Genomic DNA, 71,574 nt, shown 5'->3' on the forward strand with positions numbered 1-71,574 from the left:
ACGAGAGAGGAGACAAGAACAAAAACTTTTGGAAGCCAGAGAGGAAATGAAAATTCACAGCCATGAAAATCCTGTCTTACTTTGTAGAACCCTCCCCAAACTCAGAAGCTGGTAACACCAGATACTTCTGAAAGTAGAGGTGAAGACAGAGCTAAAGCAGAAAATCAGTTGTTAGTTTGGCTCCCAGGTGGCCTCCCCAGATCCAAGCAGCAGGCAAAATCTCTTAGCATCACCAGGAGAACAGTCAAGATGTGTTCTCCAAACAAGGACAAACAGAAAAACAGTCTTGGATGGGAGATGAGTGTGGGAGGCATGCTGAAATGGGGTCACATACCAATGACGAAGTGGTAGGTTCTAGGAACCCAGGCCAGCATGAAGTCCTGAGCCTTAGAAGGCTGAGCCTGGGGACCAGAGAGTCATAAACTCTCAGGAAAAGCGAGTGCCTTCAAGACCCTGTCAGTTACAGCTCTCATTTTACCAAGGAGAATAAGTTACACTTCAGAATCTTGCCTAAAGCTAGTTCTAAATCCACTGAACATATCTGCATTTTATAGGTGTCCAAATAAGCGTATGAAAAATAAATATAAAGAGATCTCATGTATGTTTAATTTTCTGCTCTAATTGTCTTCCACCAGCTACCTGTGCCACCAACTGTCCAGGATATAAGATTTCTCTCTCTCAAGGCCTCCACAGTTCCTTTACTGCTCTGAGCTGGAGTTGGGCATGTTTCTTCAGAAAACATTCTTTGAAATATTTTTGAAGAGCTTCACAGAGTCCTTGTTATCTAATAGATAGGCCAAAAATCTGACTCCAGGCATGTTTTCCTTTTCTGTTCTATCAAAGGAAAATAAAGATGAAAAGCCTTTTTGTATCTTATTAGGATATTTTTAAAGTAAATAGTCTTAGTCAAAAATGTTAGAGGCAGTTTCCTAAAACAGAGGCGTATTTAATGGCTAGATTTAATAAATTCCAGCTCACAAACTGAGCTCATTGACCATAACTGCTTGCAACAGTAGGAACTAGACACAGAGATTAGCATAATTATGATTTGACTCCTATTAGCATTTATAAATATAATGAGAACCAAGTATTGGGCTATATTAGAAAGACTTCACTAAAATTTCTCTTGTGAGAATAGGAGGTGGCATCGTGATTAGGGCATGGACTGGCTCTGTGACCTTTAACCTTGACGTGTCTCACTTTCCTCATCAGTAAAACATTGTGTGATAACTCAGTGAAAGTGAAAGTCGCTCAGTCGTGCTTGACTCTTTGCGACCACATGGACTATACAGTCCATGGAATTCTCCAGGCCAGAATACTGGAGTGGGTAGCCTTTCCTTTCTCCAGGGGATCTTCTCAACCCAGGGATTGAACCCAGGTCTTATTCTTGTTGAAGAGGCACTGGTTGAGGGATTTTGCTTCTGCTTAAAGTGGAGAAATGACGTCAGATTTGTCTACTGCCTGAAACAAACACACACACAAACAAAATCAGCAAAATGTATGACACAACAGTTTTTGAGACACTGGTCATCAGACAGTGGAAGACAGTGATCTCTGAAGAATAAGGAAAAATTAGGTGAGCCATACTCTTGCTCCAGCTTGCTGCCTTGAGAGAGTTTCTGCTCTGTTGTATAGGCAGGGAGAGACCCGGGCAGAGCCTGGTAGACTCTCCAGCGTAGGGAGATGGGGATGAGAGTCATAAATTATCACTAACCGGAAGACGATGACAAGTTAGAGCTATATACTATGTGCTGCACACAGTATGCTACGTTTTAGTCACCTCTGTGTTTGGGATAATTTGTTACATTGCAAAAAATCTAATGTTAATCCTTCCTGGAGCAGTGTTGAAAGCGAAGTCTATGTCTGAGCAAATGTGATCTTCAAAGTGTTGATTTTTTTTCTCAGCATGTTTTCTAACAAAGCTTTGTTGGTTTTTTTCTTCTTTCGCCATCCCCAATACAGCATTAGCGAAATATCTCAAAGTTACCAATCTGCTCAACATCAACACTCCAGCAGTGCTAAATGCATCTACAGAACTCTGTACAATTATAAGCTGCTTCGTTACTTTTATTGCCCTTGCCCTCTTGGTCAATCAAACTTACTGAGTTTTAGGGAAGAAAGTTAATCGTATTGTATTACTGCTTTAATTATTGCTACATGAATCATTCAAGAGGGGGAAAAAAGCAAGCCTGGTATAATAAGAAACTATAAGAAGTGACCATGTATATAGCCTTCCATCTGATAGCCAAGCTAAAGTCACCATGACTTGACAGGTTGTTTTCCCCAAAATGTTACAGTTGTCTTAAAAGCGTGATTTCAAGGTAAGCTATGTGTGGTGTCTTATCCATCTAATGCACAGGGGGGACTGTAAGGAACATGGAAACAGGCAGCACATCTCTTGGGATATTCCTTGAGGAAAAAAAAAAATCATAATCAAATTGTTTGCAAAACACTAAGTACAAATGGCGGAGAAGGCAATGGCACCCCACTCCAGTACTCTTGCCTGGAAAATCCCATGGATGGAGGGGCCTGATAGGCTGCAGTCCATGGGGTCGCTAGAGTCAGACACGACTGAGCGACTTCACTTTCACTTCTCACTTTCATGCACTGGAGAAGGAAATGGCAACCCACTCCAGTGTTCTTGCCTGGAGAATCCCAGGGACGGGGGAGCCTGGTGGGCTGCCGTCTATGGGGTCACACAGTCAGACACGACTGAAGCGACTTAGCAGCAGCAGCAGCAGCAAGTACAAATGGGCCCCTTTTAGAGTTTTACCACCTTTAATAAAGATGACCCAGGTTTCAAAATATATAGAAATCATGACTGTTATCCTGACCTAGTGCATCATTTGTCAGTACGAAGTCATCCTCTTTTTCCCTCAAATACCTATTTGATTCTAGTTTGCCAAATATTAAGGTAAAAAAAAGATGATCCAGGTTTGTGCGGTAAAGAAACCTGTTTAATTAACTCAGTTTATCCCCGAATTTCCCAAATGTATTTGATTTGTACTTTGTCCAAGTTTTATAGTTGAGGTCAGTAGGAGGTAAGTGGAGGTGTGTGTTTATTTCACATGGTTGGGGAAGTCATTTTTTGGCACACCTATTCATCCCTGGAAACGCAAATGTTTTTGCACGGAAAATATTTGAGGGAAATGTGGATCTAGAGATTAAATTCATCACATGTTTACTTACCCTGTCCCTTCTTTCTGATGCTATTCCATTCTAGGTCAGGGGTGGATAACATGTGAATTTGTGAGAAAAATTCCTAGCATAACTGCTCACAAATGGAAATCACCACCCCCACCTCACCTCAAACTGACTAACACAGTCCATAATCTCCTGTGATAAAATGAATCCTCCGTAACTCAAGAAGTTCAGGCATCACAGATCAGGCAGGGCTTATCACTCTAAAGCGTTCCACAGACATTTTCCAAGCATCTATCTTGGGTGAAGCTCAGTGCATTACTAGCCTGTCAGCAGCACACTGGTCTCTGAAGCTCAGAGAAGGTCGGGCCATGCCAAGAAGGTGTCCAGGAGGGATGAAGACTCATGGACCCCCAGAGGCTTCCGAGGAAGAGAATGAGTGGCCAGGCTGGAAGGTGACAGAGACCCTCAAACAAGGTCACGGGGTGGCACTGCCCTGACCACTTGTGTAGAACTTTAGATGGGTCTGGATAGGGTAGCGAACTCACCCCCTGAAAGCAAAATCAATTGACCGCAGAGATTCTGTGAAATCAATCACTGATGGAAATGTCAAGCTAAGAACAAAGAAGGAGTAGAAAAGAAAGAAACAAAAAGAATAGTTTCCATTTGGCATTGATTCTAAGATGCACATTTTTTCACATTTTGACATCTCTGAACTCTCTGAAATTGGCATATATCCTATACAATCTTACAATCGCTGGCCTGCAGGCATCCACGTGACCTAGTTGTCACTGCCTGCATGTGCAAACTTGTTCACAGACATTGCAGTTGTCATCACTTCAGCGGGATTATGTGCGTTGTTGGTACTACATGTGCCAGGTTTAATTGCCGTGTAAAATGTCTTCAGAAAGATTATACCATGATTCAGTATTGAAAAGAAAACTTACAGTGTCTTCAGAAAGGCAGGCAGACAAAGCAGCAAGGCATAAATTTGATATTTGTGAACTGAATATTCATTAGAAGAGAAATGATTGTAATCCATTCTCTCTTGTGAAAAAAACAAAAGCCCAAGTGCTGAAAACCTGCTGCTCACAGTGTGGTCCACGGACCAAGAACATCACCTGGGAGGTTGTTAGAAATGCATAATTTCTCAGGCTCTACCACAAACCCCCACATCAGGAAGAAGCAAGGAATGAATTCTCCCTGAATTTCCAAATGGAAACTATTTCAGACCTCCAGTTTCCAAACTGTGTAAGTAAATTTACTTGCTCATTTGTTACGGCAGCTACAAGAAACGATTACACCAGACTCCAATAGAACTGGTTACCATCACAAGAACTCAGTGGCCCCAGGCAGGATGCAAGTTTCTCACCAAAAAATGTTTTACTAATGCCCTACTTCTAGAGAGTGCCACGTGTGTGCAGGTGTGTGTTAAGTAGCTTCAGTCGTGTCCGATGCTTTACGACCCCATGGACTGTAGCCCACCAGGCTCTTCTGTCCATGGGACTTTCTAGACAAGAATACTGGAGTGGGTAGCCATTCCTTCCTCCAGAGGATCTTCCTGACCAAGGGATAGAACCTGCATCTCTTATGCCTCCTGCATTGGCAGGCAGGTTCTTTACCACTAGTGCCACCTGGGAAGCCAAGAGGGCACCATAGTTAACTTTATTTGTGTGTTTGTTTTGGCTGCTCTGTGAGGCTTGTGGAATCTTAGTTTCCCCACCTGGGATTGAACCCGGCCCCTGCAGTGGAAGCTCAGAGTCCTAACCCCTGGACAGCCAGAGAATTCCCTACAGTTGACTTTAAAAAGAGGCTCACACAGCCTGTGGTACTTCATCCTGAAAGGCAGGTTAAGGTTTTGTTCTCATTTTCACAGCTGAGTAAGCCATGGCCTGGAAAGTGTACGCAATTTAAGAATCAAAAGTGACAGAACCCCAGATGTATTTTGAACCCAAAGGGATTTCTGAAGAATGACACTCCGCCTGTTTCAAGGAAGCCTTAGCAAACTCTGATATAGGCACACTGATTTATAGTTTATAAACCACTATCTGTTGTCTTTATCCCTCTCCCCCATCCCCAGTTTAGTGACAAAAGGCCACGTCTGACAGTGCATTTTACTCCCTGAGGTTTGCTGACACCTGCTGACAAGTGGGAGGATAACAGCGAATAAAGAAGTTTCGTAAAGAGGCTGTCGTGCTGCTGTGCAAAGAGAAGCCAAGGTAAGCTTCACACAGGAGAAGACGATCATGGGTGTAAGAGATGCAACAGCCTCCAGGTCTCTGACCAGGTGGGTGGAGCCAGAGAACCCCCCAGTCATGCCATATAAACACCCTAATGCCCCGTCAGGTGGTCTGACAGGAGCCATTGCAAGTCCTGTGTTCTGGATGATGTGTAATAGGAATTAATTTCTAACAATGCAAGTAGTAAAACTCACTCGTGTAACCTGAGATTATTGCAAGTCAATTCCTCACTTTCCTATAGCACTCAGGTGGGACACGTTCTAGAGTTAACCTAACTAAACTCTTATTAATACAAGGTGTGTTTATATTTTATATTTTTATAAACACACACTAAAACGCCACCCCTTTTACCAATAACAGTTGGATCTAAAGACAGCAGTGATAGCTGAACTTTTAAGAGAGAGAAGTACCACTTTATTCCAGTAGGTGGAACCAGAGATCAGCTGATATATATTGCAGGTCTGTCATCCTGGGCCTTGACAGGTGTTTTCCAGGTTTTTTCCCAGCTCTTGCCAAGCTTTACACTTACTGGGAACAGTGAACAAGGCAGTTGGGAGCTCATATCTCTGCCTGAGAAGACCACCTGGGATGAAGCGGGCAGATGGCAGCGGTCCTGACCTGCAGGGACTCAGAGGGGCTAAGCATGGAATGAGAGTTGGCTGTGCCCAGTGGGGTTTTCAAGATCCCCACAAAAAGGCTCCTGGGGATAAGCAGCCAGGGTTTGGCCATCTGCCACACTTAAGGGGGCAGATTATAACTATCTGAGTCAGATCCAACACGTATGGCCCCTCAACTCTTCTCGTTCTTCCCTTGAATCCCGAATGGGCACGGTGAGTAGGGGGCAGAAAGCAGAGGGGACAGACCTGGGGAGGGGAAATGCTGTAAGTGTGTGGCTATCATTTTGCTATCAGTCTGTGTAATATCCAAAAGGGACGAAGAATGCTGTGACTCAGAAATCCCTCCAGCGGCAGGAAGAACAACGCTAAAGAAAAGTGTCACAACCCAGTGTTGAGAAAGAATGGAGCTGGCCTCTGCTCTTTCCGTGTAGAATCCAGCTTGGATGTGGGGCTTTGGGAGGTGGGCACGGTGCTATCTCTAAAGGAATACTCTCTCCTAGAAAGTCTTAGTGGATTTTTTCCCTTGTGTAGGTTGGAGGTGGTTGATGCGTTATGGTGGCAGAACTTGTTCTGCAGAGATAGTCTGGCTTTTATTGTCCTCTAGCTTGCAATGGCACCCCACTCCAGTACTCTTGCCTGGAAAATCCCATGGACGGAGGAGCCTGGTAGGCTCCAGTCCATGGGGTCGCTGAGGGTCGGACACGACTGAGCAACTTCACTTTCACTTTTCACTTTCATGTATTGGAGAAGGCAATGGCAACCCACTCCAGTGTTCTTGCCTGGAGAATCCCAGGGACGGGGGAGCCTGGTGGGCTGCTGTCTATGGGGTCGCACGGAGTCGGACACGACTGAAGTGACTTAGCAGCAGCAGCAGTTTTGAAGCATCTGCCAAGCACGTGGAGAACACAGGAAAAGTCATGTTTCACATCCTGTCACAAAAGGATAAAATGAGTTGATGTGAGCTAAGTATTTTGCACCTTGCCTGGTACACTGTAGGCGCCCAAGAAACGGAAGCCGCCGTTGTCTCTTTATTGTTTGGTGGTGGTGTTCTGTCGCTAAGTCCTGTCTGACTCTTTGTGACCCCATGGACTGCAGCACGCCAAGCTCTTCTGTCCTCCACTATCTCCCAGAGTTGGGTCAAATTCATGTCCATTGTCGGTGATGCTTTCTAATCATCTCATCCTCTGCCGCCCTCTTCTCCTTTTGCCTTCAATCTTTCCCATCATCAGGACCTTTCCCAGTGATCTGGCTCTTTGAATTAGGTGGCCAAAGTATTTGAGCTTCAGCATCAGTCCTTCAAATGAAATTCAGGGTTGATTTCCTTTAGAATTGACTGATTTGATCTCTTTGCAGTCCAAGGGACTTTCAAGAGGCTTCTCCAGTACCACAATTCCTTATGGAAGATACCATAAAGATACATAATCTCAATTTTATAGTAGGCAGAATAGTTCCTAAAATTCACTAACATCTTTAACTTTACCTATAATTTCAAATTCCTCTCTCTGAATGACAACACTTTTTAGAAAGTGGTTTTTCACTATGGGGATAAAAGTGCCAAATAATTGCCTCTAAATCTAAAATGTTTCACCTGAAGCATTACAGTAAATAGCCTCTTATCTCACCCCACTTCTTCCGGTTCTCTATTCTACTCCAGAGTGATGGCTCAAAAACAGACCAGAACATGACATTGCCTTGCTTTAAAAACTGCTGATACCTCTGTTTCCTGAAGAATGAAGACCGCACACCTCAGCAGGCATGCCATCTCCCATTCAGAACTGCCTTAACAGTGTCGTAGTGCTGGTGATGATGTGATCACAAACACACACACTTACACATAGAAAGAATTAACTCCTCTGTGCTTTTCCTCCTGCGGCTTCCCTAGCCTGCATGCTTTATCTGCCTGGGAAGGTCTCATCTTTCGAGCACCAGCTCATCTGTATCCCTTCACCTGCTCTCTGCAAGTCGTCCCCTGCTCCCTGTGTTCCAGGAAGAGGGTTCGTCACACCCTGTGATAGTTGCATTTTCTTCTTCCTAAGAACCCAGCACAGTACTGACGGACTGTGTGTGTCTAGAATGCCGGGCGCTGAGAATGGATTGCGCTACTCAAGAACGTTTACAAAAAAATAAACAAGAGGACATATTGTTTTTAATGAAAAACATGAAAGCAAACTAAATGAATTTTAAAAGTCATTGAAATGAGAAGAATGAAGCATGTTTGACAGTGTGTACATATTTTAAACTCACAAAATAAGGAGACAAGATGATATGTCTTTCTTTATTGACAAGTAGTTTGATGTGATATTCTATCCAATTTTACTTTAAGCACTGGAATAGTATAATCCAGCCTTAAAATAAGAGCTATTTATTTCCATATTCACCAGGAACAAGTAATTTGTCAAGTGTTTGGGAAAGAATCTGATTTCCTTATTATTGTCAACAGCACAACCGTCTGAATGAGGATGTGGGCTAGTACAAATAAAAACAATGTTTGATACATTTTTTTCTATTTATCTACAGGGATAAAAAGATTAACTAGACTATAGACTGGAATTTTAAAGCCCCCAGAAAACACATTTCCCTAGTTACAAAGAGGACAATGTAGACAGTGAGGAACACTGGGTCAAATTCCTGTAAATGGTACTCAGATTCACAGCATGGAAGTTAAAGGTCATGTTTTGATGACAAAAATGGGACATGGTGAAGCAGAGTAGTTGTGAATTAGTGGGGTTCTCCTCTTCCATCTTCTGCCCAGGAGGAAATAAATCAGTTCATTTTACAAGTGCAGATTATCCTCAAAACTCACACTGGGAATTATGTTCACCTATCTATTAGGATAGAATTAATCAGCAGTGAAACGTATGTCACATTAAAAGCAGAATAGCAGAGAGGAGGCAAAGTATAAATCCTGAACCCTCTAGCAAAATATTGCAAGACGTGACCTTTTAAATTTACAGATGCTTTTTAAAATTTTACAGGAACTTTTTGCAAAAAGGTTGGTGAAGAGTTAGCTGCAATTAGGATTCTTTGCTGCTGCTAAGTCGCTTCAGTCGTGTCCAACTCTGTGCAACGCCACAGACGGCAGCCCAACATGCTCCTCTGTCCCTGGGGGAAGGCAATCACAGATGGATTGGAAGAACTAGGTCCGCAATGGGCAAAGGGCAAACTAAATCAAGTCCTCCTGTAACTAGGCTGCAGAGTGCTCACGATTTCCCAGACCAGGCTTCACTTAGACGTTTCTTGGCTCTTAGTCCCTCTGTCTCTGCCTGGACTGTCCTTTCCCAACCTTCTCTGACTCACAACATCTTACTAATCCTTTATGGCCCAGTGCAAATGACACTTCTGTGACCCTCCCACCCTGACCCTGGGTTCCCCAGAAATAGCACTTCACACATTCCTTTCTTTCAGTATCTATCTCTGAATCATGACTCTTCATTTTAATTCTATCGTGCCCTCTAAACATATCTGGTTTGATCTTTCTGTTGCTAGCACCAGGCTCAGTATGAGCACTCAATGAATGCCTGGTGAAAAAATGGAAAAATTAATAAATGGATGGAAACTAGATTTCTGGACCAAGCCTGCCAGTGTCATTCCTCGTTGAAACTCTCTAATCCTAGTTTCCAGTATCCTTTTGTTATAAGGAAATGCAATTCAATGGTTTCTAAAATAATTACAACTGTAGGATACAAAGGCAGTGTTCTTTATCTGTTAAATATTCTGCCTAACAAACTACCCTAAGACTCAATGGTTCATTATTATTTCTCTAGAGTTTGGTGAGTGTCTTTTCCTGTGGTCTTATCTGGGCTCACTCCTCCAACTACATCCAGCTGGCTGAGAAGGAAGGTTCGAGATGAACTCACTTGTCAGGGGGACTCGATGCTAGCTGTGCACTGGATGCCTTGGTTCGCCTACAGGCTTCCTCCATCCTCTATCCACCCGCCCGACTAGCTTACTTACTTGGACAACTTCCATTACATAAGCCTCTGTTTAGTTATGCATGGTGGTCTCATTGGCCATGGCAAGCCCAGCCAATGTGGGAAGGAAATTACTTAGACTTTACCTATTCATGGACAAAGTGGCAAAGAATTTGCAGTCATTTTTAATCCTCTACATCATAGAAATCTTACTAAATGTGTTGTTGCTGTTATGAATGAATCTTTTATTCCCCCCATCTTGTTTCTTCCTTCCAATATTTCTACTCTTCAACTTAGGTTCTTATCCAGTTTCATTGGTTAGCCTTCCAGGTCATTGTTGTAAACTAGTCCTGAACTTACCAGGAACGTGCCTGCTATTTCACCGCTTACAATGCTGGACACTGATGTAGACATTCTTTACCACTGAGAGAATTCTCTCTCTCTCTTATTTCACTAGGGTTCTTGTTGTTGTTGTTGATTTAATCAGTAATTCATATTGAGTTTTATCAAAAAGAATCTTTGAGTGTGGTTATTTGTTTTCTTCTAAGTTATTGATATGATGGATTATATTGTGGGCTTTCATTCTTATACAGAGACTTGCTCCCCCACCTCCCACCCTTCACTGCCAGGTTGTGTGAATGGCTGGGAGGGAGACGATTGCCCTGCATACAGACTGTCCATCAGTCTCAGTCTTACAATCCCCCCCCTTCTCCCGCTTGCCCCATCTGTCAACATCTCAATCTGTGCTCAGCAATGCAACAGTAACCAGCCACAGGAAGCCATGAAGCACTTGGTATGGATATATTTATATGTATGTGCTTAGTCGCTCAGTCATGTCTCTCTGCAACCCCAGCGACTGTTGCCCGCCAGGCTCCTCTGTCCATGGGGTGTCTTCAAGTAAAGAATACTGAAGTGGGTTGTCATACTCTCCTCCAGGGGATCTTCCCAACCCAGGGATCAAACCCAGGTCTCCCTCATTGCAGATGGATTCTTTACTGTCTGAGCCACCAGGGAAGCCTAAGAATACTGGAATGGGTAGCTTATCCCTTCCCCAGCAGATCTTCCAGACCCAGGAATTGAACTCGGGGTCTCCTGCGTTGCAGGCAGATTCTTTACCAGCTGAGCTACCAGGGAAGCCCCATTTACATATATACCTAATGACATGTATCTGTATCAGACAGCACTGATCTAGCTCAATTCTACTTTCTGGTTGTCAACATTTCCTATTCAGAGACGGTTGAACATATCTGTGATAGATGGTGGCATTAATGGCCTGGATTTGCTCTCATCACCCTTTATGCAGACCCCGGAAGACCCCTTCCCCGCTTACTCTGAGCTTGTTCATGTGACTTAGCAAATGTGAGCAGAGGTGTGCCGAGGGCCTGTGAGTTAGGTTTGCCCTCTGTTGCTGTTAGAACCCTGAAGTCACATGTGAAACAGCCCCAGGCAGTCTCCTGGAGGATGACTCTGAGGAGAGAGAATGCGCTATGCAAGGGGACCTAGCTGTCCTAGCAGAGCCCAGCCCCCAGCCACGTGACTAAGCCCAGACCAGACCTACAGAAGCATCTCCCAGCCAAGCCATAGAATCAAAAGAAATAATGAAAAAGCATTGTTTCAAGCCATGAAATTTTGATACCATTTTTAATGCAGTAAAGGCCAACTGATTCAGTACTCTCAGTCTTTGAGAGATCACACTGTGTAGTGAGGATTGGTCATAATTCACTTTAATCAAAATAATCTCATCTCTTGCAAATAGATTTTAAACTAGCTAAACCTGTCACCAGTATGTCATTTCTTACCAATGCCCTCTGTCTTCATTTGCCTCATCATGCAAAATAGTTCAAAATAGTATCTACCTTATAGGTTTCTCTCAAGAAACTTCCTCCTTGCCCAGGCTTTTATGGACAAGCACTCTCGCCTCTATGAGGTAGGTTTTATTGCCCCTACAATAAGTAACTTTTCACAAGTGATGTGACTAAAAATTCAGCGCTTCTGAATTAGGTCATTACTTCTCCAGGGAGTCTTCCAGCTGACTAATCCTCCAAAGCCAGCCTCCTCCCCACGGGACCAGCAGATGTCCCCAAGGCAAAAGATAGAAGCGTGCATCTTTCAATTAACTGAATCTGTTATTTAGAGCTGAGCGACCAAATAACTTGGCTAGCAGCCCAGTAACATCATGACCAGAACTGTTCATGAATTGTACTCTAATGAAATCAATTGTCCACGAAATTTAAAACATATTCGAAGCAAAACCACATGTACCATGTGGCTGGGATCTGATAATAGAAGAGGGTGTCTATTGACTGACCATCCTTCTACATTTCTTAGAGATTCCAACTCCAGTGTGTTCACTTTCTTTCAATTCTGTCATCTTCATTATACTGGTTGTATTTTGCATCCCCTTAACAAAGTACTATTCCAATTTGGAATTTATATTTGAATTGTGTTGTTCCAATTTGTAATTTTGCATTCACATTGTCCGATTATATTTGAACATTCTACTTTCAGAAATGCCCCATTACATTTTCAATGACTGTGAAAAAATAGTTTCAATTAGCTTTAGACTATTCTGTATTGGCCAATTCTGTATTGGCCAGAATTGGAAATTTCTTGGCCATCCAGCAGCTAGGACTTGGTCCTTTTGCTGTGGTGTCCCAGGGTTCAATCCCTGGTTGGGAAACTAAGATCCCACAAGCCACATGGCAGAGCCAAAAAGAAATTGGTCGGAATCAACTTCAAAGATTTTTGTAAAACTCCTTTGGAAGACAAACTCAATTTTAAAAGTGTGTAGGTTTTCAGCACTTGAATTTGACTTACAGAATGAATTGTTGTTGTTTAGTCGCTAAATAGTGTTCAACTTTTTTTGACTCCATGGACTGTAGCCCACCAGGCTCCTCTGTCTATGGGATTCTCCAGGCAAGAATACTGGAGTGTGTTGCCCTTTCCTTCTCCAGGGAATCTTCCCTACCCAGGGATTGAGCCCGAGTCTCCTGCATTGCCAGGCAGCTTGTTTACTGCTGAGCCACCAGGGAAGACTTACAGAATGAATACCTTGGTCTAAAGGCAAAAGGAATACTAGCCTAGGGCTCAGTTCAGTTCAGTTCAGTCGCTCAGTCGTGTCCGACTCTTTGCGACCCCATGAATCGCAGCATGCCAGGTTTCCCTGTCCATCACCAACTCCCGGAGTTCACTCAAACTCACGTCCATTGAGTCGGTGATGCCATCCAGCCATCTCATCCTCTGTCATCCCCTTCTCCTCCTGCCCCCATTCCCTCCCAGCATCAGGGTCTTTTCCAGTAAGTCAACTCTTCGCATGAGGAGGCCAAAGTACTGGAGTTTCAGCTTTAGCATCATTCCTTCCAAAGAACACCCAGGACTGATCTCCTTTAGGATGGACTGGTTGGATCTCCTTGCAGTCCTAGGGACTCTCAAGAGTCTTCTCCAACACCACAGTTCAAAAGCATCAATTCTTCGACTCTCAGCTTTCTACACAGTCCAACTCTCGCATCCATACATGACCACTGGAAAAACCATAGCCTTAACTAGCCTCGGGTTCAGGTTACTGTAAATGGTACACACACTAACTGGTTTGCAGACTGGGCACACTTGTTCTAATACCATCACCTCATAGGTTGCCTCATAGGTCATTTGCCTCTTTCTTATATCCTGTAGCCACAGAAAACTAGACGGACCAAAATATTGCCTTTTATTTCAAGTCACTACCACATCGTCCATATGAACACACTCCTCTCCACTATGCTCTTGAGACTTCTAGATTCCCATTTTTATTATAAATTTTAGAAATACTAGGTAAAGAGTATAATGAGGTTTAAGCTGATATCATTCAAATACATACTAATTGTGTTGTCACTGTTAATAAAATGCCATTTTAAGTGCCTATTTTATAAAGATTATTTCACTCATCCTTATACCAATCCTGTTGAGTAGAAACTAACTGCTCCATTTTGACTTGAAGAGAAAAGGTCAGCTTCTGAGAGCTCAACTTGGCCCAACAATAAGCAATGCATGGCAGAACCAGTTGACACAGAAAGTCTGCTTTATGTCAAAGCTGGTGCCAGTGGCCTTCACTCCACCATTCTGAAGTCACCTCTCCTCTCTGCACCTCTGAATGTACATTAGGGGAATAAGAGTCTATGCTCTCTCCTTCCAGCCCCAAGGGTAGCTGATCTGCACATACCATGATGGGTTTGCCCATTTCTCCATTGCTAGGCTTTTTCCAGGTCTTTCTTACCCGTCACTGGGTCGGGAAACGAAGTATGCCTGTCTGGTTGTAAACATTATGGTTATTGATTCAGGTGAAGTGAAAGACTGATAAAATGCCTGACTGATGGCATCAAGCTTCACACTGACAAGTTTTGCAAGTTTAACAGGTTCTGTTCTGAAGTGCTTCTACAAGATTGAGGTGGAAAGGAATGCTGAACTGAGGAGAAAGTGATCATTCTCAAAAGCTTATGCTTAGAAAGGTCTCTATTTTTTAAACATTTGCTTTCTAGCTACTTTTAACAAATCTCACGCCAACCATAAAGTGAGTAAAATACACTTCTGCATGTTTTGATGGTCTTCTAGATGTTAGTGATGTATGTAACTCCTTTGTCTCTCATATTTTAGTTATTTCAGTAAAATTCACCCCATTTCTGTCTGCTGATGTGAAACATAGCTGTGCACAGGAATGAAACAGGACAAAGAATTCTCCAGAGCAATTCTACAGTTTTCTACCTGTCAGAGAACAAACATGTTCTGCAAATGTCCAGGCAAAGGGGTTATTTTGTCCTCCAATCAGGAGGGAGACACCTTTTATGCCCCTTTTTTCATTCCCAAGTCTGGAAGATCTTTCAGTCAAAACAAGTGCTTGTTAAATTTACTCACTTTTACTTCATCCAAATATAATTAAATCTTATGGGATGTATGTTCCCCATACAGCCACTATAATTCTATCCGGTATCTTTGAGCTAAAATTTCCCCTTTAAACTTTCTAACTTAAGTTTATGGGCTAGCAGTATATGGTCTTCACCTGTGCTATTAGATTCAGTGCATTCCTCACATGTGTTTAGAATTCACATAGCATGACATTATAAACATAACATTGGGTAATTCACAGGGTTGTTGTATCTGCTTAGCAACCACAGGAAAGTCTATTCAGGGTTTCAGGAAGAAAAGGGGAAAATATATTTCTTATTCTTTTAAATATACTGTACTCACCATTATTATGAACAACATTAATAAAAATGACCTTCCAAAAAAAGAAATAATGAAAAAATGAGAAAATTGGATGTATGGCTTCTCTGCTTACCAGTCCACAACATATTTCCCAAATATTAATGTAATCTTGAAGTTCAAAGTCAATGCCAAATGTGAATTTTGAAGCTCATGACTGATTTATATACTGAATCTTGCCCTTGCTGTTTGTTGCTGAGTAAAGAATATCTCTGGACTTCCCTGGTGGCTCAGACAGTAAAGAATCTGTCCGCAACGCGGGAGACCTGGTTTCGATCCCTGGGATGGGAAGATCTTCTGGAGGAGGAAACGGCTACCCACTCCGGTATTTTTGCCTGGAGAATTCCATGGACAGAGGAGCCTGGGAAGGCTACAGTCTGTGGGGCCACAAAGAGTCAGACACAACTGAGCGACTTTCATTTCACTTCAAAGAGGGTTTCTATATCATGTGTAAACATGAAAAATACTTGGGAAAACACCACCCAATTTTCTTTCTGGTGTTTGTTCATATTGTTAATTGTGTGTACATTTCTGTGGATGACAATGTGACAGAACTCCGCTCTCTCCCACTTTTCACATATGGCCTAATTATAGCCATAAAAGACTGTGCACTCACAATTATGGAAGAAAAATTTGTGTCATAAGAATGTGGGACTGGACTTCAAAGTTAGAGAAATTGTGAAACATAGTTGGCCATGAATTTTTAAAAGTCATCTTTTTCCAATTTAAAAAAGCCTAGTGGTAGGAGGGTTCACGATGGAGGGAAAACATGTATACCCATGGCTGATTGATACAGATGTATCACAAAAACCATCACAATATTATAAAGTAATTCTCTTCAAATTAAAATAAATAAATGCTTTTAAAAACCTAGAATAAGGAAATTTTGAAAATGTATAAAAGTTCAAAGAAAATAAAGATTGGTTCTGAAATCTATCACTCCAAATACAGCTAACATTTTGGTATATCTTCTTCTAGTATTTTCCTATGCATAAACTTTCTTTTTAACCTAATTGGTTTCATGCTACAGTACTATTTTGTAATCTGCTTATTATAAGGGGCACTACAGTGAATATCCTTATTGCTAAACAGTTCTACATGCTGTTTATTTCCTTGGAGAAAAATACCTGAAAGGCTAATTGAAAAATCAAAGAGAAGGCACATAATTAAGGCTTTCAAAACAAACTGCAGTGTTATTTGTGAAATATAATACTCTATTTCCTCTAGTGACTTTTCCAAATCTAGCCTAAAGTATAGCATTTTTTCCCCTTAACTTGTCAATTTTGTTTATTTATTTAATGTTTTTATTTGGCTGCTTGGGGTTTTAGTTGCGGTTCTTTTTTTTTTTTTTTTTAAGTTTCAGTATGTGGGATCTTTCTACCTGTGGCATGTGGGAACGTGTCCAATTTAAAAGGAGAAAAAATGGTTCATGCACATTTTATTTTGCATTTATGTGAATAAAAGGGTCATTTAGTTGATCACTCTGAATGTGTTTATTAGATATTTATTCTCTTCTGTGATTGTGCATTTTCTTTGCCCATTTTTCATTGCAATATTGTGTTTTTATTGATTCGCCAGAGAGATATGAAATATTAACCTCTTTTCTGCCACAAAAACAGAAAGAATTGTCCTAATGAAACAGAGAAGGACCCTATGATCCCTCGCCTCATGTCTTCAACCTGCCTTTTGCCTGTAGAAACCTTTAGCCAAATAATACATTTAATCGGAGAAATGAGAAAATGCAGAAATAGAGGAAAACAGTCAAATGAGACCAAATAATAATAGTTTAGTTATTAAGTAAATGCAAGAACGTTTAGTTTCTTTTCAGGGGCTATAGATCATATCCTAAGCCATGTCTTTTGTGCTGTTTTGTAGATATTGAAACCCCTACCAGGCTGAAGAAGTTAATCTCATAACCAGACTGCAGCCATGTCATAAGCTGCTGTAATTCAGAGAAATGGGAATGGCCTCAGAGAAATGGGAATAAACCGACCCTGAAACTAAAGATTAACTGTACTTAAAACAATCAAAATGAAACTGCTCAGATGACCACGTGGCCAATTTCAAGATGTCTCTGCTGTTTCTGCATGTAGCCTCTCTTCTCTGTCTATAAAATCTCTTTTCGACTGACTGTGGGTGGCAGGGTGTGGTAAGGGAAGTCTGCCTTCGGACAGGAGTTTGCCCTTCCAACCAGGTTGCTGGCCTGAAAAAGAAAGCAAACCTTCCTTTCCATCAATCTTGGCTCTATTGGCTTTTAAGTGGAGAGCAGCAGGACCCACTTTAGCTAATAGACTTTGGCGCCCAACGTGAGGCTGTGCTCTCGCGATATTGGGCTCCCAGCATTTTCCCCTATCAGAACACGGTCATGATGGCCAGGATGGCTGCAAGGAACTCACTGCTCAAGGCCCACTGGCCCCAAGAAAGGACTTTGGGGGATACCATTTGTTTCAAGGATCCAGAGCAGTCTCCTCTGCTCGGCACCGGCTGCAAACATACACATTTCCTTGGTGGAATGGAAACATGCGCCTGGACAAGCTGACAAGCTCCACACCCAAGTAAGTCCATCTGTGTGCACTTCGGCAAACTTCTCTTTTGAGCATAAGGTGCTTTTTGAGCGTTTTACAATTGGTTCTGATGAGTGTCTACCATTGAGAACTGTTTGTGAGCACTGAATGTCATTTGAGCATTTTGCCAATTGGTTCTGATGGGTGTCTATTGTTGATGATTGTTTGTGAGCACAAAGTGTTATTATTGGTCATTTTGGCCAGTTGGTTCTGATATATGTCTGATGTGGAGGGCCATTTTTGTGGAGGAGGTGTCTGTTTGGGACTCAGTATTGGTTATTCTCTTGGCACATTTGTGATGGTTCTATCTACTGGTGTGTATACATGTATTCCATTTGTGTAATCAGTATCTTTGTTGTCTTTTGTAAAATGGGAAGTTCAGGTTCAATTTATTAGAAAGCTTTAGCTATGAAATCACAATTAAAGACAAAAAAATTAAAGAAATAGAAAGATTTTGTAAACATTACAAAATTACAATTAAAAATTACAATTAAAGACAAAAAAAATAAAGAAATAGAAAGATTTTGTAAACAATGTACGGCAACAGTATTCTTGAAACTCCAGAGAAGATTGTTTAAGATGAAACTCTTGAAATTCCAACACTGGTTCTTTTTGTATATGCAGTTAGAGAAAGCTAGCTTGATAAAATACTGTTTTCAGGATTCTGACCGTAAGAGCAAAAATAAGCCTAGGAGAAAGCTTGACGTTAACTCTTATCATGTCCTTGAAATACAGACAATCCCACTTTGCCTGGGACTTTAGGTTTGAGTTAAATAGTAGAATTTCAAAAGATGTTTGGGATTCTTAAACACACATCTTGTTTCACATTAAAGAGAAATTATGCTATGAGAAAAAAATTCAAGTTTTTAGAGGTTATGGGATATGTTCTAAGTTTGCCAATCAGTAAATGCTGGTAAAACAGTTTAATTACTTGTTTCTTGGTTTTGTTAAGGCTTTTAAATGTTAAAAATTGTCATATGTAATTAAAGCTACTAAAAATGATAAGGAAAGCATTTCAGTGTGTAAAGCAAGTAGGATATGTGTTGTTGGTGAGAGAAGATACAAAGAATGGAGATATTTTTGTGAGGAAAAATGATGATAATTTTGTCCTAGAGCTGCTTGTTTCTGGATGGGGAATACTTAGCTGATCTTGTAAGATTGTAAGTTTCTTTCTCTAACTTTGAGTATTCCAAAGGGCCCCTAGGCATCTCAAAAGAATCATTAAGGTAACTAGGATTATTTGATATGATAAATTATATGGAAAGCATAAAAGAATTCTAATGGTTAAGAAATTTAAAGAATTCTAGTGGAAAGTGATTCTTTTGCTTCAAACCATATTTTTGACCCCAATGTTTAGGATGAAAAAAATTGTCTAGGGAAGTTGTCACAGGGTATAACTACTCATTATGTATATTACTGCTGGCTTATAAGTTTACTGCTAAAAGCACATGTACCATTCTTGTGTGACAATTGGGTATAAGTGATCAAAAGTATAAGCTATAAAATTTCTCCATCAGAATACCTCTATACTTGTTTGTCATGTCTGATTAGTTTTCCCCCAGTGTGGATAACTAGGCCAGGGTATAAACGAAAGATACGCCTAGCACCAAGGGACCTGAATGGACCCCGAGCAGGCAACTGAGCCACTCTGGCAATGCTAAAAAAAGGTACTGATTACCAATGCTTTCTATGGAGAGATTTGCAGTTTAGAGGGGAAAGTGGTGGAAGAAATTTTCACATGTTGAGGTATGGGGAAGTCATTCTGGTTTATACATGACTTAATTTGAACTTCAGCATAACCAAAACAGCCTGTTTATGGTCTGTTAAACATACATTGTACATCTGCTTTAACCATTAAGGGGAAAAAACATTCTGAGAATAATGTAAAGCTGAATTTTGATTATCATCTTCATTGTAATATGTCTAAAATTTTCAGATGTTTGTCTATGTACCATGATAAAGTAATCAAGTTTTCATAATATGAAATATTGATTTAAGTGAACCTAGTCCATGGTGTGGTAAATCTTTTTGCCCTACAGTAGATAGAAATGGACAGAGTTGAAGGGAAGCAGGCTACGTAAGCACAGCTGCTGATTCCTGGGACCAGCCCTACCCCCACCACACATCCACAACTTTGTAAAGGAGGCAACCTTCATGCTAGACCAAGAAGAATTAGAAGCCTCTAGAAGATAAAACTTAAGCAGATTTTTTTTTCCTTTATAAGTGTCATAATATCCTGTGATACCTTCTTATATGTAAAAGAGGAATGGCAAGTAGATGCTTGCTTTAGATGAATAACCACACAGAAATGATATAGAATAAATTTAAATTTATTTACTAGGGATTTCCCTGGAGTTCAGTGGTTCTGAATCACTTTGCTGCACACCTGAAACCAACACAGCATTGTAAATCAACTATACTTCAGTCTTAAAAAAAAGGTTAACCATCAATTATACTTCATGTCATTGGTGGAAATTTTGCAACAATTTGTTGGTTTAGTTGATGTAATGAAAACATTTTAGGGACTTCCCTGGTGCTGCAGTGGTTAAGACTCCATTCTTCCACTGCAAGAAGATGATACCACATGCTGAATAAAATAAATAATAAATACATTGATTTACTATCAGCATCATTATTCACAATAGACAAAAGGTGAAAACAACCCATGTCCATTGATTAATAAGTGAATAAGCAAAATTTGGTCTATACATACAGTAAATATTACTAAACCTTAAAAAGGAAGAAAATTCTGATACATGCTACAACGTGGATGAAACTTAAGGACATTGAGCTAAAAGAAATGTCAGTTACTAAAGGATAAATATTGTGTAATTCCACTTTTATAACTTGGATACATTAGTCAAAGTCAGAGACACAAAGTAGAATGATGGTTATCAGGGGCTGGGAGGACAGGAGAGTTGTTTGATAGGTAGAGAATTTCGTCGCCACGCAGGGAGCTCGACACCGTCTCCTGGCGAGAGGACAGGAGCTGCAAATCCTTGGGACACACAGGGACAAGGAGGTATTTCTCTCAAATATAGGGAATATACTTTTCATTTGCTGGACTTTTTCCGTTGTCTTATTATTCACGTTCTTGTGCACTATAAATTAGACTCCTATGCACTATGAACCGGAGAAGGCAATGGCGACCCACTCCAGTACTCTTGCCTGGAAAATTCCATGGATGGAGGAGCCCGGTAGGCTGCAGTCCATGGGGTCGCTAAGAGTCGGACACGACTGAGCGACTTCACTTTCACTCTTCACTTTCATGCATTGGAGAAGGACATGGCAACCCACTCCAGTGTTCTTGCCTGGAGAATCCCATGGACGGCGGAGCCTGGTGGGCTGCCGTCTATGGGGTCACACAGAGTCGGACACGACTGAAGCAACTTAGCAGCAGCAGCAGCAGAGAATTTCAGTCTTGCAAGATGAAAAGTTTTCTGGAGATTCAGTGATGGGAATGCCCTTAACATTACTGAACTGTACACTTAAATAAGTAAGAAGATACATTTCATGTTCTGTGTATTTTACTATGATTGTTTAAATGATGTGTGTTGTATCTTCCTTTTTCTGGGTAGGATTTTACAAAATTTATTTCACTATTTAACTAAAAATATTTATTGAGTATCTCCTATGAGCTAGGTACCATTCCAGCTGCTGAGATATAGCCAGCAGGGTACCAAGCACTTATTTGTAACTTAACAATGCAATGGTATAAAAAGAATATAAATAGGTCAATATGCAATTAATAAGAAAATATTTGGTAGTGGTAAGTTCTATATGGAAAATAAACTAGGGTGATATGATACTGGGCTAGCTGGGGGGCTACTTTAAATTGGATGTCCAAGGTTATCTATTGTCTACAATATTTTGCACACAAAGCTTGAAACCAGTTGTCAGGCTAGAGGTCATCAAGGAAAACTAATGCCACATGAGTGGTCTTCATTCACTTCAGGCACTATTTAAAACTAGAGGATGATCAGAGTTTAATTTTTTTTTCATAGTTTAATTTTTATTCTATGACCTACTGAACTGGATTTGCCATTGGAAGACTAACATATTAACAGGGTCTTAATATGTGGACAGAGTGAAATATAAAGACCTGATAAAGGAACTCTGAGGATACCTCATAATGGCATACTGATCTTTGCTCCCCAAATTTGCAACAAGACCCAGCCCCTGTAGGCTAACAGGGGACCAACATTGGTCCCCTGGGAATCTTTGTTGTTGCTATTTAGTTGCTAATTGTGTCTGACTCTTTTTTGACCCCATGGACTATAGTCCACCAGGCTTCTCTGTCCATAGGGCACCGTAAACAGATTCCTGTCTTATCATAGGCCCCTTTGCAGAAAAGAAAGCTATTCTAGGGCCTGAGGATCATTTACACAGCAGGTACTAATCTCAGAAATAATTCATCCTTGCTGCACAGTGATTCATGCTGTTTTTCACTCAGCTTTGCGATGAACTCAGAGGCACAGGGAACAAAGAGCCCAGGTCTAGAATCAGATGCTGTGCTTAATGCAATCATCTTTTATTACTATAGAAAGTCACCCACACAGGGCTACACTTTTTTTTTGTCATAAATATTGGAATTACCCTAAATCTCATTGTTTTCTATGCTGGAAAAAAAGCCTTTCAAATAATAAACAACTTTACTAAAATGCATTAACAGTTTATTTTGACCAGGCAACCATGTGTAAGAGAATTGTGTGGATACTATGTGAAAGGACACAGAGCGGAAAGAGAGAAAATGGGTTTGTGGAATGACTGCTTCGGGCCAGGCCATCAAAGAATTTATCCTTGTCCTGGACAACTAGATGATTCAAGTAATAAAGAATTATGACAAGTGTTACAATAGAAGAGAGGGTGTGTATGGAAGTCCAATAGGAAGAGTTAATCCATGGGATAGAGAAGCTCCCCTGGAGAAAATGGCATTTAAGCAAAGATCTGAGAGATGCACTGGATTTGGGAATTGGCAAGTAGGACTCTAGGAAAAGAAAAGAGCGTATACCCAGGTCTAGAGACAAAAGGGAGCACAACACACCAGAAAAAAAAAGGGAAATCCAGTCTTCCTGAGTTGTGGTATGAGGAGGTGGGGGGGTAGTTGGAGAAATTAACCCTTGTGTATTGTTGGTGGGAATGTAAAATATGCAGCTACTGTGGAAAACAGCAAAGTATTTCTTCAAAAAAATGGAAAATAGAGTTACCGTATGATCCAGCAATTCCACTTCTGGAGAACTGAAAGCAGGGATTCTAAGAGATATTGCTATACCCTATGCATAGAAGGATCATTTGCAGGAGCCAAACAGTGGAAGCAACCAAAGTGTGCATCACAGGCTGAATGGATGAACAAAATGTGGTCCATACCTGCAATGGACTATTATTCAGCCTTAAAAAGGAAAGGAATTCTGATACATGCTTATGAACATGGGTGAAACAGGAAACCATCATGCTAAGAGAAATAAGCCAGTCATAAATACTGTATGATTCCACTTGCATGAAATATCTAGAGGATTCAAACTCATCAAGACAGAAAGTAAAATGGCAGTTGCCCCAGGCTAGGGGTAGGAGAGTTGGTTGTTGGTAATTTATTGGTTGGGTTGGGGAGTTACTGACAAATGAATAGTTTCAGTTTGGAGAAATGAAAAAATTCAGGAGATGGCTGATGGGAATGGTAGAATACTTATGTTATAAGTATGTTATTAACTTATGTTAATAAGTATACTTAATTCCAATGAGTTGTATGCTTAAAATGGTTAAGACGGTAAATTCCATGTTTATGTGTATCTTACCACAATTTTTTGAATTTAAAAATTTTCAAAAAAACAAAAGACCCATCCTTGGTATTGTCCATTCCTAGAATGTTCAAAATTACTTCAAACTAATGCTTAACTTTGCTCTTTTAGAAATCATTTTAAACAGTTGTAAAGGTTAACACACTTCCATTGTAAGAAATACAGAAAATGAGGAAAACATTGTTAAAGGATAATTTTTAGGAAAATGTAAAATCCTGATTCTCACACAAATATAAAATGAATGTCAAAGATTTTATTTAACTTATTGTGGAAACCAGTATGATGTAACTCTTCATCCCAGAAACACTCGCTTTGATTCTTTTGTATCAAGGTTAATCCGGAGTATGACATGTTTTTTAAGCAAATGAAACAAAATACACAAGTGCAACACTCCGGGACACACTACTCGACCGAGTGGACCCTCGGTGCACACCTGCCCAGCGCACCCCGGGAGGTTCCATCCATTTGGCCACGAGTAGCTGCAAGCTAACAGCGCAAAACTTCGGGGGATCTCTCTTGCGGGGAGTGGAGGGAAGACAGGCTACAGGTGCACGGTCGACCGTCAGGGACCGGAGAAAAGCTTTAGCCGCTGAGAAGCAGGAACCTGCTCAGCGCCGGCCAGGTGCGCCGGGCTGTCCGGGTGGTACCGCCCCTTTCCTTCCCCGCCCACGGCCGGCGGGCCCAGCGGAGGGGCAGGGGCGGGGCGACCTTTGCTCGGTTCGGCCCAGAGGGGCCCTTGCAGTTTCCGGCTCGCCACTCCCGGACCTCCCGCCCCTCCCACCCGAACGGGTTGGGCCGCGGCTGCTGCAGCGTCCCCACCTCCGACTGCAGTTTCGATCAGACTCGCCCTCGAACTGGTTTCGATCAGGCGGCCGGGCTGGAGGCAGGGCGGAGCGGCTGGGACGCTCGGAGCAAACTAGGGACGCGCGGCCGAGAGCGGACAGTCCTGCGCTGGAGACAAAGAGCGGCGGGAGGAGAACCGAGTGCAGGAGCGCGGGCGTGGCTGCGGTGGCGAGCGTGCGGACTTCAGGGAGTTGGAGCCCGGAGCGCTCTCTGGGGGCGCGAGGGCTAGAGATTGCCAGTCAGCGGCAGGTGCGCCACCCAGGATGCGGACGCCGGTGGTGATGACGCTGGGCATGGTACTCGCGCCCTGTGGGCTGTTACTCACCCTGACCAGCACGCTGACGCCCGGCTGGAGGCTGGTGAAGGGCTTCCTCGACCAGCCGCTGGACCTGGTGCTGTACCAGGGCCTGTGGGACATGTGCCGCGAGCAGAGCAGTCGCGAGCGCCAGTGCGGCCAGCCGGACGACCTCGGCTACTTCGCCGCGGAGCCGGTGCGCGTGGCGCGGGGACTGATGGTCACGTCGCTGGCCGTCACGGGCCTGGGGCTGCTGCTGGCGACGCTCGGCGTGCGCTGCTGGAGGGACGAGCCCCACTTCGTGCTGGCCGGCCTCTCCGGCGTTGTGCTCTTCACCGCGGGCCTCTTGAGTCTCATCCCAGTCTCCTGGTACAACCACTTCTTGGCAGATCGCACCGTCCTGCCGGCCCAGCCCAGCCCGGTCACGGTGCAGGTCGGCTACAGCCTGGTGCTGGGCTACCTGGGCAGCTGCCTGCTGCTGCTGGGCGGCTTCTCGCTGGCGCTCAGCTTCGCGCCCTGGTGCGCTGAGCGCTGTGACAGCTGCCGCAAGGCGCCCTCCAGCAGCGCGCGCCGCAGCAGCATTAGCACAGTGTACATCGACGGGCCAGAGCCCGCACTCACGCCGGCCATCAAGTATTATAGTGATGGCCAGCACCGGCCGCGGCCTGATCAGCTGGGCGCCACCAGCCAGCGCAAGGCCGGCTTCCCGATGCCCCGGCCCCCACCCAAAGCCTACAGCAACCCGGTGGACGTGCTCGAAGGGGAGAACGCTACAAACTCCGAACCCGGCTCGTCTTCCCGCAGCACTCGGCCCTGCGGCAGCACGCTGCCCTGCGACTCGGACGTGTAGGCGGCACCCCAAGCCTGTACTGGCTCAGCCCTGTCTCACCAGGATCCAACCTTCCCTTTCCGCTGAAAACACCTGGCTCGGAGTCGGACCCTGGGACACATTCCTGTAACTGGTTTGGAGGGCCATCTTCCTTTCCTGTGGCCAAACTAGATTCCTTGGACTCTTGGTTCAGGTTGGGTTTGGTTTTCTTTTTAAAGAGTTTAGTGTTCCTCCCCAGAGGAATCAAGGCCCTCTTCTGGAGCGACAGGCATTTCGTACTTTTAGCTGGAGACATAGAAAGAGTGACTTTGCATCCCGTTGATAATAATGTCAAAATAAGCAAATGGAGGCTTGAAACAACAATATTCTGAAATGCCTATGAACCTTGGATCAGTATAATTATTATTAATTTCCCCCCACTGTATAATTCATTTTCATGCAAACTCTCAGGAGACTAGTATGTTTCTGGTTATATTTGAAGGAGGCTCTTAGAATAAACATAGAGCCATGCAAATACCAGCAGCTTTAGTGACTCTAATGGAACGAAGTAACCTGATTAACTCATATTTACATTTCCTCAGGTATAAAGAGGATTTATCCTTGTATCACTCACTCCAGAGTTTCTCTTCTAGATGCCAGAAGGAGAATGAAGGGACAAATGCTGTGTTGTTCTATTTCTTGGCTACCTCACACTGGCCATAAAGAGCTATATATTAAATATTTGGAACAAAATGGAACCTGTTAATCTCATTAGGCTAATGTACATGTGTATATATCTCTTATTTATAAATAAAATTTGAGAGCAAGAGTTTCACTATACTCACAGAAGCATTTGTCTCCTGCACAACCTTTGGAAGGTTAAGCTTTCATTACTAACAGTTTCCTGGCTGCCTACACAGGCTGAAATCTAGCACTCACATCTTTGCACCTCTTAGCTAAGATTACTAAAACTAGCCAATGGGCCACTTCAATCTTTGACTGCTTTATTTTCAGGTTCATGCTGTTTTCTGTGTAAAGCCAAGTCTATTGTTGAAAAAACTAGAAGCACCAGTTTCCACATGAGGTGAGACTAGAAATCTTTTCCTCTTGTAACAGTGCTGCCTAAAATCACAGGTAGGCAGCTATGTGTACAATGAGCGGGACTAAATCTCCAGCAGGGCCGGCTCCAATTCCAAGTGGTTGATTGAAGGGCTGTCTTGAACTGAACTGAATGGTAGCCAATTCAGAGGTAGGAGCATTCACCTCAGTAGACACTGACAACACAGCTATAATAGAACTAACTCAGCAGCACATGCAGAGTGTTAGAAGTGGAAGGAATAATGCAGGTTCATTTTCTTTGCCATTTTGTACTGGAGTCACCTGTTTCTTTTTGCAACCAAGCTTGAGTGTGCTGGTATATCACTGGGGAATCTTTTTCAAATGCAAATTCTGATTCAGTAGGTCTGGAGTGAGTCCTGAAACTGATTTCCTAACTAGCTCCCAGGAGATGCCAATGCTGCCGTTTCACAGGCCCCCTCTTGGGGCTGCATGGCTTTCCTTGGGACTGTGCCTCACTCAAATTTCAATCCCAACTGGCAGCATGTAATCAGATCTTTGAGAACTATTGCCTAGATGAGTTTGGGGACTTGATTTAGGGAATCAAGCCAGACTAGAAAATGGCAATCCTACTTTTTTCAGCTGACAACTCAAAAGGTTGAGCACCTGAGAAGTCAGGACCAGGCAGACAACATAAAGATATTGAGTTTCTGGCAAGTACTGAAGCTGACTCTTGCCTACATCATAATTCCAGTGTTTCTAGAGTAGCCTTGGTAAAAACAATCAGTACTAGTACTTAGTGTGATATTACTGTTCCCTGCTGGTCACTCTCTTCTGGCTTATATCCAAAACACTTCTTCTTTGTGATTAAGGTTTGCTGCTGAATTAGAACTCCATTTTTGCTTCATCCACAGGAATAAAACGAAAACTGTCTTTAAGAAAACCAAACTTCTTTTTACTATTAAAAAACATATTTAAGACAGCATGGAAAGAGCCTCTCTGCATTGGGGCAGGATTTGGGTTTGACCTGAGAATCATGCTGTGTTAGAGCAGTAAAAAATGACAATAGACTTGAGAGTCAAGATGCTGGAGGAGGCTGGAGCCTCAGGACTTGCTATCATGGACAAGTCCTTTCCCTAAACCTAATATCCACCTAACCAAGGAGCTATACCACAGTGAGACTCTAACGTGAAATAGTACTGCCTCCTGGCCTCAAGCCCTTCACACCTCTGACACACCATTACGACTCACTTTTTTCTTAGACTCTTTTCTTTAAGTATAGTTGCTTTACATTGTTGTGTTGTTTTCAGTCGCTTAGTCCTGTCCAACTCTTTGAGACCCCTTGGACTGCAGCCTGCCAGGCTTCCCCATCCTTCACTGTCTCCTGGAGTTTGTTCAAATTCATGTCCATTGAGTCATTGATCCCATCCAACCATCTCATCTTCTGTTGTCCCCTTCTTCTCCTACCCTCAGTCTTTCCCAGCCTCAGGGTCTTTTCCAATAAGTTGGCTCTTCACATCAGGTGGCCAAAGTATTGGAGCTTCAGTTTCAGCGTCAGTCCTTCCAGTGAATGTTCAGGGTTGATTTCCTTTAGGATTTACTGGTTTGATTTCCTTGCAGTCCAAGGGACCCTCAAGAGTCTTCTCCAGCACCCCAGTTCAAAAGCATCAATCTCTGATGCTCAGACTTCTTTATGGTCCAATTTCACACCTGTATATGTGTGAAAAACCATAGCTGGAAAAACCATAGCTTTGACCATGTGGACACTGTTGTGAGGATTTGCTTTTAATAATCCTAATGACATACAGAGTATGTGTCCCCATTTAACAGGTGAAGTCTTTTCAAGATTGCTCAAGCTCTGCCTGGAGGAACGAGGAATCTGTGAAAATAGAGCATGTCCTGTGTTAACACAGCTCCTGCTCTGCCACTCTGCCAGTCAGGCTCTGATCCAGACACCCACCCTCACTAAGGAGGGGCGGGGTTTTGGGCGCACAGGCTGTTGATCCCTTGCTGAGGCTCTGGCGGGTGCGTCAACAATGCTTCAGCAACCACCCTCATTTTCATGGTCTAGATCATTTGTAAGTTTTGGGGCACCTGTCATCCTGTCAGCACATCTTTGACTGCCTTGGAAAGCAAATTTATTTCAGGCCTGGGCTTTGTAGAACGTTCATACTCTAGCATGAGAAAGATGTGCAAGGAAAATGAAGACTAACAAACCAGGGTCAAAGCCTGGAGAAAAAAGGCAATATTTTAAGGAAGGTGATTGGGAAGAAGTGGGGCTTGAGCAGAGAACTGAGAGAAAAGATTGGGTGTCAGAGAGAACAGCAAACTCCAAGTTCCCAGTAAAGAAATGTTAGTGAAAACAGGTTGGCATAGTGATCACGATACCATGCTTTACTTTTCCTTCACCCTAGATGGGAGTGGTAAGGACAGGACGAAGTTGGGGGGACCAACTGAGAGAACCCAAGGACCTCTTCTGTTCTAGTAGCTTATTTAAGGAGGGAACACAGTCTGGATTCAATCTGTAGCATAGAACATTTTCAGAGTCAAATATAAACAATTTGATATATGAATAGCAGGTGAAGAACGTTCTAGTCTGCCAATGTGTAGACAAGCCCACAGGCAGAGAAAGGTCTTTTAGCCTCAGAGCCTCATCATATCCCTGAAGTGACAGGAATGGTTAATAACCAGGCTCTCTCTCCCAACACTCATCTCACGTCTTCACTCCGACCTTCCTAAAATGAAGAACCGTAACTCATCTTTAAGAGTCTCAGCATGTTCCTTACCTATGCTTCACTCTTAAATTCCATTCATGACTTGGCCAAGGCTTAGGCTTTCACTCTCATCACTTTCTCCCACACACATACTCTAAACTACTTTTCCTCATCAGCTTGGAGGTGTCATCTTTGAACATACCATTCAAATGTTCAGATGTGTGCTTTCCTTGGTGTACTTTCTCATCTCATCTCTAAATTGAAGGTGGGGCATGGACGGCTTCTATTTATATTTGTAATCCTAGAATGGGTACTAACAGGTCTTCAGAGCCTGTTAGCAAATAATTAAATTATAAATTAATTTAAAAGTCACCCCTAAAAGCCCTTTCTGTACCCAAGTGCTTTCCTCAAGTGGTCACACACAACTTGTCATGTATGTGGAAAGTAATTAGTGGCCCAAGGCCACTGGCCCAAAACCCAATGGGGGGGCCATGAGAGCAGCCTTGTGAATCTTTATGATTGGCTTACAAAGATCAGCACAACCCATGCCTCCTCTACCCCCAAGACACTACAGATGAGATCTTTCTCCCTTTGGGAAGGGAAGAGAAAAGGAACTCAATCAATAGTTCTTCCTTTTAAATTTGGCTGCACCATGCGGTATCTTAGTTCCCTGACCAGGGATTGAACCTGGGCCCTCAGCAATGAGAGTGCAGAGTCCTAACCACTGAACCACCAGGAACTCCCTCAGTCAATATTTCAAGTAAAAACTTAAGTAGAATTCTTACCCCATCTTCCCCCCAAATTCTGCCCACATTCTGCTTCTTTTTTTCACTGAAGACAATAAAATGACCTCCTCCAGCAAGTCTTTATGAAGTAGAACTGAGCACAAAGCAGGACTGAGCACAGGAAAACAAGGTTTTAATTTGTACAAATAAAGAATAACATAGACAAGGCTGGGCAGGGGGTGGGGGTGGAGTGAGGGGAGATAGTACTGACCAGAGGGCTTGAGTCACCAGGGAGAGAGTTAAGTGCAGCTCTACCGCGTTCTTGTCCCATTATGCCACACTCCCTGGACATCCATGGGCAAATGGCCCTTGTACTCCTCCCCACCCCGACCATGTTTGCCTCCCAAATCGCTGCCACTCACCACTCAGCTGAGGAAACTGAACAAGTCACTGCCATTTTACTAGAATGTGGGTAATAATATGTTCCATAATAATAGCCTCTGTCTTGCCCTTGCTGGATTTCAGTTTCTTTAGCTGCATAACCGGGAAGACTGGATTAGATGTTATCAGAAGGTCTTCCCAAATCTAAATATTCTGAGTGAAGGTTACAAACTAGGGGAGGCTGGAAGAAGAGATGTGAAATCTGAACAGTGAGACTTGGGGAAGCTGACTGACACATAAAATTAGTAACTGGCCTGAAAGCAAAAAACTCCATATTCTGGTTCTCAGTTTCTCTGAATTTCCAAAGCCTGTCAACAATTAACATAGTAGGAATTTAGAACAGCACACTCATCATTGTTCATGGTGGTGGTGGTTTAGTAGCTAAGTCGTGTCTGACTCTTGCAACCCCATGGACTGTAGACTGCCAGGTTTTTCTGTCCATGGAATTCTCCAGGCCAGAATACTGGAGTGGGTTGCCATTTCCTTCTCCAGGGGATCGTCCCAACCCAGGGATTGGACCCAGGTCTCCTGCACTGCAGGCAAACTCTTTACCAACGGAGCTTCAAGGGAAGCCCATTGTCCACTAATTTGTTTGTTTCCTAAAGAAAATAAGCATTGTCTACTTTCTGTATCTGTAGGTTCTCCATCTGTGGATTCAGCCAAATGCAAATGGAATATTTTCAATGCAGAACCCGTGGATACAGAGGGCTGGCTCTAACAGCCTTGAGCATCCGTGGATTTTGGTATCCATGAGGATCCTGGAACCAGTTCTTCATGGATACCAAGGAACAACAAATATAAATTCTTAATTTAATTCTTTAATTGCTAGCAGTAGACACAGGAGGTCAAGTTTTGTGTAGGGCCCTTGGAGCCTAAAGCATAAAACCATGAACTTTTCCAAAGCTCTTTTTTTCTTCCAGAAGAAAACTCATACCTATTTACCAGGTTATAGAAGTTGAGTTTCTATAATGAAATGTAGAATTTCCTTCTTCTACAGATTTACTGCTCCATTTGTCAGCCGTAGAGGAATTGAGAAATTAATATGGAGATGATCACACTAGAAGGCTTTTATGCTTCATAACATGCCCATTGCTGCAAATAGATAAGGTCGTGAAATGGACATATTACAATAAATTTAGGGGATGGGATGGTTAGAAATTAAGTATAAAGTTTTAAATATTGTTCATAAAATTAAGCCTTTCTGGTGAAAAGGACATTCAGATATTTTCTGAATTCTTGAATAGAGAAAGCACAATAGGATGTGATAAAGTACATTCAGATGGGATAATAGGCACACATTCATAAAGGACCAAAGACAGGAAAGATATAAATAAGAGTGGTCAGGGTGGAAAGAGTGCATATGTGACAGTTCAGCTGCAGTCAGCTCCCTTTTACCCAGGAAGAGCAAGCAGGGGGTATTCCTGGGGCCCAAACACGAAACAGGTCTGCAGAGCAGGAGGGAGACTGAGTGTACCATTTCCACAGAGCCTGCGAAGCAGACTGAGCCACCCAGGACACAGCCCTGCGAGTCTGCTGGAGGCCTAAGGTCTAAGGAGCCAAGACAGCGGCCTCAGCACATTCAGGAAGGGAGAATTTCATCGTACCTCATCTCTGCAGGCTTTCAGTCTGGATGCTTTTGGGTCATAGGTTCTGTGTCTGGATGCTTTTGAGTCACTTTTGCACAGGTAGAGGCAGAGCCTTGCCAAGGGCAGTCTTAGCAGTGAGGATGGCTCTTGGCCAAAGTGGCAGACAAGTGTGAGACTGACCCTGTGGATAAGAGGGGTCTAGGGGACTGTGAGGTGAAGATGGGTTCTCTCAAGTACAGCTGAGCCCCAGAGGCAATCTGATGATGCTCCATGTGTCTTCTAGCCTTGAGGAAGGAGAGCCCCCAGCGACTGTTCTCCACTCCAGGTCAGGTCAGATTGATCTGTACTTGGGAATTTTTACACTTGACTGCAAAGCACAGTTTGTTTTATGCACTACACTCCCGGTAATAAGCCTAGGACTTTGTGCTTAGCATCCTATACAAATTCATGCTGCAAGAAACTAAGTATAAATAGTCTAGAAAAGATACAAGCAAGAAATCTTCCAAGTCAAGTTGTGTTTATTATGATTTACGCTCATGTTATCAGTCTCAGGTACTAGGCTAAGCAGGCATTTTTGTGTTTTAATTCAGTATCCAAATGGTCTGATGTAGGTTCTGTTAATCCTGTTTTTTATCTCTGGGGTAACAGTTTCACGATTAAGTCATCTGCCCAAGGCTGCTGCTGTCGAACTTTAGACCATATTCCTGCTTTGTTACCTGTATCCCATCACAGATTCAATTCCTTTGATTCCTTATGTGGGTATGAATAAAGCAGTGATGCAGGAAGACGTGCAGAGGTATTGGCACAAAGGGTGTTGGGATCTAAGTAGCGTTTGCATGTTTCCCTAGCAGACACAAGCTAGTTGAGATGACTTCTGGTCCAAAGACCCTTTGTGTCAGTACCTCTGTGTGTCCAGTTTTAGAATCCAACGTGGATAACTGGGCCAATATATAAACAAAATGTAGGCCTAGCACCAAGGGACATGAATGGGCCCAGAGCAGCAACTAAGCCGTTCTGGCAATGCTGGAAAAATATATCATCAGTGCTTTCTATGGAGAGATTTTCAATTAAAAGGGGAAAATGATGGAAGAAATTTTCACATATTGAGGTATAGGGAAGTCATTCTGGCTCCTATATGATTTAATTTGAACTTTAGGTTAACTGAAACAGCCTGCTTGTAGCCTACTAAACATACATTGTATATTTGCTTTAACCGCAAAAGTGTGTCTAGTCAAAGCTATGGTTTCTCCAGTAGTCATGTATGGATGTGAGAGTTGGACCATAAAGAAAGCTGAGCACCAAAGAATGATGCTTTTGAACTGTTGTGTTGGAGAAGACTCTTGAGAGTCCCTTGGACAGCAAGGAGATCCAACCAGTCAATCCTAAAGGAAATCAGTCCTGAATATTCATTGAAAGGACTGATGCTGAAGCTGAAATGCCAATATTTTGGCCACCTGATATGAAGAACTGACTCATTTAAAAAGACCCTGATGCTGGGAAAGATTGAAGGTGGGAGAAGGGGACAACAGAGGATGAGATGGTTGGACGGCATCACTGACTTGATGGACATGAGCTTGAGTAAACTCTGGGAGTTGGTGATGGACATCACTCCTGGAGTGATGCAGTCCATGGGGTCGCAGAGTCGGACACAACTGAGCAACTGAACTGAATTGATTAAGGAAAAATGTATTAGTATTTAATATTATAGACACTAAAGCCCCCACCAAGTGGAAGAAGTTAAGAACATGATGACCAGACTGTAAGCCATGACATAAGCTGCCACAGTTTCAAGAGCTGGCCTCAAAAAATATGGGAACAAAATGGCTCTGGAACTGAAGATGAACTGTACCTAAACAAAGTCAAGATGATGCTGGTTACCGGTTTCAAGAGGACTGTCACAGCTGACTGTGCTGTTTTGCATGTAGCCCCCTTCCTTCACCAATAAAAGCTCTGGTCTGCTGATTGCCAATGGGCGGTAGTTGGCCTTTGGCAACTGACTCCACTCTCAGTTGCCAGCCTCAGAAATAAAGCAAACTTTTTCCTTTCCATCAACCTTGCCTCTTTATTGGCTTTTGGGCAGCAAACAGCTGGACCCTACTTTTGGTAACAATCTCACTTCTGGGCATATATCCAGACAAAACTAATTCAAGAAGATAAATGCACCCCTATGCTTATACCAGCAGTATTCCCAATAGCTAAGACATGGAAACAATCTAAATGTCCTTCAACAGGTGAATGGATAAAGAAGATGTGGTGCATATAAACAGTGGATTAATACTCAGCCATAAGAAATACATGAAATAATGCCATTTTCAGCAACATGGATGGACCTAGAGATTATCATACTAAGTGAAATAAGTCAGAAGGAAAAAGAGAAATACCATATACTACTTAGGTGTGGAATCTAAAATATGCCACAGATGAACTTATCTACAAAGCATAAATAGACTCACTCAGAGAACAGACTTGTAGTCGCCGAGGTGGGGGTGGGTGGGTAGGGAGAGGGATGGATTGGGAGTTTGGGGTTGGGAGATGCAAACCATTGTATAGAGAATGGACAGATAAGGTCCTACTGTATAGCACAGGGAACTCTAATAAATACCCAGTGATAAAATACAATGGAAAAGAATATGAAAAAGAATGTATATAAACGTATAACTTAAACACTTTGCTTCACAGCCAAAAATTAACAACACTGTAAATCAACTATACTTCAATAAAATAAACTAATAAAAAGCAGTTATTTTAATATGAAGTTACCATTTACCACAAATTGTTACAGAAGTTAAAACAGTACACAGTGAAATATATAAACAGTTTTTATTGAGATGTTTCAGCTTCTTTTTTTGTCAGGTTAGTCAGTTTGTAAAGACGTTAACAGTTCCTGTAGGAAAAGAGACTTGAAATTAGAGAATATGCATTACATTAAGACAAAGCAAAAACACAGAGATGGTTGAGCTACACAGAAGTGAGCAGAGATCGCAGGATGGGGGTGGGGGACATAAATTTTAGGGGTAATGTTAATTAACCCTAATTACACCTCGCTTCACCCCAAGTAGTACTGAGCCCCTTTTGGAAGTCCAGCAAAAGCTGAATTTCTTGATTACATGTATGTTTCACTTTGGTGTGAACAACTTGAGACTGAACAGAATCAGCAATCCAAAAAGTTACTGAGCGTTCATTTGGTCTACATAACAACATCATTTGCCAGTAACAAAAAGCTCTTTAAGTTAACATGGCCTACTTTCACTCTGCTAGGATTTTTTGGTAAGGGCATTCTGTGACTGGACCTCACCTCATGTTTTCCTCAAAGACTCTTCCCAGACATACCTGTTCATCATAAGCTTCATTGACAAAAGTCTCACTATTCATTAGATTCTCCTCTTCTTGGTCATTTTCTTTATGGCAGGTCAAATTTCTTGATGATGCTGTCCTGTTTCTAGAAATCAGAGAAAGTCAAAAGAGTTGTTCCTTAAGGTAGAAGCTGGGAATGGGGCATGGTTCGAAGACATTAACTCGTCCACTATGAAAAGTTATGAAAAGGAAATGGCAACCCACTCCAGTACTCTTGCCTGGAGAATCCTATGGAGGGAGGAGCCTGGTAGGCTACAGTCCATGGGGTTGCAAAGAGTCAGACACGACTGAGCGACTTCACTTATGAAAAGTTATTGTTATGGGAACGATGTTGTGCTTTTATTGTCTCTATAACAAAGAACTGACCTAGAATGGCCAACACTTGAGTCAGTTATGATTTGTTACTAGGCATTCATTGAACTTCCAAAATGTTGTATCTTCTCAGTTGAGAGGAAACTAGGAAATTAGTCAGTGAGAATTGAATCTAAAAACAGGTAACTAGCAACTGGACATAGATGAGTTAAGAAAGCAGGTTAATGTAGAAGACAGATGCGACTGATAGTCAGAAGCACAAGGGAAGCACCTCAATTCATCTTAACATTAACCAGTGTTACTTTAGGCAAAGATATACCATTTCTCCTGGCCTTTTCTCCAGTCTGTAAAGTGAAGGCTGTACAGAGGAGATGTAACTTTAAAGGATTCTAGTTCTCTCTGTAATGTTTCTTGATATGTATTCTGTACTGTTTCAGGTACTGTGTGTTAGTCACTCAGTCAAGTCTGACTGTCTGCAACTCCATGGACTGTAGCCCATCAGATCAGGCTCCTCTCTGTCCATGGGGTTCCCAGGCAAGTTTACTGGAGTGGGTTGCCATTCCCTTCTCCAGGGGATCTTCCTGACCTAGACAGAGTCAAACCCGGGTCTCCTACATTGCAGGCTGATTCTATACCATCTGAGCCAGCAGGGAAGCCCCAGTGTTTCTTGATATATAGGCTGCTTAATATCCCTTCCCAATATGTTTAATCAGTTCCCTTCAATTACTGTATCTTCCTAAAGCTTATTTTGTCATCATTCTTAATCATTTGAGTCATTCTTTTTTGTTTCATTTGTTTCTTTAATCCAGTGACTCTTGTTTTACATAAAACTTTATGCTTTTGCCTTAAATCTCTCTTATAAGCTTATCTCACCTCTTGTCAAGGGCTATGTTTGTCCCCCTAAATTTCATATGTTGAAGTCTAACCCCTAGTACCTCCAAATGTGACCATTTTAGGGATAGGGTCCTCAAAGTGGTAATTTATGTCAAAAGGAAGTCATTAGGGTGGGTCTTAATCCAACAGGACTAGTGTCCTTAGAAGAAGAGGAGATTAGGACATCAACATGTAAGAGGGAAGACTACATGAAGACACAGGAGAAGCCTGTATCTACAATCCCAGGAGAAAAGCAACCCTCGGCCTCAGAAGAGACCAACCATACTGACACGTTGATTTCAGACTTCCAGCCTCCAGGACTGTGAGAAAATAAATTTCTGTTGTCTAAGACACCCACTGGGGAGTGTTTGTTATAGCAGCACTAGCAAACTAACACACCCAAGAAATTTTCCCTCCAAACAGTCATTGGCACTGACTCTGCCTCACTGGAGGCTTCCCAGGTGGCGCTACTGGTAAAGAACTTGCTTGCCAATGCAGGAGATACAGGTCTGATCCCTGGGTAAGGAAGATCCCTTGGAGAAGGAAATGGCAACCCATTCCAGTATTCTTGTCTGGGAAATCCTATGGAGAGAGAACACTGGTCGGCTACAGTCCATGGGGTCGCAAAGGGTCAGATACAACTTAGCAACTGAGCATGCATGCACACACACTTCCTCATTAGAGGGGACTCTCCTCACTTTATGCCTGAGACTATGCCCCTGACTGCTTTTACATTATAGTAAAAGCACTGCCCCTGACTGCTCCTTACATTATGGTTTGCTACAGGTCTCACACAAAGATGGTCTCAGTTATGATTTTTCCAGGTCATCTAACAGATAAGTCTGCTTCATTGCTCAAATCTTTCCTCAGAGAACAAATTTCTACAGTGGATTCATACCTCTGATCTCATTAATCTTGTTTTAGTTTTATTTAACAAGCCGCCTTTAGAATAAAATTCTCCCATGAGGACAAAAGTGGCTGCTCACCGCTTTAATTTGTGCTCTCTTCTGAAATATACAAATGCTCCCAGAATGACCAGAACAACCAGTAGGGCTATGGTTAGGCTGAGGGCAATGTGGCCAGGGGCAGGTCCATGGGCGGCTGCTTCGCAGAAGTCTCCGCTGTAGCCCATCAGACAGTTGCATTTTCTCAGCTCTCCTTGCATTGTACAGATTCCCCTCCCACTGCAGAAATCGCTGCTACAGAGCAGAAGTTTTTCCCTGTGTGAATCCTTGGGCTGACCTCCTTCCTTGGTTTCTGGAGTCTCGCTCTCTGGAGCAGGAATCGGAGGGGTTAGGATTTTTCTGACAGGGTAATTCATTCCTTCTGGACCTGGAGATCTAGTCTTGGTGGACTTGGTACCCTGGAGAGGTTGGACAGCTTTTGGTGTCAGTCTCTTTCCAGACTCTGACGTTTTAGGTGTTGGTGTTGAATGGGTTGTATCTGGATAGGTACCTGCAAAAACAGTAGGTGTGAGTACGAGTGTATATACAGGTTTGTTATTGTCAATAACTATTTCAGAAGAATAAGAATTCCAGTGAACTTAACTGGATAAGTTTGAATTTTTGAAATCACAATCACTACCATTACTTTGGGCTTCCCTGGTGGCTCAGATCATAAAGAATCCACCTGCAATGTGGGAGACTTGGGTTCCATCTCTGGGTTGGGAAGATCCCCTGGAGGAGGGCATGACTAATCCACTCCAGTATTCTTACCTGGAGAATCCCCATGGACAGAGGAGCCTGAGAGGCTACAGTCCATGGGGTCGCAAAGAGTTGGACACGACTGAGCGACTAAGCACAGCACAGCACCGTACTTTTGACAAAACAAAAAACTATCAAAAGCTGATTTAAAAACTACACATCTAAAGGCACTTAAAATATTTGGTTTCTGGACCGGCGTAGTCTATCATACCAATCCATTTTCAAATGATGACATGCAGGATTTTAGCCAAGGTAGATGCCACCAGTTCCAAAAGTGTTTTCTCTATAAGGATGAGTGTAGTAGATCGAAGTAGTATATATCTAGACTATAAGGATTAAGTTTATCTGTAAATATGTCACATTTTTTGAGTCCAAGTAAACTGTAGGTTTAGCAAGACGTACAAGTTGCAAATATTGAACCAAGTTTGGTGGCAGGGTGGGAGGGACACTCATAAAGCAGGGAGCAGACAGACAACAGGGTTCTATCCAAAGAGCAATCCAAGAGTTAAGTTTATGTTTAAAGCATTTCACCATGTTCTCTGTCATTATTGACACAACTGTTACTCCTCAAATGGAAGACAAAAGTACCAGGAGTGGAAAGAGCAGAATTAGCAATAAAAATGCTTCTTGCTTCTGTCCTAAGCTGGCCTCACAGGAGCATTTCCAATCCTGGGCATTTAGGATCCTTGATGGTAGGTTACATCCAAAGGAATTCAGCTTAATTTTATATACCCAGTACCATTTCCCTCAAAAAAGTTTTATATGTAGTCAGGGTGAAATCATCAAGAAGCAAGGTCAGCTCTTAGGCCCAGCACATCAGGAATGGGAGGGCAAAAGAAGGTTAGGTTAGGTTTTAAACCAGAAACCTAACCTAACCTCAAGGTGGTAAAGGTGATAAATTTCTCACTCATTTACCCCCATCCTTGAGTCATTGCCAACACAGGACTAGCAACAAAAGCACCCTTAATTGCTGAAAAATAGAATCGACTATGGGAATCAAAATCCCTTATCTTTCCCATTTAAGATGAAGTGTTTAGAGGTAATAAGTAGTCTTCCAGCTAGTCAGGTTTTACAGAAATAAGAATTTACATTGAGAAGTCAGTGATAACTCTTCACTGTAAGGCTCCTTTTCAGATCTCTTCCTTTGCTGGTTATGACTAAGCCCACTGTCTCTCTAATTCTATCGTGAAGGGGACTTAGATACCAATGGAGCTATAGCTGATGATTCCAGCAGAATTAGGTATTATGATTACTCAGCTGTCTGGCCACGACAACACCTTCCCATGAAGGCATGGTTTGGAACAATATTTCTATAACAACCATCTATAGCTAGCATTTAAGGATTAACTTGACAGTGTTATAATAATATGACAGCTTTCTACACACCCTCTTTAATTCCTTAATAACTCTGAGCTAGAATATGCTCCTTCCACATTCAAAAGGGGGAACCAGGACAAGTCAACTAGTTTGCCAACCTCATACATTCCAGGTGATGCTATTGTGATCAGGGGCTGAACTGGATCTGAGTTAGATGAGTGCTCTTTCAGGCAACATATACTGTCGAGCCCTGTGGAGTGAACTATCATATGGCCTACTCTAAAATCGAATTGAGGGGACGTTAGCTTTTTACAAAGAGTCCCCATAATCTATATACAATTGCCCATAGTTAGAAGTTTCATATTGTTCAGTTTAAAGAGTACACAGTGAGAAGGAAAAAACAGTTTAAAGGATAAAATCTTGAGGAACACTGTGGACTTAAATATTATTAAAGGTAAATCACCAAGGTGACCAATGGTGGGTCTCGGGTAGGAGTTACTCACAGTCCATTTCATCAGATCCATCCAGACAGTCAGCATGACCATCACAAACCTGTGTGGCGGAAATGCATTTCTGACCATCCTTACAGGACTGTGATGGTGCAGAGCATCGGACAGCTTCAAGACACTTCTTTATGTCATCCAAGTAGTACCCACTGGGACATTTACAAGTCTGTCCTTCCGGCTTTGGTAAACAGATATGGCTACATCCTCCATTGTCTTTTGAGCAGTGGTTACTACCTGTGGATCCCCACCCCCCAAAAAAATACTGATTTAGACTATTTCAGAAGGCTCTTCTGTAAACTTTCTGCAAATAGACCATCAGAGTTAGAGGACCCAGATTTTTCAGATTTTTTCCCCAGAGTAGGTGGCTTTTCAGTTTAATTCCTTTTAGACAACTAAGAACCAAGTGATTGGTGATTCTTCTTCATGGATAAGGATGGCTTTAGAATATCAGGAGTTCACATCTGTAACTGTGACTAAGCTAAACATAAGTTTATATTGATTTCTCCAACTCTAATCTATCACCATATGGATCATTCTAGCTTCCTTTGCTTGGTGATCTGTAAATTCTCAATAGTGAGAAAACTGTCTCCTATCACCTGCCATCTATTTACTTCATTGCTCAATTCTAGTAAACATATATAGTGGTATCAGAATTGTTAGTCTGTGCCCCAGTGGGAAACAAATTTATCAAGGAGGGTACAGGGCTTATGTATCACTTTTTTTGCTTCAGTGTTAGACTCCACTCATTTCCAGAGTTACTTTGCTCAGCACCTTTTCTACCTTTTCAGGAACATTGTTTCATACATTTGTAGAACAGTTAGATTGTTTTGTCACAGTTTGTGTTCCATCCTAGAATCCCCTGACCTTCTAAATGATTTTTTTAAATTTGCACATCTTAAGGTTTACTCTTTGTGCTATGAAGTTCCATGGGTTTTGACAAATGCATAATTTAACATATCCACAATTACATAATGATACAGAATGCAAGCCTTAAAAATATCCCCTGTGCTTCACCTATTCAACTTTCCTCTTCCCCCTCCTTCCTGGAAAACACTGATCTTTTTTCACAGGGTCTACAGTTAGACTTTTCCAGAATGTCACATAAGTATATAGCCTTTTCAGACTGGCTTCTTTCACTTTGTATCATGCACTTAAATTAATCCATGTTGTTTCCTGGTTTGAGAGTTTGTTTCTTTTTTGTGGCTGGCTAATATTCCATTTGTACCACAGCTTGTCTATCCATTCACTTATTCAGGGACATCCTGATTGTTTTCAGTTTTTTGTGATTGTGAATAAATTTGCAATAAACATGCATGTGCACAAAGCAAAACAAGCCAGTAGTTCATATAAAGGACCAGCTTAAGAAAAACTGAGGTAAACTTGGCTCATCCAAGATCCCCTGTAAGTTCTCCTTTCCCTTCACATCATGTAGCCAAGATATTAACTAGAAGGGCCTTGATAAAGCTCTCTTTAGATGAGAACTCAGAGGCTATGGTCTCTCTCATCCCTCTAAGAGTCACAGATACAGAGAACAGATTGGTGGACTCAAGAGGTAGGGGTTAGATGGTGGGGGACAAGAGTCTAATTAAGTCAGCCATGTATATTTCCCCATAGTTCTCCAAGGCTTCTATCTCAAGCTTTGACTTCTGGTGAGGCTTTATCTCTTGACATATTCCAGGAATTCTGGAATAGATTATGGATATAACGAAGATAAAGTGTACTTCAGAAATGACAGGGTCCCTCAGTTAGGCATTTGCGTCTATAAGAAAGGTGGAGAAATACATGCAAGCACCCTCAAGTTGATATTTGAAAGATAAGTTAACATCAAAAGTAGATGTAAGTGACAATGAGTAGAATGAAGAACAGTTTCACTCTAGAACTAAAAGGGGATTTCCGGTTTTATTACAACTGTAATTCAGTCTTCAATAAGAGAACATAAAATTGGACCCAAGTATACCAAACCCATGGAGAAGGCCCTGGCACCCCACTCCAGTACTCTTGCCTGGAAACTCCCATGGACGGAGGAGCCTGGTGGGCTGCAGTCCATGGGGTCGCTAAGAGTCAAACACGACTAAGCGACTTCACTTTCATTTTCATGCATTGGAGAAGGAAATGGCAACCCACTCCAGTGTTCTTGCCTGGAGAATCCCAAGCACGGGGGAGCCTGGTGGGCTGCCGTTTATGGGGTCGCACAGAGTCAGACACGACTGAAGCGACTTAGCAGCAGCAGCAGCATACCAAACCCAAGCCCAATATCCTTACCACCATTGTGTCTCCTGGCTATGCAACAGGACTAGCTATAAACAGAAGCAGACCATACATAACTGCATGAAGATAAGAGTTATATAGATCTACAGGAATGTGTCAGAGAAATATTTTACTGGGAAACACAAAGATATTCCAAGGAGATACTATAGGATGGAACAACTCCATCATAGGGAAATCCAGTCGACTTCAGTGTTGTTATAATCACTGCAAGGTTGCTTACCCTGTTGGCTAAGTTTACTGTAAACTTTTAAATCCACAATCTTCTGGTCTACTTGGAACCACCGGTTTTCTGAAAGTTCTGCTTTGCTGTACCAAACTTTACTGATCTGGGCTAAAACAAAAGGCAGTGAACAATCATTAACAAAAGTGAAATTTATCTTACAACTTCCTGGACAAAGAATACTGCTCAGTATGAAAACTGTCACTCATCTGGAAAAATTCTAGTTAAATAACAGGAGTTTTACAGAAGAGACATGCATTTTTTTAAACCTAGTTCCTGGGAAGAAAGTTAAAGATCAGTAAAAGCCGTTTTGTGCTTTTGCCGAAAATAAAGTCCAGTGAATGTATGTCTAGCACATTCATAGACATCTGGATACACAGAGAGAAAAGTAGGATATATGATAGATGAAAATTCAGCTCAAGCAATTGATGGGTAATGATTTTAGGCATTCTCCCAGAACAGCATTTCTAAAAATGGCTTATTTGTAACAAAAGTCACCAGGGGATCTTAAATGGCAAAGGTCTCACCACATACCTAACAGTTTAGCATCTTTGCGGTAGGATCTGATAACTTATTTTTGCAGTTCTCATGAGGCCAGCCCAACTGGTCGAGGGACCAGCACTGGGAAATTTAGAGAGACAGATTTACTTTAAACAGCCTTTTCCAGTTTTACCAGACCTAGACTCTAGTCAGAAATAACATACTAGAAAGAATACTGTGGTTTAGACCATTTCTTTGAATACTAGAAATATCCAGCAAGTATAGAATGCTCTGGAATTCACCTAATACTTTCATGTGTACCTAGTCAATCAAGACAGGTACACTTCCCTCATGTTACAGGTAAGGTGTTATAGCTATCAGCTGACAAAGCCACCTGGTCCCAACTCCTGGCCCAGTTCTCTCTGTACCATACCCTGGTGTCCTTCAAAGCAAGAGCCTCCTACAAAAGCCAGAAATCTCAGGCAGAATGAGATAAAGCACATTCACATGTAAAGAGTAACCAAATAAGTAAAAGCTCCCCCAAATCACACAGTCACTGTTAACATTTATACACGTTAAATTAGGGAAGCTGCTTAGCTATTCCTCCGCAAGAAACACACTGCCAAAGATCAGTGCTAAGCAGTAGCAGATTTGCTTTAGATATCCAGGAGTAAATTCAGCTCACAAAGATAATCAGATGTAGAATTAAGACCTACCATCATCCACGGTGGTCCAGAACATCATGCCTTGGCCATATGTAAACAGGTTAAGGCCCTGAATTCCTCTGCGGTCTACTCTGTATCTAGAGCCGTCTTGTTGAATACTTTCTATGAGTCCTCTCCCTAGAAGGAGAGGGCCAGTTAATTTCTGTTTGGAGCCCAAACAGCTGTACTCCATCCTGTAGCTCTTTATATCTTGTCCTGCCTCCCTTCCAGAAGGATACATGCATTTCCTGAAAACTAGTTCTTATTCATTCTAAAAGTACTACACAAAGATTTACTCATGCATATTTGTTAGGTTCTTGATTTCACCCCTTCACCAAGAGGCAACTGCATGACTCTCTGAGCTAATATATGCTGCTCAGGATGGGGACTGATTGTATTTGTTTAGAAAGTGGTACAGAAAATGTAAACTCAGACCTAAAAGCCATTTGAAGTTACAGCTGAAGACTACAAACCATCACTATTTCTCTGGCCGAGGTCCCTCACCCTCACACTTAGGGTGGAGAAGTTAACTGCTCACCAGGATCAGCCCAGTACAGACGAGTCCCTGCATCTGAAAAGCTCAGGCCCACAGGGACCTGGGGTTTCCGCCAGAGCACCTTCCTCCTGCTGCCGTCCATGGAGGCGCATTCAATGCTGGAGCCACGCCTACCATCATCCTGGGGACCCAGGTCCACAAAGCACATGACTGCAGTTGGCGGGTGGAGTACGACACAGGTTGGGCGATAGAGACTTCCACTGAGCAAGACGGTGGAGTACTGGCCTCTGGGGGAAGCTATGTTGATGTGAGCATTCTCACTACCAATCCAGTATATGTTTCCACTCAACCAGTCCACAGCAAGGTCAGTCACTGTGCCCTCCACGGATATGATTTTCCTCCAGGAGAGCTTTCCAGAGTCTTTGAGCCTCAGTAGCCAGATATCACCCGTATTCCACTCTGTCAGGTAGAGCACCTTCTCCTGGGTGACGTAGTCCATTGATGCAAGCTGGTTGACATTGGTAAAGGGAAGAATCCTATGTCCTGGTAAAGTTGCTTGTCCTCGTGAAGCATCTAGATTTTTCAGATAGATCTGTGGGGGAAAATTAATTGGATGGCACCAGTTGAGACTAGTCAAATTCTTCATCTTGATTTTGAATTCATGTTCAGATACTTACATTCAGATTTTCACACAGTCTTATTGCCTAAAAGCAAATTGCATTTCTCTCCCTCCCTGTAGTTTCAGGCCCTTAAAATTCCTTGAATTCATATGCTTGAAATATTTACTCCTCTGTGAAAGGCCTCCCCCCTTAACTTTTTAAAATTATTTTTACTGAGATAAAACTGACATACAATACTATGTAAGTTTAAGTTGTACAATGTGTGGGTTTGATACACTTATATATATATATATATATGAAAGGCCCTCTTCTTTAAATGAGACTTCAGTCTGAAGATCTTACTGAAACTGAAGTTGGTCTTCCAACCCTAAAATTTGCTTTGTCATTTTATTTATTTATTTTTAAATATAAATTTATTTAATTGGAGGCTAATTACTTTACTATATTGTAGTGGTTTTGCCATACACTGACATGAATCAAAGTCATCAAATCCTCTGGATATGAGAAGTTAGGGGTGACTTGCTTGTTAGTACCTTTTCTCCTCCTATGATTTAAGAAAAGTGTCCTCACAAAATGTACTTACCTCTCAGGCTAGAACCCAGCCAAGATTCTTGTATTTGGAATTACTCTGCATCATCAGCTAGGTGCTTGGACAATTCAAGTGAATTAAATATTATGTCAGATCCCTAGCCTCATTGTGTTCTGAGGTGCTAAGCGTTTCTTAAGGAATCTAAGTAGGAGTGGTCTTCACTTCATAGCTACTTTTTTTTTTGGTCATCATAGCTCCCAATACACAGTGAATATTCAAATTTAAATTGTATTTGAAGAATATCCCAAAGGGAAGAAATTCAAGGAATTCAAATTACCCAAAGTCTGAAATAGACTGTGGCCCAACCATGTGACAGAACAGGATAGTACCTGCATGATAACTGTGGGCAACCCAAGGAACAGAAACGCAGATTCCTTGAGGGGAACACAGTTGACACCATCATCTGCAAGCAGGAGTCCAGCTGGACAGCGACAGCTTCCCTTGGATTGTGGGCTCAGAAGGCACAAGTGAGAACATTCAGCGTCCAGACAAGGATTCGAAGACCTGGGCTGTAGCACTTCGTGCATTACCTGGAAGAAAACACCTAGATGTCACTACATGTTGAATCCTTAAAAACAGCAAGTAACTCAACCCTGCCTTTCAGTCATTATAGATGCGGTCCCTGCAGTTTGTCCTTGGGCAGCTCATACACGTAGCCTTCCCAGGGGGGATCAGAGGATATTTTGAAGCATCAACTATAGACCTTTAGTCCGTAAGGCTGTTCCAAACGCTTGATGAGGACAGCCCGGTTCTTGCCAGTCATCTTTTTCATGCGTTGTACTGTTCTCGTCTTCATTTCAGACCAGAAGACTTCATCCTCAAACACAGCCACTGAGAAGGGGCTCTTGATTTGTGTTAGCTGCAACATCTAAAACGGTGATGGTGAGGTTCCCGGGATGAGTTTTACACAAGGCACATGACATTTCACACAAGGCTATTACCAAAAGAACACTTACGCTAATACCAGTACCATCTAGGTTGGCAGAGCCAATGCAGTGAAATTTGTCATCAGACCAGAATATCTTCCAACTCAGCTGGTCGAGAACTATGCTAGTTGGCCAGCCGAGACCTTGACTGAGGAGTATTTTTCTGCTGCTCCCATCCATTCCAGCTTGTTCTATTTGAGGCTCTCCTCCAATTTCAGACCAGTACATTAGCCTATGTGGATAAAAGTCAGCTTTAAGACAAAGTATTACCTCACAGAAAATAACACCAATTCATTCCTCAAAACTCTGATTTATAGCCCAGTTATTTCTTTCCCTCAAACTTAAACTTGGTCTATGCCTTAAACATAATTTGTGAAGTAGTAAAAGAAGGTTTTCTTTGAAGTTTTATGGTGATTGTTCATTATTTAGGGATATAATATCTATTATGACAGCTGTATAGGAAGTCTAAAAAATACATTAGACCCTAGCCTGGAAAACATCCAGGGAACCTGCCAGTCTTTTCTGGGCTAGAAAGTCCGCTAGTTCCATGGACAATGGGTGCTTCAGATCACATTCTTGGTCATAAGCCATTAGATCCATCAGGAAACTCCTGCCAGTCTCCTGAGGACCATGTTACCAGATTCCTGGCTGGAGGTATTGAAAAGATGAGGAAAAAAGAGGGAAGGTATCTGACCTAGGTCACCTCTGGATCCTGAGTTTTGCTCTATCTTGTTCTTACATTTGATACACACATGGCCATCCCAATTAGGGCTTTGCTTGGAGAAGTAGGAAATGCTGCCTCCAAGCTCCTGGCCCTTTGCAGAGAGAAAGGGCTCTGGACCGAAGAGCTCAACCCCCACATCCAACTCCTCTGCCCCCATCAACACCCCCCAATCACATTACTATAAACACCAGCCCTAGTTCCATTCTCCCTCCTCCTGCCATTTTAAAGCCATACAGATTCTCCACTCAGGGGGACACCTGTTTGTTTTAGCCAAAGAAAGTATAGGTGGGCCACCAAGTGAGCAAGCCTACATCTCACTTTTCTGAAATAAAGGTGTTTTTGCAGGAGCTTTCACAACTACTATGGTATGGCTGGCTCACATCGTAAGCCATCGTCAGACAAGGTTTCTATTCCCTCACTCTGTGTTGAGGGAACACAACCGAAGTGGAACCAAAGAGGCACAGACCTGACATTCTTGACCAGGCCTTGTGATACCCGGACTCACCCATTTAGGGGATCTAAAGCCAAAGACCGTGGTTGGTTCAAGTCATTGTCCAGGACAACCGTGTACTCAGATTTTCCTCTCCAAATTGCAGTCAACTGAATTGCCAAAATCTGGCCAGCTGTCCCATCTGTCCAATAGAGATTCCTCCCGATCCAGTCAACCACTATGCAGTCTGCCTTTATCCCTGAGGAGAAGAAACTGTTCATCATGTGTACTTAAATTACAGCTTTTCAGAAGGTTGAAGCTCACAGACCTCAGACTTGCATGCCACGTTAATTCATTTTCCAACTGATATATGCATCTCCATCAGAGCAGTCTTAAATGCTCCAAGATACTATTTGCAGAAGAAGATGACCATTATGAGTAATGGTCACTGGCTGATAGTTTGACTGACTCTGATCAACAGAGATGGAAACTTCTCATTTCTAGCTAACTATTAATAATAGCAAGACTTGACCACTTGTAGTTTAGAAGATATAAACCAATGTTTAGAAAGTTCATGGCCACTCATCCTATTGTTCATGCTATGTGTAATTAGTAAGGGCAAGATGAGAGCCTCTTATAAGGAGACAAACCTTTCACCATAGTCCCCTTCTTCTTCATGTCCATGCTTATCCACTGAATACTCTGGGCCCCGAGATCGGTCCAGAAGACTTTCTGATCCACTAAGTCATAGTCAATAGAAAAAATAATCAGGTTCTTGTCTGTAGTTGCCAGAATATCTTCTTTCAAACTCCGCATCCCATAGAGGAGTAGTTTAAACTGGATTGCCACAAGGAGGACTGGTTCTGTACCTGTCAAAAAAGAACTGCTTTCAACATGGCCTTAAGGAGTTTGATTGGTGAGCCCAGCACTGGCTAAGGAATCAGAGGACAAAGTAGTTTTTGCTTTCTTATTGACAGGGCTGTGGTACCAGCTCACTGGCATCTAAGTAGTTCTTCCCTTGATGTAATGGTTAAGCTAAAACATGGTTTAAAGATACTTAGAATAAAGGCATCATTAGCCTAAATTGAAAACCACATTTATAACTAAATATTTGGTGTTAGGTGGACAGGAAAGAAGGGCTTGTCTAGTCTTAAGGTAAGGCTGACCCATGGTTACAGAGGTTTAACTTATGGGTTTGTTATAATAACGCCTTATTTGTAGATACTTTCAGATTCAAATTCAAGGTATAAAATGAAAGTGAAAAGTGAAAGTGAAATCACTCAGTTTACAAAATATAAAAAGGAGGCTTTGGAACTGTGCTTGTCTTGTTCTGAAGACAAAGCAGGCCGGAACACTTAAGACCTAAGAAAGAGATTTGCATTGGTATTCCGGGATGTCATAGGACCTCAAGCTCTCAACCTACAGTTGAGATATTTGCAGCTGCATTTACCAGTTGCTTTACAGGTATGGCCATCAGGCTCCAGTGAGTAGCCAGGATGACAGGCGCAGGTGTAGGAGCCCTTTGTGTTGACACAGGTCTGACTGCAAGGGTGACCACCCAGCCTCTGGCATTCATCCACATCCTCACAGATCTGGCCACTGCTTTTCAGCTCAAAGCCTCGCTCACAAGCACATACCTGACAGAGGTTGGAAAACATGAAGACTTTCTAAAGGCAAGGTACACAGTTGATAAAAAAAGACCTCAGCTTTGATATAAAAAGCACAGGGCGATATGCTCCATGTCAACAACTCAAACTGTTCTTTGAACCAACTTCATTCTGAATGCAGTCACTCTCTCCATCTCCTGCTGCTCGCCCCACACCCTTGTCACCCCCAGGGGTCCCAAGTTAACAAAGATGTCCAGTTCAGCCCAGGCCACCTAGGACTCCATCAGAATCTGTAAGTGAAGAGACCCCTGGATTTCACTGAACTGGTTGTCTACCAACAGGACCAGACATCAGCATAGTTTTCTTCCACTTCCACAAGTTCACCATGTTCAGCCAACTAATAATGCCAGACCAGAACAGGGACAGTTCTTGACTGAAGGGCAAGTCATATTCTAAATACTCACACAGAAAGGACTTCCTCACAGGTACTTAGTTTCCTGAGCTGTAGCATGGCGGGGAGTTACTTGACTCTTGGGACAAATCCCTCCAAACATTGTCTCACCGTGAATGTCGCAGTAGGGGAGTTTCTGGAGCTGGGGGACAGGGTTCCAGAAGACGGGAGAGGGGAAAGGAACTAGACAGGACTGGGCAGAAAGCCTCAAGCAGGGGCACGTGGGAGGAGGGCTCAGGGCGGCTCCGCCGTGGAAGACTCGCGTAGGGAGCAGACAGCCCGGCTGAGGATGACCGCCTCTCCCCACACCGAGGCTCCAGCCGCCAGAGCACAGAAAGAGAAACCACTCACAGGTCCGTGCGGGGACGGGTAGCAGCTGTGGAAACACTGTCCCTGGCGGCAGGCGGACGAAGAGCACTGCCCGCCCTCGTCGGAGCCATCGGCACAGTCTCGCTTCCCGTCACACACCAGGCTGAGGTCCAGGCAGGCGGAGGGGTGACACTGGAACTCGGAGCTCCCACACTTCTCCGGGGGGCCTGGAGAACGACTTTCTGCCTTTATAGTCAAACCCTCTGCCACACCTCCCTCCCACAGCAAGGTTCTCGCGCGTACAATCAAGACCTCCATCCCCGTAGAGGGATGGATTTTGGCCCCGTAGCATTTGCTCACTGAGCTGGGTTCCTGCGCAGCTGCGCCCCTCGGAGGCCGCCCGCCTCCTCGCCCTGTACTTACATCCCGTCTCGTCGCTGCCGTCCCCACAGTCACTCTGCCCATCACAGCGCCAGGGCTCGGGCACGCACTGCTCCCCACTGGCACAGCGCCACTGCCTGGAGCCGCAGCGAAGCTCCCTGGAGTCACAGTCCTGAGGAGACAGTGAGCGACTCCGTCAACTCCCAGGTCCAGAGCCCAGGAAGGGGCCTGGGTTATGAGAGAACCCTCAAGTCCCCTCTTCAATGAGGCCAGAGATGTGGATGATAAGCAACGCCTTCCTCAGTTGGAGTTCAGACGACGAATTGTGGGTGATACCAACGTGGATGGGAAAGTGGGAAGGAGATACCTTATTCTGTAAACTGACCAGCCAGGAAGTCTTAATTCGTTTAAGAACCTACAGCTTGTTTAAAAACAACTAGACCTTATGATGATCGTTTACCTAGGTTGGTTCACTTTTTCTATTTCATATTCAATGGTCCCATTTCATTTAGTTTATGTTTTTCAATTTCTCCATCTTTTCTTTTTTCTAAACATTCTTTCTCAAGCCTTTATCAAGCATAGTAGAAAAGATTTTGTGTGTGTGTGTGTATATATATAGTATTTTTAAAAGTGAAAGTGATAGTCACTCAGTTGTGTCCGACTCTTTGCGACCCCATGGACTGTAGCCCGTCAGGCTCCTCTGTCCAGGGAATTCTCCAGGCAAAAATACTGGAGTGGGTTGCCATTTCCTTCTCCAGGGGATCTTCCCGACCCAGGGATTGAATTTGAGTCTCCTGCATTGCAGGCAGATTCTTTACGGTCTGAGCCATAATACAAAACTTATGAATTTTTGCCTAACTAAAAAATTCATGACATTTTGATTCCACTTGTTTGACTTAATACGAATAGAATGCTGTATTTCTAATGAAAACAACAGATATGCAACAAGCAACAAAGATTTACTATATAGCATAGGGAACTATAGTTAATATCTTATAATAACCTATAATGGAAAATAATCTCAAAAATAATATATGGATATATGTATAACTGAATCACCTTGCTATGCATCTGAAACATTGTAAGTCAACTATACTTCAATAAAAACTATATTAAAAAAGAACCTATGACTGATTCACATTGATATATGGCAGAAACCAATACAATATTGTAAAGCAATCATCCTCCAATTAAAAAAAAATTTTTTTTAAAGTATAAGCAAAAGAATCTGCTCTAGGAACTCTTCTTAGAATTCCCACCATTTCTAATGCACACTCCAGCATTTGTACCTAATCTGACTGGGATTCTCAGAACTGCTGCAGGGAGAAGGGTATTTCAGATCTGTGCACCTATGATACAGCAGCACCTTAAGATATAGTTTCAGCCCAGCAGACACTACCCATTCTATTGATGAGAAAATAGAACATCACCACAGAGCTGCTTTCTTAAGGTCAAAAGTGAGCAGTAGGTTCAAAATTGGGCTGCATCTCACACAATGCAGAAGCAACGGTGTATGTTACGGGAACTGGTTAGGCAGGGCTTCAAAGCATCTCTCTAAACAAGACGTTCAAGCTATGACCATCAAGACCTAATATTTGCAAAGCTCCTCCAATAAAGATCTTACAAGTTTGACTTTCAACCAGAGGATCTTAACATTTTGGACACTGTGATGCAGTTACAAATGGCTTTATGGGCAGAGATTGTGGGAGACCTCTGTTCGTACATTTTCCCAAGTTTTCTGGTGAGGAAGCACAAGTTACTGTTGTGATTAGGAGTCTACAGTGTTTTTTTTTTTTGAAGGAAGAGTGGGCTACCTTCTCGTCAGTTCCGTCTTTGCAGTCTAAGTCATGGTCACATATCCACTCTGCCAACACACACTCCCCACTCCTCGGGCACTTCACCTCCCCTGACGGGCACGGCAGGGGCCAGGCAGGACAGCCCTCTTCATCCGAGTGGTCCAGGCAATCACGGTTCCCATCGCAACGCAGGGAAGAAGATACACACTGGCCATTCTCACATTTAAATTCAGATGGGCTGCATTTTTCATGAACTGAAAAACAAAGCTTTAGGTAACAACTCAGCCAGATGGAGAAGAAGCAAGTTGATGGCAAATAAAATGGTTTGAAGACTCCCAGTCTTCTCTTGTTACCTTAGGAATTAAGCCCCAGTGGGGGTTAGGGTGGGAAGGTGCTTCAAGCAGAGTGTTAGGACAGAAAGGGCCTATAAGCTAGCCCAGAAAATCCTCCTGTCCTGGAGGATGAGACAGGGATGGGAGGACATGTAGGAGGATGCTGGGACAGGCAGGGGAGTGGGATTCTTGCCTGGGACCCTAATGTGAGTTGCCCCAACACACCTTTCCAATTGAGGCTGAAAAGGCACCATTTTGACCTCAAGTTTTCACTCTCAGACTAAAAGAAGTATGCTTTTTTGTAATCCTTTTTGTTGTTTAGTCCAGCAAGTCATGTCTGACTCTTTGTGACCCCCATGGATTTTCACCCACCAGGTTCCTCTGTCCATGGAATTTTCCAGGCAAGAATACTAGAGTGGGTTGCCATTTTCTCCTCTAGGGGATCTCCCCAACCCAAGGATCAAACCTGCATCTCCTGCATTGGCAGGCGGATTCTTTACCACTAAGCCATCAGGGATGTCTTGCAATCATTTAGGACCATGTTTTCCATGTTTTTTTGTTTTGTTTCTTTTTACTTTCTAGTGATTTTTCTATCTAAAAGACCTCAAATGTAGTGTTGAAGTGCTGTTTGGTGCTCCTAAGGGTAAGGAGTCTACAGTGTATCTTATGGGAAAATATACATGCATTCAATAAGCTCTATTCTGCATGAGTTGTGGTGCTGCTGGATATTACTGAGTCAACAATACATGATAAGTCATCTTTAAACAGAAACACACATTTTAAAAAGGTTCTATATTGATCAGTTGACAAAAATGTGACCAGAGACTCTAAGAAACCTCACCCTGCATATTTTCCAGGAGCAATGATCCAATATCCTCTAATTCAGTGTTCATGGCAGCTTTATAGAACATAACTCCCACAAATAAGGAGAACTGACTACAGTGTAGTTCGAAATACTCCAAGTAACTTCCATGGAACTTACTACATCCTTGTTCGTCTTTTCCGTCAGAACAGTCGGGGTGGCCATCACACAGCCAGCTCTTGGGGATACAGCGGGTCTTGTTGTCACAGCGCAGAGAGCAGTCTTCAACGGGCTTCCAGCAGCCCAGCTCATCGGAGCCATCCAAGCACTGCTGGGCTCCATCACAATGATATTTCTCCTCAATGCACTTGTTTCCATCCAGACACTGGAAGACCCCTTCCATGGAACAAGTCAAAAGCAAGGACCATATATCTTCATCAAGCTGAAGTTTTATTACTAAATTAACTCAACCCTTATTCTGGAGTTCGAGGGGTAGGTAGACTAATCTTGAGTTGGGTGTGCATGCTAACTTGCTTCAGTCGTATCTGAATCTTTGTGACCCTATGGACTGTAGCCCACCTGTCTTCTCAATCCATGAGATTCTCCAGGCAAGAATACTGGAGTGAGTTGCCATACACTCCTCCAAGGGATCTTCTCAACCCAGGAATTGACTGAACCCACATCTCTTATGTCTCCTGCCTTAGCAGGGGGATTCTTTACCACTAGTGCCACCTGGAAAGCCCATTTGAGTTCTATATATACATATTTTTTAATTTTTTATTTATTTGGCTGTGCCGGGTCTTAGTTGCAGCACATTGGATCTTTGATCTTTGTTAAGGCATGGGGAATCTTTAACTGCAGCACGCTCTTAGTTATGGCATGTGGGATCTAGTTCCCTGACAGAGATCGAACCCGGATCCTCTGCATTGGAAGGTGGAGGCTTAACTACTGGACCACCAGAGAAGTCCCCTGAGTTCTATATATTAATTGATCCATAAGTGAGCTTTAATAAAGTGCTAAGGTTAATTAAGCTGAACTAGGTCCTTGAAATACTAAGGCTTCATATTGATTTGGTTACTTGAACAACTTGTAAAATACAACCAAGTCAGTTATAAGTAGTCCATTTAGGAAGGCAATGGCACCCGACTCCAGTACTCTTGCTTGGAAAATCCCATGGACAGAGGAGCCTGTTAGGCTGCAATCCATGGAGTCGCTAAGAGTCGGACACGACTGAGCGACTTCACTTTCACTTTTCACCTTCATGCATTGGAGAAGGAAATGGCAGACCACTCCAGTGTTCTTGCCTGGAGAATCCCAGGGACGGGGGAGCCTGGTGGGCTGCCGTCTATGAGGTCGCACAGAGGCGGACACGACTGAAGTGACTTAGCACAGCATAGCATAGCATGCCAATATAAAGGCAGCTATTGGAATACTTAGGCAAATTTGAGGAAGCAAGGAAACTATAGTCAAATTATACCTGGCAAAACACTATGGACTTAAATGTGATAAAACGGGCAATCAGACAGTCTGTGTTCTGACAGGCTATGTAATCTATGAAAATGTATAGGGAAAGCAAATGTGATTATAATGAACACTCCAGCAATTCATAGCATGCTTCCAAGGCAGAATCAGCACGCCTGGGACAAGGACCAGGAGGTGGTGACACACCTGGTCTGTTGCAGAAGCGGGAGCAGTTCTCCTCATCAGAGCCATCCCCGCAGTCTTGCTTGCCATCACAGAGGTACCCCCGGGAGATGCACTCCAGGCCATCACGACAGGGCACAGAAGATCGGGTGCAGAGGACAGGGGGTGGCGGGGGTGGGGGAGGAGGGCTGGGGGCTGCTGCTCCTTCGACCTCAGGATCTAGAACCAGCAGTATGTCAGCAGGTGAATCCATCAGACATCAGCAGTGGAGACAGGCTTCTACTGCCCCGCTCCCCAAAACCCCACGTCTTGGCCAGGTAGCTATGTTTGTCTACCTTGTAGAAAGAAAGAGTAAAGACCCTTGGTCTTTAGACCATGTGTGTGGTGTGTTGGCCCATTATCTTATGGTTTTGAATTGGGGGAAATTGTTTTTTCCTTTCAGGCCTATAAATTTAATTTTTTCCACTACCTGATGCTATATTCTAGGCATGCAGAATAAAGTAAGTTTCTGAAGATGGGACTTCAGTTTCATGATGAGATGTCTGAGTTAGTCACTTCCAGAAGTTACCAGTTAGTATTCTTCAGCACCTGTCACAGAAACCTAATGGATATGCTAGTAGAATAATCAAAATTGGATTTTTTTTTTTTTTTTTTTTACCAAGAGTTAACCTCTTGTTAACACATTTTACCACCTAGGAAACATGTTCCTAAGCCTAATGGTTCTTAACCTTGAAAATCAGGTCAAGCAAGTGAATCAGGAAATAATAGTTTAGACTGCAGGGGGAGATGAAAGACCTCTAGCGGGCAGGTACATAGGAGGAGGAACAGGTCTGTGCATCTCTGTTTCTATTCTTCCTCGGGGTTTCCAGCTGCTTCCACCAAGAAAGCCCCCTGAATCCTGTGATAAGACCTTTTCTTCTGCCTCAAGATCTGAAATCAGATTTTTTGGCACCGTGCAAAAGGTTTATACGAAAATAGTTAAGCCAGCTTTAAGCAGATTAATCTGAATGATCAAGGCACAGCTTTAACAGAAGAGCTGCTTCCCCTGGTAACCAGGACCCAGAGCAGCTTCACAGAGGATCCCCTGCAAGATGTCACTGCTATGAGAAAGGGGCTTTCTCAGTTTAAAAAAAAAAAAAAAAAGCCAGCTTGGGAAACTGATTTTCATGCATTGGTGCTCTGTTGTGTGCCATTCTTTGCAACCCCATGGACTGTAGTCCACCACACTCCACTGTTCACGGAATTTTCCAGGCCACAATGCTAGAGTAGATTGTCATTTCTTTCTCCAAGGGATCTTCCTGACCCGGGAATTAAACCTGGGTCTCACGAATTGGCAGGCAGATTCTTCACTGCCGTGCCACCTAGGTAGCCCGGGAAACCTGTTTAGAGCAAGTTAAATGGCTCTCTTTACAGCCAAACTAAGAGCTTCAACATGCTAACATGAAAGATGATTCCCAAAAGGGGCTAGGTGTGCACCCTCCTTGGGGTATTACTCAGGAACTGGTGCCGTTTAGCAACTTTGAGAAATGTGTTAGATTCTTACTTGAACAGGTTTCAGTACAAGGACAAGTTAGGCAGAAGGCCTGCCGAACTGTGGGGTGGGACCACGCTGACACAGATGGGAAGATACCCGGGAATTTCTCGTAGGAAACACACCGAGGAGAGCCACGTAACGTGGATCTCTAAGAAAACCCCCAGGGGAAGACTTGCCTGGCACCTCCAGGTTCTCAGCCAAGATGATCATCTTCTGAACATAGGCCTCTTTTGACACTGAGAAGGGCTCTGGCTTCCTCCTATTCCACAGCACGAGAGCCGTTCTGTTCAGAGTCAGTAGGTAGGGCTCATGGGCCGCAATCATGCCATCACTCCAAGTCTCGTTCAAAGTGTAGGTTCTATTTTTTAGGAGACTCAGACTTTGCAACCCTAAGGAAGAGTCAAGTCCTTACAAGCTGATACAGAACAAGTAACCTGTGACAGCAAGGAGGCAAGGGCAACACTGGATTGAAAATTTCAATGACCTTGCACCGAAAGTATGCACAGATTCATCTGTGAAGTTTTGTAAGTTTTAGTTCTATAGTTAAAGATAATCCAAGGAAGTGTTTAAAGTTCCAGAAAAGTGAGGGGTGCTGCATGGGAACATCAGATGTGACTTGACCACCACAGTCCTACAACCCCAGTCATCAGCACAGTGCTGTCAGGCCATTCTTGAGACTTCTGGGTGCGTAGACTGTCACATTCAGCTATGAAGGTGTAATATGTACCTGCTGTCAAGTTATAACCAAAGTATCTGTACTTTGTTTATAATGGAAGTTTCATTCCGTTACTTCTACTTACCGAAGTAGAAACAAATAGCTTTTTGCAGTGTTAAAAATTAAGTATGCTATTTCTAAAGTTTTCTATCTCTTCAATCATAAATTTAGACTCATAGATGTGAATAGAGCTTGAGGTCAGTGACTCATGCCCAAGCTTTAACTATGAAAATCAGAGTTTGAGACTATATCTAACTAGTTCTAAAAATGGTGTCATTACTACTAAAAAGAAGACTCTCATTCAGCCCCTCAAGCCTCTTCCAACCTCACTGGTTATGCAGCGCTTACCTGACCCTTTGGTGGTCCAGAGGATGCTGGAAGAGCCGAGATCTAAGGTTACATGGGTGTCTGCCGTCCAGGTGCCTCTCCAGACTGTCTGTATGCTTTTGCCATCAAGGGTCATACTTTTCAAGGGTTCCCCACTTTCCACCCAGTAGAGCAGCCTCCTTGGCCAGTCAAGAAGGAGATGCAGTATAACGCTGCCCGTTTTGTACAGGATATGGGTGTCTGGGCCAGCAAGTCTTGTCCTCTGAATAGCACTTCTGTCGCAGGGCAGCCAGTACAAGTTCCCAGTTGGAATGTCCACATTCGCTGAGCAGACTGTAAGGAGGACAAGTCGCTCCCATTAGGAAGGACATTCAAATGTGTTCTCATACCGTCTTAAACTCTGGGCCAGGGATGAAGGCAGATAGTTTCAGGATGCAAAGATCATTCCCTAGAAACCTACACACCTTGTTCCCACAATGGTCCCATCATGCCTACTCTGGTTTCTTGTCTGTCAGTACAAGCTCCCCTGATCCTTGACAACCCCTAGGCAAGGCAGACACGCACTGCATTTTGTAAGTTGGATAGCTTAGGAAGACTGGCAACTTCCTAAGAACACACTGGCCCCATGGGGTTCTGTTTCTCTTGACCTCACTGGGCTCTGCCCTCTGCAGAAAATATGTGCTTTCCTCTGGAGTCAGATGTAACCACAAAAATCCCGCATGCCAACATCACAGAATGCCCTCAGAGTGATTCTACACCAGTTCTTAAAAACATGCACTCTTTCCTAAAGTGGAACTTTGAAGCCCTCCCATTTTTGATTCAGAACTTCATCTGTTTTTTCTACCCTCAAGTTTCAGTCTGAGGACAAGATTAACACACCCAAGAGAAAACAACACAGATGTCAGTGCAGTTCAGTTCAATTCAGTCACTCAGACGTGTCCGACTGTGTGTGACCCCATGGCCAGCAGCACGCCAGGCATCCCTGTCCATCGCCAACTCCCAGAGTTTACTCAAACTCATGTCCATTGAATTGGAATCCATGTTCCCGAGACACCCTTCAGATTGGTGGCTGATGTTTTGATCCTTAAAGAACTAGAATTGCGTCAGGCAATATTTTTTTTTTTTCTTTGTTTAGGACACCCAGTTTGTGTTGCAGAATTGCTTGGTGTGTGTGTTGCGGGGGGAACACTACAGGTGTCACAAGTACTGAGGTATAGTAAAGGACTTCCCAGGTGGCACAGTGGTAAGGAATCCACCTGCCAATGCAGGAGACACAAGAGACGTGTACACGCTGATGTGAAAATAAGGTGAAAGGTGCAGACCCAAGAGTTGTCAGGAGGCCCTGAGATCCTGCACAGTGGCCTGGAGAGCAGAGGTCAAGCTGATCACTACCCAGAAAAGGCCTGCCTGGCTGTGTCACACTTCCCAGTTAACTGTGTAGGAAAAACACTTGTGTGTCTCCTTTCTGTGTGTATGTGCTCAGTCACTCAGTCATGTCTGACTCTTTGTGACCCCACAGACTGTAGCCTGCCAGGCTCCTCTGTCCGTGGGATTTCCAAGGCAAGAATACAGGAGTGGGTTGCCATCCACAGGATCTTCCCAGGGGATCTTTACAACCCAGGGATCACACTTACATCTCTTGGGTCTCCTGCACTGGCAGGTGGATTCTTCAACACTGTGCCACCTGGGAAGCCCTTTACTATACCTCAATACTTGTGACACCAGACATGTGCTTCTTCCCCCCACACCAAGCAATTCTGCAACATAAACTGTGTCCTAAACAAAGAAAAAAAAAAAAAAGTCTGATGCCATTCCAGTTCCATAAGGATTAAGACATCAGCCACTGATCTGAAGGGTGTCTCGGGAACATGGATTCCAATACAGCACTTCATATAGTAAAGCAGTTCCTTGGCACTTAGAATACCCACAGTACAGGCATTCAGAAATAAGATTACTCACCCTGGAACTCACCTCTCAGTTTACTTTTATAAAGCAGATATTTTCATTTAGGCTGAGTACAGGGAGCTAAGGGTGGGGTATGCCATGTAGGAGTGTGGGAGGGGAGAGAAAGCATATATTATCAAATTAAGAAAATATCTTGCTAGTTCTCTCTGAAATCTGCATTGCAAATTGCTTCTAAATTAGTGTAAGAAAAATCTGCAATGCAAAGTTGAAGTATTTAAGGTCTGTTTCCATCCTATCCAGATGTAAGGCCAGAAAAGTAAAATTTTAAAACCCTTATTACTGACCTCAGTATTTCCCAAATCATGGTAGCCTTTTAAGAGTCTGCACACCATAAGAACAAGGGTAAATCACAGACACTTAATATTTAAATTAGTTAAGAACCACTCTTTGGTATTAAGCTTGATTCAGGTCAGAGACAGATAGGGTTTTGGAGATGTTTGGGAGCCTACTTAAATCTAGAGCCAGAAAGTAAAGGAAAAATTTCAAAATAACCAACCCAAGCTACCTGTATGTTCTGTCCAAATTTCTTGCTTGTCTCCCAGGTAGCCAGTTGAGTGAAACAGATGTCCCTGGGTATCTGTCCAGTAGATGAGATTTCTTTTCCAGTCAATATCCAGCAAGTAGATGTTCCTTGGATGCTCTTGAACTAGGCTTCTCTCTATAGCAGTTCCCATAAAACCAACTTTCAACAAGTAGAGACGTTTGCCGGAGGAAAACACTAGTTTTAACTCTACCGAAGAAAAAGAAAGATGTACTGTTTGAGCATTTGTCAGAAAAGCCCCATGCTCCCCTCTGAAACAACATTGCTCTTTCAAGTTGAAGCTTCCCTAGAATTCTAGGATCTTATAAAGTTTGCTTCTGAAGCATGTACACACAACATGAATGCCTTGGCTTCCTTAGAGAAGGAAGTCATTTGGGCAAATGAAAGTGCTGCTCAGTTTCACCAAGGCCTTTAAATGTCTGCGAAAAGATTAACATAGAATCCTGAGGATTAGGGCCTCAGCTACTGTTGGATTCAGTAACGTCATCAAATCCTTGTCTGTAGCACACACATTTCAACACAAAGAAATTTAAGCTCTGCTGCCTATCTAAAGAAAAGTTACCTGGGTGCTTAACTGTGTATAAGGTTCACAAACATTTTAAGCTAAGACTTGTGTTTGGCACAACAGCTTATTACACTATAATCATGCTCCATGGCTACCCATTGTGAATTGCCTTCTACAAAGGTAGTTAGAGCATCAACATATTTATATCATTTATTCTTCTTAAAACCTCACTGTTCTATAGGAAAAATTCAAGGAATTGGGCAGTGATGTTCAACCGATTATGTAGCCTTCACAGTTTCAAAGATGGAACAGTGACATGAGGAATTATGTTAAAAATGTTAATGTAGACACTCTGCTTACAAGCAAGAGTCAGAAAATACTATAGTCATGAGACTGTAGAGGGTTTCTTTCTTATACCAACTTAATCATTAGTCTCAGAGAAGGCAATGGCACCCCACTCCAGTACTCTTGCTTGGAAAATCCCATGGATGGAGGAGCCTGGTAGGCTGCAGTCCATGGGGTCGCTAAGAGTCGGACTCGACTGAGCGACTTCACTTTCACTTTTCACTTTCATGCATTGGAGAAGGAAATGGCAACCCACTCCAGTGTTCTTGCCTGGAGAATCCCAGGGACGGGAGCCTGGTGGGCTGCTGTCTATGGGGTCGCACAGAGTCGGACACGACTGAAGTGACAGCATAGCAATCATTAGTCTTTCATGTAAAACTGAGTAGTATAAGCTATTTTTTCTTGTTTTAAAAATTACTGAACCCAAATATCCATTGATAGATGAATGGATAAACAAAATGTAGTATCTACATACAATGGAATATTATTCCACCTTAAAAAGGCAATTCTGGCACATGTTATAACATGGGTGAACTTTGAAGACATATGTTAAGTTTAAAAAGCCAGTCACAAAATGACAAATACTGTACCATTTTACTGAGATGTAGTACCTAGAGTAGTCAGATTCAGAGACAGGAAGTAGAATGGTGATTGCCAGGGGTTGGGGGGAGAGGGGAATGAGGAATTATTGTTTAACAGGAATAGAATTTCAGTTTGGGGAGATGAAAAAGTTCTGGAGACCAAGGCGGGAGGTGATGGTTGCACAAAAATGTGAATATACTTAATGCCACTGAATACTACACTTAAAAATAAAGTGGTACCTTTTGTTATGTATATTTTAACACAATAAAAAACCTAATCAAACTCTTATGCTTTTAGGACAAAAGTGATTAATTCAAAAACAGAAGTGACACTATTTCCAGACCTACCAGAATGTGGCTTCTTGAGCCAAACCCACTTCACCCACCATCCTTACCACTACATGTTCCGGAAGGTAAAAGAAACATCCCCTCTGGACAAACACACTTATAACCCTTGGGATGGACAGGGGACAGGAGACACAGGTGGCTGCAAGAACCTGGAACATACGCTGGGTATTTACCTGTTTTAAAGTAAAAACAGGTTGGACACAATTTCAGATGGATTTATCCAAACCAGTTCAAAACTTCAGACTCAAAGGAGTTAAGGCATTTTTGCTTTAAAAGGAACCCCAATATATTTGTCACCCTCTAAGTTAAGCATGCTGACCTTAAACTCCTGGGGTCCCGTCTTTCAGATGGTGACAATGACCTCTCTACAATAAGCTCAGGCTAAGAAAGCTTCAACCAACGGTATCTTCCCCTTCCAAGTTAAGGCAAAATAACTGTCTAGCTTGCTGATAGGAAGTAAATAGTGGTTCCCAGTTCTCCACTTTAATTAGTTTCTTGGCCCATGAAGAAGTATAATCTGAGTTGAAGCTGACAAATTCAGATTAACAAGCTTTTAACTCCTAGTCAACAAACATGTGACTTCCTCCTAAAAGCAGGATGCCAAGCTTGGTTCCATTTTCTGTTATCAATTGATGTGTCAGTGAGAAAGCTACTCTAGCCCTTTTGTGAACAGCACATCCCCCGTTTTGTGTATTAAAACTCAGATGTTTTGTGTATTAAAACTCTGGTTGCTATGTTAGATAAAAGCCAGGTATGTGCCTGGAACAAGTTTTCCAGCAGATATTTTCGTTCTGTTCATCTTACTCAAAAGTCCTGGGTACATCTGGAACGATACCCAGAACATTTCCCCGGCCCCAAAATAGCAAGTTCCAACAACAGATGGAGGTAGTAATTTACGGGGGGCGGGGGGGGGTTCCATTTAGTGTGAGTTCTGATTCATAAGTGTTTTGAAAGCAAGTGATGAGACTTACTTTTAGGCTGTTGGGATTGGTGGAGTACCAAGAAGGCGGATATGGAAGCGTTTAGCAGCACCTCTCTCTCCTTTGTGGTGTGGGGTGAAGTACGAAACAGCTGTAGTTTATTTGCCCAGAAGAAAGAGTTCTCAAATACCGCCAGTCCCACTGGATCGTCATCTTCCAGGAAGACCTTGGGAAAGGTGTGCCTCCCGGAGCCATCCACGTTCACTGTCTCTATGGACTGAAGGGTGACAGGGTCTCTTGAGAGTGTGGCAGCAAGAGGGGTGACCATCTTAGAGTACCTCAGTTTCTTGGACACCAATTAAACACGTTTTGATATCAATTTGATAGAGATGAAGTTATCTTGGGATCTGCAGAGGTTAATGCCAAAGGCAGAGGATTGGGCTGCTTCTTGTATCAATTAGGGTCACAATTCTTATACAAGTAGCTACTATAACTTAGTGTCTGCATCAGACATTGTACCAAATCCTTCTACTACATTCCCCAACCACCTTCTGAGGCAGGCTTTCTCTCTCTTTCCAGAGAGGGCAAGAAGAGCTCAAAGAGGCACCCTAAGTAACCAGAAATCACAGCTGGAAGAAATAGGCTTAAAAATATGACTCCCAAGCCTGTGCTTTCAGCCCCCATGTCCAACTGGTCTTTTAGTTTGATGGTTTCAAAAATAAGATAACATGACCTGTAATACGAAAACCTAGAAATGTGGGAGAAGACACTGAGGTACTTAAGTAACTGCATGTTTGTTTGTTTTTTCCGTTTTAAAATGTTTTATATTCCAGGTACCACACAGAACATGACCTAGACAACCAGGAAATTCCAGAGCTGAGTTTGACTATAGAGAGTTTAAGAAAGTCACAGAGTCTCCCAACCTGTGTTGATACAGTCCAGTTTCATCTGAAGATGCTGGGCTTTTCTCGGTTTTCATGGCCAGAAGGTACTTCACCGAGTTGATGCAACACAGAACTCTGTACTCAAAAGAACCCTTTACTCCTACTAAACAGGTTTACCTTTTCCTCCTGACCCATCCATGGTACCTCTTTGTATGCACTGATCCAGTAGAGTCTGCTAGCCACATGGTCCAGCGTCAGCCCTGTGGGTTCCTCCATGTTGACCACCGCCAACACCTTCCTATCAGAGCCATCCATCCCTGCTGTTTCGATAGTCCTCAGGCCTTTCCCACCTCGATTTACCCAATACAAGTACCTGAAATCAGCAAAGACACAAGGGTTAGAAAATCCACTCCAGGCCATGTATACGATTCTGACAAGCCAGGCTGCCCTGATTGCTGGCATAGACCTCTTATCATTCCACTGGTCAGAATCCTGGAGATTTCTGCTCTCAGACTCACTAGACTTTGAAAAGTTTGGCTCCATGGTATTCAATTTAGACTTCAAAATTAAGAATTTTTTGGAGCAAATGAGACGTAGGTCGAAAAGGTTGACCTGCTCTCCTATCAACTTAAATACCTAAGACAACCAATGATTTGGGATATATTCCGAAGAAAGCGCAACTTACTTCTTTGCAGGAAACACTATGAGTTGCTCCGGCACAAGATCCTTTTCCAAGATTCTGATGTAGCCTCTGCCATCACTTAAGCCAGCACAGATGACCCTGGCAAAGCTGCTAGCCCAATACAACTGCCCCGTGAACCAGTCCAAAGAGATACTGTTGATAGTTTTAAGTTCTGGGGATTACAAGAGACAGTGTTATGTTTCTGTGTTCTCCTATACCCATCTCACCTTGAAAAAAGAGACTCAGACAAAATTTTTCTACACCTTCTGATCTCAAGTCACATAATGAGGCCAACAGGACACAGGGAATGAATGAGAGCTATTGCTGTGTGAGGTATTCCCAGTATACAGTGGGCAGGAAGGAAAGACAAAGGCCTTAGGAGAAGTATAACCAAGACATCCAGGAGAATGTGACCTCAGTTTGGGACAATATTCATTATCAAAGTTTTTGATACTTTTTTTCTGGGAAGGCTGTGATGAATGCTACCTCTTAACTGTCAGCAGAGGATTTTTGTACATCCAGGACTACGCTAAGCTCTTCTTCTCCTTAATCCCCACACTTACCCAATGAGACAAGTGCTGTTATCTTCATCTTTTACATGGTGGTTCAAAGGAATTAACAACTTGCTCAGGGTCATATACCAAGTGATGGAGCTGAGACTAACCTTGGCCTGAGCCCACATCTCTATACTTTCCAAACTGCTTAACAATCTCATCTCAGGTTATGCTCTACAAAGCTCCTATAGAACCAAGCTACATAGACTAAAATCAAGATTTTATGTACTCTCATGATGCATGACAAGTGAGTCACAGATGATGTCCAGATAAACATATATTTCTCACACCATGTTTAAGTAGCTTAAAGAAGCTAGAGCTTTAATATCAAGAAATATACCTGGATAGAGAGAAGCAGGGTTTGGCTTCCCAAGAACAAACACATTTAAGACTTCATCCACCCAGAAGTACATGCTTCTCTCTAGATCATATGCAACAGAAATAGGCCTTGATTTTACAGGTATCAGTGTCTCATAGATGCCTGTTCCTCGATCCAGGATACCAAGTTCTCTATCTGCTGCAATAAGAATTTTAACAGCATCATCTGCAATAGAAGTAGAAGGTGACTCATGACTATGAAACTTCCTTTCACACCATCTCCTTAACTAAAGACATTGACTAGTGGCCCATGCCAAAACCTACTTATCTCTGAAGTCTGGACTAAGGTGGATCTAAAGGAGACCTGGTTGACCACCTGAAGCCTCAATTCCTCCTCTGAACTCTAGCACATTGAAATGAATCTTTGGAACTTTTCTGCCTGATTTCAGATTCAGCCCCTCACCCCTAGACAGAGGTCCTCTCCAGGCCTTATAGACAACAGCCAAATATAATTAAGTGTCCCATCGTGGAAGTGGCACAGGACAAACTAAGATCATCAATTGGTCTCTGGAGCACCTAGCTGTAGATCCTACAGAAAAACTAAATCATTTTAAAGACAAGCATGTGTGCTAAGTCACTTCAGTGATGTCTAACTCTTTGTGACCCAGGGGAATGTAGCCCACCAGGCTCCTCTGTCCATGGGATTCTCCAGGCAAGAATACTGGAGTGGGTTGCCATGCCCTCCTCCAGGGGTTTTTTCCAACCCAGAGATAGAACCATGTCCCATGTCTCTTGTGTTTCCTTCTCTTTACCACTAGTGCCACCTGGAAAGCCCAATCATTTTAAAGACACATAATAGCAACTGATACTCAAAACTGATCAACTAACATTATAATAGCAGTTTCTTTATGGAAAGAGAGGAGTCATCTCTAATACCAGACCCTGAAGTGAATCGTCTATATCACTCTTACCTAAATGCTGCTAAGGATAGAGCAGGGCCTCCACTTTGTTTACAGGACTGAAACTCACCTGTAACTCGACAGTCAGTGCCATTGTGGAGCTGGTAACCTTGAATACACCCACAGGAGTAAGAGCCGCGTGTGTTATGACATAGCTGGCCGCAGGGGCTGTATGCCATCGAGCACTCATCCACATCTGATGACAGAGAGTTGGAAATTAGTGAAGACTGAGGAATGATCTCAAGTATTTTTGTTCTTTGGGGCCACTTTTCAGATGCTCATGGAGCATGCATTAAGTGGAGATGACGGTGTGGGTCCTAGGACAGACAATCCCCATGTCCATAGGATTCCCATGTATGTGAGTGCATTGCAGCAGAACCATCAATACATGGACCCTAGATGTGCATCCCTGTTATTCTAGCAGCATTCCTGGGGATGTGACCCATCTCAAGCCAGCCAGAGCCCAATTTAGAATGAGCTGCAAGGATGTGCAGAAATCAGAACCCATGTGCATTGCTAGTGGGAATGTCAAATGGTGCAGCCTCTATGGAAAAGTTTGATGGTTTCTCAAAAGTTAAACATAGAATTTATCATGTGACATAGCAGTTCCCCTATTGTTATATACCCAAGAGTATTGAAAGCAGGCACTCAACGAATGTTTGCACACCAGTGTTTACAGCAGCATTGTCCACAATAGCCAAAGGGTGGAAATGACCCAAGTGTGCATCAACATATGCATGGATAAACAAAATGTGACATACGGTCATCTCTTGGGATCCACAGGGGATTGGTTCCAGGACCCCCAGAGAATACCAAAATCTGTGGATGCTTACATCTCTTATATAAAATAGTTTGGCATTGGCATATAACCTATGCACATGCTCTTGTATACTTTAAGTCATCTCTAGAGTACTCATAATCCCTAATACAATGTAAATACAGCAAATTCAAGTTTTGCTTTTTGGAACTTTCTAGAATCCCACACCCCACACCACCCCCATCCCAGTATCTTCAATCTGCAGTTGGTTGAATCTGCAGATGTGGAGCCTGCATAGACAAAGAACAAACTGTATGCATACAATGGAATATTATTTGGCCTTAAAAGAGGAGGGAAATTCTGATATCTCTTCAACATGAATGCACCTTAAAGACAAGCTAAGTGAAGTTAGCCAGAAACAAAATGACAAACACTGTATGATTCCACTTATACATAGTACTGAAAGAAAGTGAAAGTGAAGTTGCTCAGTTGTATCCGAGTCTTTGCAACCCCATGGACTGTAGCCCACCAGGCTCCTCTGTCATGGGATTTTCTAGGCAAGAGTACTGGAGTGAGTTGCCATTTCCTTCTCCAGGGGATCTTCCCGACCCAGGGATCGAACCCAGGTCTCCCACATTGCAGGCAGACGCTTTATCATCTGAGCCACCAGGGGAGCCCAATACATAGTACTAGAACAGATAAATTCATAGGTAGAAAATCAATAAAGTTTACCAGGGAAGGGGGACAGTTATTGCTTAATGGGTACAGAGTTTTTGTCTGGGATCATGAAAAAGTTCTGGACATAGTGTGATGGTTGCACAACACTGTGAATGTACATCAAAATGCCCATTAAAAATGATGAAAATGGTAAATGTTAAGTTAGTCCAATGAGAACTTGTAAAGATGAGCCAAAAGAATTCTGACCTCCGCAGCTCTGACCATCAGGCTGTAACTGCCATCCGGCTGTGCATGAACACCGGACACCCCAGGGTGAGTCCCCGCACTGCCCCTCGCAGCCCCCGTTGGCCAGAGAGCAGTTTTTCCCTGGTAGAGACAGACAGGACAGTGGTCAGTACAGATGAACATGGTCAGGATCAAATGCTTTATAAACCATGCTGTGTCACAGCCTTCCATACTTGTGTGAGGAGTAGATGACTGGCTAAAGATAACCCTTGACCCCGCCCTCCTCCCTAGGAAAGTGGAGGCTTTGTGGGGAGACCAGAGAAGAGGGAAAGTTAGGAATCACAGAGCTGGGGAAAGGTGGAGCGTCTGGACCATTCCAAGTGTTGGTGTACGGTTCACCCATGGAGGGACCAGCCACCTCTCTTCTATTTTCTCTAGAATCTATAGACAGCTGGGACCATTAGTTCAGGAAGTGATATAATAATTTATTAATCCCAATGAATTATCTATACAGGAACAGAAGCCTGTATTTTGGGTCCTACTGTTTATGCTTTTAGTATCTCTTAAGTGCAAAACTTCTTTCACGGCCTTTAATAGTACTAAAGGAGCCTGCATCATAATGTCTAAGATCGATATGGGTGGAAATGAGAGGGGGACAGATGACTGGGGACAGATGCCCTTCTTCCTCTGCCCCAACTGGAACCACCAGGATTTAAAAGTCAGAGCTGCGAGCTGCCTGTTCAGAAGGTTCCTTCTCATCAAGAAAGTCTTTCTCAGTTCTTTTTTTAAAAATTAAATTATTTTTAATTTGAAGGATAATTGCTTTACAGTATTGTGTTGATTTCTGCCAATCAACATGAATCAGCCATAGGTATACCTATGTCCCTCTTGAACTAATTGCTTTACAGTATTGTGTTGATTTCTGCCAATCAACATGAATCAGCCATAGGTATACCTATGTCCCTCTTGAACCTCCCTCCCACCTCCCTTCCCATCCCACCCCTCCCAAACTGATAGAGCCCCAGTTTGAGTTTCCTGAGTCATACAGCAAATTCCCACTGGCTATCTATTTTATATATGGGAATGTTACTCTCCATACATCCCATGTTACTCTCTCCATACATCCCTCCCTCTCCTCCCTTCTACCCTCAACTGTGTCCATAAGTCTGTTCTCTATTGTCTGTGTCTCCATTGGTGCCCTGCAAATAGGTTCATCATTCCTCAGTTCTTTGGCTAAATGATTTGCTTCTTTGTGTCAAAGTTTATGTTCTTTCTTCCAGAATTTTAGGAGCCCTGTAATTTGGGGGCTATTTAGCTAATCCAGTTCCATAAAGCTACAATATAGAATGGCCCTCAGTTTTTACAGGTCAGGTAACATTTCCTCGAATTCAGGAGACCAAAGCCAAGGGCTGGAACTTGTAAGGGATCCATCACTGAAGGATAACTGCTTCTAAAGGAGTTTGAGCCCAGGAGTTGTCTCAGAGAGTAGACCCACATGATAACTAAGGTGCTGGCTTGTTTCATCTTACTCTCCTCTCTCCCATGTTAATTTAAGCAGAGCAATTGATTTCTTACCACATGTGACGGGCTCATCAGTACCATCTGTGCAGTCCACTTCCCCGTCACACATCAGGGATTCTAGAATGCACTTCCCCTCATCACATCCAACCATGCCTTCTGGACAGGAAGCTGTGTAGGAAGTTAAGCATTCTTTTCATTAATATTTGGGGTGGTAGTAAAAATAGACAAGTCTTACAGCCGGGAAGGGAGGTGGCACGATTTCTATAACCCAGGGCAAGTCTAGGCTGGAAAGGAAGTTATCATTTTAAGCAGAGTTTTCAGGAACTGGGACTTAAGATTCAATAGCAACAATGTTAAGACATCAGGGCACTGGATTGAAATTGTATTAAAATTGAACTGAGCTAGCCCACTCCAGTACTCTTGCCTGGAAAACCCCATGGACGGAGGAGCCTGGTAGGCTGCAGTCCATGGGATTGCGAAGAGTCAGGCAGGACTGAGCAACTTCACTTTCACTTTCATGAATTGGAGAAGGAAATGGCAACCCACTCCAGTGTTCTTGCCTGGAGAATCCCAGGGATGGGGGAGCCTGGTGGCCTGCTGTCTATGGGGTCGCACAGAGTTGGACTCAACTGAAGCGACTTAGCATCAGCAGCAGTAGCAGCATTAAATAGTTCTAATTGAAGTCATTAAAGTCAGATAACATGAGCCCTAAAAAAATACTCTCTTAAGAAACCAGGTTATAAATTACTATAAAAAATGTTAGAATCTGAACACATTTTCTATTACAGATTTAACTCTAGGGAAGAATAGTGAAAAGTACTGAATTTCATTAAAAAAATTGGAGGTTCTGCTACACTGTGTATTGAGGATTAAAAAAAAAAAAGGAATGTAGCAATCACCATGTTTGGGGGAAGCTTTCTCTTTTTTTAGTGACGAATGTTCTCTTTCCATATTCACCACACAAGGATGTAGGCATCTGTTAGGAGACTGCCTCCGGATGCTGGCGCTCAGGTGTTCTGCGAGTTGGCCAGACTTGAACAGCGGAAACAGTCTAGGCCGTGCTGCGAGTGTCCACTGCAGTTGCTATTTAAGCACTGCTTTATGTTTCCATGAATAAGGAAATCTTGGTTATTGCTAGGAAACACCCCATGTTTAGATATAAGATGGGAGTCTCAGTCATAGGGATTAAAGCACCGCTTGCAGAAAGGAGCCCACATGGTCCAACCTTTCCTTTAACGAAAGGTGGGGCAGGCCGAGACTCACCACAGCCCTGCTCGTCTGAGGAGTCCCCGCAGTGGTCCACGCCGTCACACCGCCAGCTGTCCGGGATACACAGCCCGTTCCTGCACTGCCACTGCCCACTCAGACAGCGGTGCTGGGGGCAGAGCGCATCCCCGAACCGCCCTCCACAGTCCTCACTGACATCACAGGGGTCCCAGGCATCTCGGCACCGCGGATCTCCTGGACACTGGGTTTTCGGATGTGGACATGCCGTCCTTCTCTCTAAAAGGCAGAGTTAGCGGGTAAGGTAGAACACCCCCGTCATGACCTTATTATTTAGGGATTTACGATTTGCTCATGAATTTAAGAAAACCAAGAATGGGAGGGGATGGAAGCTGTCAGAGATGTGGCCATAATTTTGTGATCTGACATTTCACCCCAAAATAGGTTTTAAGTCAATAAAGCTAATCATCTTTTTTTTTTTCAGATGTGATCCATTTTTAAAGTCTTTATTGAATTTGTTACAATATTCTTTCTGTTTTATGTTTTGGTTTTTTGGCTGCAATGCATGTGGGATCTTAGCTTCCCAACCGGGATTGAACCCACACCCTCTGCATTGGAAGGTGAAGTCTGAACCACTGGACTGCCAGGAAGTCCCAAGCTAGTAATCTTAATTTTAGGTAGTTTTAAAAAATGGAGAAGTGAGTGAAAACAGTCATCTGCAATATGGGAGACAATTTAAAGTCTGGGTTTAGCATATAGGCAGAAGACTACTTTGTGAGGAGCTTCACTTACGACAGTTGATGCTAATCAATGCAGCTAATAAACAGAATGTGATGGAAGATAAAAAGATAAGCTGTACATACCGCAGTTAACCTCATCAGAGCCATCTAAGCAGTCGCCAACACCGTCACAAAGCCAGTGGGAAGAAATACATCTTCCGTCATCACACTGCCAGGCCTGTGGGTGCCCCCGACACACCTCCTCTGTGGGTCAGCAGCAGCGTCCAAGGTGCAGAACAAAGGAAGAGGTGCTTGTCAGGGCACTATCAGCTTTTAAATTTGGATTTCTTATCAGGTATTTTCATTAGCAAAGGAATAATTCATTCCTGATTTGTCCCTGGAGTGAACCCTAAACTGGCCCATCCTTTTATGTACTTTCGACGACATCACTCAGTAG

The 71,574-nt window shown here is 43.0% G+C and overlaps 3 protein-coding genes and 1 non-coding gene across 4 annotated transcripts; 1 reads left to right on the forward strand and 3 right to left on the reverse strand.

Moving 5' to 3' along the window:
* The first annotated feature begins 23,872 nt into the window (after positions 1 to 23,872).
* Positions 23,873 to 26,289, forward strand: CLDN23 (claudin 23). Its single transcript, XM_002698685.7, has one exon. The coding sequence runs from the start codon at positions 24,610 to 24,612 to the stop codon at positions 25,489 to 25,491; it is 882 nt and encodes a 293-aa protein (XP_002698731.1). The 5' UTR covers positions 23,873 to 24,609; the 3' UTR covers positions 25,492 to 26,289.
* A 3,596-nt stretch (positions 26,290 to 29,885) lies between these two features.
* Positions 29,886 to 29,958, reverse strand: TRNAE-CUC (transfer RNA glutamic acid (anticodon CUC)). The gene has a single exon. It is a non-coding gene; the product is annotated as a tRNA-Glu (tRNA).
* Positions 29,959 to 34,775: 4,817 nt separating this feature from the next.
* Positions 34,776 to 53,691, reverse strand: LOC527981 (very low-density lipoprotein receptor). Its single transcript, XM_059882349.1, has 17 exons — positions 53,352 to 53,691; positions 52,056 to 52,291; positions 50,284 to 50,413; positions 49,903 to 50,087; positions 48,944 to 49,130; positions 48,144 to 48,362; positions 47,569 to 47,752; positions 46,370 to 46,571; positions 46,117 to 46,281; positions 45,743 to 45,943; positions 44,247 to 44,796; positions 43,721 to 43,846; positions 42,525 to 42,635; positions 40,034 to 40,270; positions 37,497 to 37,965; positions 35,302 to 35,410; positions 34,776 to 34,855 (listed from the first exon to the last, which is right to left on the reverse strand). Exons 1-17 carry the CDS (start codon positions 53,572 to 53,574, stop codon positions 34,826 to 34,828), a joined length of 3,564 nt encoding a protein of 1,187 aa, XP_059738332.1. The 5' UTR covers positions 53,575 to 53,691; the 3' UTR covers positions 34,776 to 34,825.
* Positions 53,692 to 56,385: 2,694 nt separating this feature from the next.
* Positions 56,386 to 65,484, reverse strand: LOC132344082 (low-density lipoprotein receptor-related protein 6-like). The gene is made up of 7 exons (XM_059882395.1): positions 65,057 to 65,484; positions 64,166 to 64,334; positions 62,648 to 63,853; positions 61,724 to 61,849; positions 59,862 to 60,086; positions 57,413 to 57,724; positions 56,386 to 56,738 (listed from the first exon to the last, which is right to left on the reverse strand). Exons 3-7 carry the CDS (start codon positions 62,922 to 62,924, stop codon positions 56,386 to 56,388), a joined length of 1,293 nt encoding a protein of 430 aa, XP_059738378.1. The 5' UTR covers positions 62,925 to 63,853; positions 64,166 to 64,334; positions 65,057 to 65,484.
* Between the last annotated feature and the right edge of the window lie 6,090 nt (positions 65,485 to 71,574).

The sequence above is a fragment of the Bos taurus genome, chromosome 27 (genome assembly GCF_002263795.3).
Source record: "Bos taurus isolate L1 Dominette 01449 registration number 42190680 breed Hereford chromosome 27, ARS-UCD2.0, whole genome shotgun sequence".
Taxonomy (NCBI): Eukaryota; Metazoa; Chordata; class Mammalia; order Artiodactyla; family Bovidae; genus Bos; species Bos taurus.

Coding starts and splice junctions, on each gene's coding strand:
- CLDN23 (XM_002698685.7), top strand. CDS start 24,610: ATGCGGACGCCGGTGGTGATGACGCTGGGCATGGTACTCGCGCCCTGT.
- LOC527981 (XM_059882349.1), bottom strand. CDS start 53,574: ATGGAAGGGGTCTTCCAGTGTCTGGATGGAAACAAGTGCATTGAGGAG. Junction 49,131..49,902: donor ACCCGTCCCCGCACGGACCT/GTGAGTGGTTTC, acceptor AACCTCTGTCAG/GTATGTGCTTGTGAGCGAGG. Junction 34,856..35,301: donor ATGAAGCTTATGATGAACAG/GTATGTCTGGGA, acceptor CTTTTCCTACAG/GAACTGTTAACGTCTTTACA.
- LOC132344082 (XM_059882395.1), bottom strand. CDS start 62,924: ATGGTCACCCCTCTTGCTGCCACACTCTCAAGAGACCCTGTCACCCTT. Junction 60,087..61,723: donor ACCTTCCGGAACATGTAGTG/GTAAGGATGGTG, acceptor TTTCTTCGGTAG/AGTTAAAACTAGTGTTTTCC. Junction 56,739..57,412: donor CTGGACCACCAAAGGGTCAG/GTAAGCGCTGCA, acceptor ACTCTTCCTTAG/GGTTGCAAAGTCTGAGTCTC.